The sequence below is a fragment of the Camelus ferus genome, chromosome 6, assembly GCF_009834535.1.
Source record: "Camelus ferus isolate YT-003-E chromosome 6, BCGSAC_Cfer_1.0, whole genome shotgun sequence".
NCBI classification, from domain to species: domain Eukaryota; kingdom Metazoa; phylum Chordata; class Mammalia; order Artiodactyla; family Camelidae; genus Camelus; species Camelus ferus.
Window position 1 is genome coordinate 52,417,080 of NC_045701.1, and position 72,089 is coordinate 52,489,168.

At 42.3% G+C, this 72,089-nt stretch overlaps 2 long non-coding RNA genes across 3 annotated transcripts; one reads left to right on the forward strand and one right to left on the reverse strand.

Annotated features, from left to right (window-relative positions):
- Window positions 1-1,467: 1,467 nt before the first annotated feature.
- Window positions 1,468-3,370, reverse strand: LOC116664272. 2 transcript variants are annotated; one of them, XR_004320704.1, is made up of 3 exons: window positions 2,992-3,370; window positions 2,524-2,806; window positions 1,468-2,303 (listed from the first exon to the last, which is right to left on the reverse strand). It is a non-coding gene; the product is annotated as an uncharacterized LOC116664272 (long non-coding RNA). The 2 variants fall into 2 exon arrangements; XR_004320703.1 differs by lacking the exon at window positions 2,992-3,370 and having other exon boundaries at window positions 2,524-2,947.
- A 6,881-nt stretch (window positions 3,371-10,251) lies between these two features.
- Window positions 10,252-27,501, forward strand: LOC116664274. Its single transcript, XR_004320706.1, has 3 exons — window positions 10,252-10,776; window positions 11,725-11,726; window positions 27,491-27,501. It is a non-coding gene; the product is annotated as an uncharacterized LOC116664274 (long non-coding RNA).
- Window positions 27,502-72,089: the final 44,588 nt, after the last annotated feature.

Genomic DNA, 72,089 nt, shown 5'->3' on the forward strand with positions numbered 1-72,089 from the left:
TGGCTGGCTTATTTCACTTAGCATAACAGAGAACTTCCATTTTTTAACTCAGCTCTTCCCCCATTTCCATGCTGTTGATACCTACTATTTTCTTCTCTTATTTGTAATTCCTCATTAGTTATTCATATTATTATTAAGCTTTGTTTTTAGTCAAGCTTATTTAGATTTATTACTATATATACTGATATTTGTACTCATCATTGTGTCTTGAATCTTACCCCTTGGTTTTAGAGCACATTTCCTTCTTAATGAGGTATTGTTTTTAATAGGTATTTCAGTGAGAGTCTGTAAGTGGTAATTCTCCCTGTCTTTGTCCATAAAGGTCTTCATTCTGCTCCTTCTTGAATTTTCACTTAGTCAGATATGGGATTCTAAGCTGACAATTATTTTCTCACAATAGTATGAAAACATTGTTTCATTTTCCTGTGAAATACATTGTCACTAATGGGAAGTTGACTGCCAATCTAGCTGTCATTACCTTGAGGTACTTTTTCTCATGTCTGTTTGCTTGAGAGATTTTCTATTGTTTTTGATAATCTGCAGTTTTACCACAATGTGTTTACTTGTAGATTTTTTTTTATCCTCCTCAGCATTTCATTACTTTAGTAGTTTTTTTATTCTGAGGAATTATACATTCAGTTTTGGGTTAAAAAAAAAACAAAACCTTAACTGTTGTCTTTTCAAATGCTACTTCACCTTCATTCTCTCCCTTCTCTCTTTCTGGAGAGATAGCTTGGACCTTCACACTCTTGCCTTCATATCACTTAACTAATTTCACATTTCCTATCTGTTTATCTCTCTGTACCATATTTTGCATGATTTCTTTAGCTCTATCTCCCATTTATCTAATACTCTCTTCAGCTCTGTTTAATCTGCCATATTTCTTGAGCTTTTAATTTTAAACACTATATTTTTATTCCTAAAAATTCCATTTAAAAATCTATCCTTTTTCATACTTTTTATTTTTGATTTGTCTTCTTTCAAAAATATCTTAGTCATTTAAAATTTACTAATTTTTTTAGTCTATTCCAGATACTTGGAATGATTATTCCCCTGTGTATTATGTCTGCTGGCATTCCCTCTTAGTGGTTTATTCATTTCTATTGTTGATTGTAATACTTTATTTTGAGCTCACCCTCAGCAGATGTGTGTGTGTGTGTCTGTCTGTCTCTTCTTATAGGACTTCTGTGAGCCTAGATGGTTTAAGTGTCCCTAAAGGGAATAGCTAAAACATGATTTCTGCGAAGTTATATATTGCTTGAGATAGGTTACCTGGGTCTGGTTACAGCAGAGAAGATAGAACTAGCAGCAACAGAGAGACAAGCTCCAGGTGAGAGAGGACAAAATTGATAGAGCAAGATCCTGGAGAAGGTGAGAAGCTAGAAGATGAGGAGCCCAGGTACAACTTTATAAAAATGAAGAAGAATATCTCTTTTCTTTTTCTCTTTCTTTCTTTTTTTCTTTCTCTTTCTTTCTTTCTTTCTTTTTCTTTCTTTCTTTGTAACAGGTGGAAAGGTAAAACTGTGGTGGAGAATATACAGTTTTGTTTTTTTTTGTTTTTTTTTTTTTTTGGTAAAGAACTTGACAGAATCCTAAGCAATGACCCATTCTTTTCATAATGACAAAAAATGAGCTTGTCTTTATAGGTAAGGCAGTCAAACAGATAGATCTGGGGAGACTAATGCTGGTAGAAGTTGTGCAGGACAAGAGGAAAAGTTAACAAAAAGGATCGTCAGTAGGAAGTTAGACCCCCGTAAGGGCTTAGAGAAAATGGGCACATGGGATAAATTTGGTGATTTGTCCCATATGACAATGAAATAGGGGGAAAAAAGATAAGAGTGTCCCAGATCTGACAACCAACAGTATAGCCATAGGAGATAGTTTGGGAGTGAGCAATTCTAAGGTTCCGGGAAAAATCCTGTTTAAATAATTTCTAATGGAGTCCAGGCTGGGTAGGTGGCAGATAAAGCCAGAAGGACACTGATGAATGAGGACATAAGAGATGGATCTGGAGAACGGAGGCCCAGAGGAGGGGAGGACAGATTCAGCAGGAGTGAGAGAGCTGTGGGGTGAGAAGTAAAGGAGATTTAGGTCAGGAAGAGGGATTTTTCAGCTTGAGGCCTTGGTGATGCAGTAGTTCTCAGTGCTTAGCACACCAGTAATTATTTGTGCTTCTTTCATTTCCTAGATACTTGCTATCTGGAGGAAGAGCTCGTTGCTCTGAGCTGCATCGTAGGAGACTCTCAATTCCAATTTGTTCCTCTAAAATAGGTGGGAATAACCAGGCTTGCAGAACTACTATCCTGCATTTAAAAAAAAAAAAAAAAGGTACACATTAGGTGCTCATCGATTTACAAAAATCTCCAAGGATTGTGTCTAAAGTCTTCATAGGCTTTGAACCTTGTCTCTTCAGTGCCCATGATTCCTGGAATCTCTGCTTTCTCGCTGAGGTCTGGGTTGCAGCAGATACTACAGCCAGTCCCTGAGAGGAGCCCCACCCTCCTCCCCTCAGCCATGACTTACATTTTCCTCAGTGAGCCCAGCTGCCGCCTCTGCAGCTGCCTTTGGCGCGTTCCTTCCGGGTGGTGACTGTCATCAGCAGCGCTGTGGCTTGGCTCTTCTCAGTGCCAACTGTGGTCACATCTGCTCTCCTTTTCCAGAAGATGTGCTGGCTGGCTGGCTGGGTGCTTTACCACATTGCAGCGGGCTCTGTGGGTCTCTGTCGGCATTTCTTTCCTTCTGCCTCTTGGCCTCAGCTGTTTCTAGGAGGGAGCCGAACTTTGTCGCTGACTCATTGCAGGCTGTGCTGCGGAAAGTCAGAAGAGCTTTTAACCTTTTCCTGTTAATTTGTGACCCCTCCTTAACCACTCCCTACCTCCCCCAGAGCTCTGAGGGGGTCTTGAGAGGGAAGATTCATAGGAAGGAATTGATTTACAGGGATAATAGCCTGGGGTGGGACATAATTCCTTCCAGTCCAGGCTTTCTGCCCACCTCGCTGTGGAGAGGGGCCTGTTCACATCATTTTATTGGGACTTGCTTTGGCGTCAACCATAAACAGGCTAAATGCAGGAAATGCAAAGATGGGATTGCACTGGTTTTCGGAAAAAGTGCTTATATGTGACTGGCCTACTTAGAAAGATGGAGTGGAAAAAGAAGGAAAGTCTTGATGCAGAAAGGAAAATAAGATAATGGAAGGTAGAATTAGAGGACCACAGTGAAAGGCCACGCAGATGGGCTGTGTCAGCTCTAAAATGTCCCTGGACGGAACTCCTCCTGGCTCTGCCCTGGAGTTTCCATTCCTGCTGACATTTCCAAGTCATAAGTCAATGGGACATGTTCAAAGAGCCTTACAGTTCTGTTGGGATGTGAGTGTCCGGGAAATCCTTGGGGTGGAGCAGGCTCGGCAGTGCTGGAGGTGGGCAGGCGAGTGGAGAAGCAGGGAGGGATGTTGGACAGGATGACCACCGCTGGTGGAGTCCAAGGTCTCCCCTTTCTAAGAGAAATTTTGGGGTTTTGGCGTGAAGGACAGCCTGGTGAGTCACTTGTGCTGAGCTGGGGTGGGAAGTTGCTACATTTTGCTCTCTTAGGATTCCAAAAGTCTGTAGGAGATCTGTAACCGCAGATCTTTTGTATAAACTTAAGACTTTTTTTTTTAAACTTCACAATTAATGAAACCTTCCTCATTCTTCCCCAGTGAGGATCAAATCCTTTTTTTCTCATTTGATCCACAGTAATCCTGCACAGTGTCTAGGCATTTTTCAGGTGAGGAAGCTGTGTTTTGCCCCCAACCCTGCCCCAAATGTCAGCTTTCCCCCAGATTTAGGACCCATTGCTAATCAACTGCTTCATATTTTCAGAGCAGTTGTGGCCTCCCTTTTATATGTCCTACCATTTGACATGGACGTTTATCTAAAGGGCTTTCTCTCTGGAGCCCCTGAAGGACTATTCTTAATTACTTGATGCCACAGTGTTTGTGATGTGACTGTGTGGCATGCTAATCTCTAGATATCCATAATTTTATTTAATTTTTACATCCCTGTGAAGTATGTATTATTATTATCATCCTCATTTTATAGAGGAGTCAAATGAAGTTCAGAAGAGTCACGTAAGCCAACCCAAAGTAATGCAGTTCCGAGTGCCCAGGCAGGATTTGAACCCAGATCTGTCCTACCCCAAAGCCTAAGCTTCTAACCGGTCTTCTGGGAACCCTTAATCCGGAGTCTGTGCCTCTGTCCCTCCTAAATTCTGTATGAACTTTGGTGTATGTGTTTTTTTTCTGAGAAGAAGGATCATGGCTTATGACAGATTTTCAAAGGGCTGAGGTCCCACAAGGCACTGATCTATTAGAGTTGGTGGCTCCATTAGGATGCTTGCTCTTGGTTGCAAACAGAAGGGAACCCACCTGAAACTGGCTGTGTGTCAGTTTTCACGCACCGTTTCATTAGGATTCCCACTCAATTTCTCTGTTATGCTCTTGGCTTTGCCCTCCTTAGTGTGTTGGCTTAGTCCTCAGGCTTCCTTTATCTGCCTGCACAGTTCCAGGGGCAGTGCTGTTTGCCACTGGTCCAAAAGGGGAGCATTTCTCTCCTCTCTACCACCCAACTAAACTGAGCTTCACTCTGATTCGACCGACTGAGGTCATACGCCCCTGTCCTGCCTGGTCACTGGGGCTGGGGGATGTCATGTACTGATTGGCTGAGGCCTGAGTTCCTAGCTGGTTCCTGCATCAGTCTCAGTTGTAAAAAGGATAAGATTACACTGAGCTCCTGAGGCCACTGGGAACCAACTACTGGGGCTGCCGAAAGTGTCATTGTTACCCAAACCGCGTTATGATCCAGGGAGGGGTGAAATGGATGACGGGGAGGCATCCAACAATACCCGATAGATAGTTACTGTTCTTCCTTTGATATCTCAAAGAAGACTTTAGAACAAACTCTCTAATCCAATGGGACAGGAGGAAAGCAGATTCAGCTTATAGTAGGAAGTGTGTTGGCATTTCATTGTTCTCTTTGATTTGAGGAGTTTAATATCCTACCTTTCTCCCATCCCCAATCAGAGTCTGTGTAGTGAGACAGGATGCCCCTACCAACTCCGAGATATTTCCTTTAGATGCAGTTCTTATTAGAGTTGCTGCTTCTGAGAAATGCTTTCATGTCCTGAGTTACAGACGCCTTTGGCATATTTTCCACTTGCTTAAGAGTGTATAGTCTCATACTCTAAAGGTGGGTGAGAAAGAGGAAGAGTATTTGCAAATGAGAATGTGAAGGAAGACAGGAGTCTTTCTATGAGAAACCAGAGTGATGACTGTGTATGTCTGAAATATAATTATCCTCTTTTGTTTGCTTGATAGAGTTTTGATAGATAGAATCTTGACAGCTCTGTTATGAAATGTTAAAATGTAATTTAGGTTAAAAAAAATCTTAATTATCTTAAATTATAGTCTGAAGTCATTTTCCAGGCTTTGATCCTTTTATCGTGTGCGACATAGCAGGGGCTGCAGGTGCAGCTAAAGCAGCTGCTGCGTTTGCATAAAAGAGTGAAAGAAATGGTGGACTGGCTCACTGGACACCCTTGGGGTGGGGTGGGGGGAAGGGATGTATGCACAGAGGGAAACCAGTGGGATCTGGCTCCTGTAAGGAAATTCCTGGATGACATTCTTAAATTTGGAGCCAAGGAGGCATCGTGGGTACTTCCATCTATTAAAGATTGAAGCCCAAACTCCTTAGAGCAACTTTCAAGCTCTTGAGGACATGGCCTCTAGCCACTTTCTCAGGCTCGGCGAGATACATGGTGCAGCCGGGAGAGTGTGGGCTTCAGAGTTAGACGGTAGACTCTTACCTCTCCCTCTGATTTGCTGAGCAATCCAGGATTTACTATTTAAGATCTCTGAGCTTGTTTCCTCAGTTCACTATGGAAGAAAAGAAGATACACTGACTTTCCTCATGGGATCAAATTATCCCAAACCCATCTGTAGTGGTCCAGGTATCCCTTTCCTCTCCCTGCCTCCCTCCCTCCCGTCAATTCCCCTATTTTTATTTCCCGTGGTCTCTCTCCCTCACTTGCCCTTGCATCAAGGAGACTGAACATTCATTAGGGGCAGGGGCTGCGTGTCTGTCCTTGCCCTCTCCTCTCTAGTCCTAGTAGAGTGCTTTGTAACATGATTCATGGTTAAGTGAGAAATACGACTTTGTTAAAACAGATGTTCACTGACGCTTTTCATTATCCACTTGCCCTTCTTAGTAAATGTCCATAAAAATAAGTAAAAATACTTAGGGAGTCAGAAAGAGAGATGGTTGGTTACGGTGAGACATAGCTTTGTAGCGTGGGCGCTGGGGTTGAAAAGTCCTGGCTGAACTGCTGACCTTGGACAAGTTACCATTCTGTGCCTCAGTTTCCCCTATAAAATAGAATGATAACAGGACTCAGTTCAGTGAGTTGTTGTGAGAAAAGAGCAAGGGAATAAATATGAAATAGACTGAGGCGAGTACATACTTCACATGAACTAATTATTGTTCCCCCAGTAGATTAGTTCTGCAAGGTAAGAGCTCTACTATACTGTCATGAAATTCAATGAACATCTTAAATTCTTTGGAAATGAAAATGAAAGCAAGGGTAGAGAAGGGCTTTCTCTTCACTTTGCCCAAGGTGGAGACCAAGATACGTCTCCACCGGATGTCTCCCTTAGACAATCTGAGCATTCCTGGGTGGAGTGGTGGCGGGGACAGCTGTGCCCAGCCCAATCACACTGCTACCTGTGTCACGGTGTCAGGAGGATGCTAGCTTCTGAAGCATTGTCCCTTTGAACATCTTCAGAAGACACCCATCACGAGGACTAAATCCTGCATCCCTAGTCTTTAAATAGAGTCAATAATCAATATTAATTACACACTTACTGTGTGCCTACTGAATGTTTTTACCTAGATGAGCTCATTTAATTCTCACAGCAATCCCCTAAAGTTGTTCCTGTCATTATCCCAACCTCACAGAGGAGGAAGCTAAAGCAGAGGGCAGTCAGGTAAACTGCCTAGAGTGAGATGGTTACAGATGCTGGAGACACAATTTGCACCCAGGCTGTTCCACTCTGGCCCCTTGCTCCTCACCACTGGTCCTCCTGCCCCGTCCTCTTGTGATGCCTGCACCCCAGGAGACAGGTACCTCTGGATGGTACCCAGTCTGCTCATACCCGCCTGGCTGCCCTTTCCTAAGTGGATGCTCTTCTCCTTGGTTGATTGACTCAATCTCTGATCCTCTATTGAATGGTGATCAAAGTTACTGCATCTCTGGACTTTAATGCCTGTGGCTATTGTTTCAAATGGCAAATCATAATTTAAAAGATGCTTAGTGAAGTTTTATGAAAGGTGACTCTCCTCAGGCTTGAGATAAATTGAAAGAGAATTCAACACAAACCAATCAGCTGGACGCAAAGGCCTTGCTTAGGGCCCGAGTGAGTCCAGGGTGAGGGCAGATGAAAAGGGCCAAGCGCAGAAATGGGCAGGCACACGTTTGTTTCCCTTCTTCCATCTGGAAGGGAAGGGAAGACTCTCAGTCTTCCCAGATGCTCTTTCCACTCTCCAGCCGGCCCCCCTCTCAGAAACCCTGCACACCTGCAGGAAAGCAGGAACCAGTTTTTCCGTAAACACATTGCCCAGGCTTCTGCAAACCCCAGAGTAGAGTCAAGTTTGGAGGAAGAGAAAACAGTTGTTTACCCTACAGAGTTCTCATTTGCAAACAGGATGGGTGTTAATAATCCTGCAAAAGTTGGTGTGGAAAACCAGTTGGCTTCAGGCATCTGTGTACAATGAGCTAAGACGCCCAGAAGGTTCCTCAGCCAGGGTGCAGCAGATCCCGGGGAGCAGACACGCCCTAGCTGGCTTTGCCCTGCCTGCTCAGAAGCTTTCTCTGCTCCCTTGCTTTTGACATGTGGGGCTGTAAATTTGAGAGCTTAATGAGATGTCAGCTATGAAAAGCCAGATTCTGTGTAACGCTGGGTATGTGATATTCCAGACTCGAAGCCTTTAAAATAATTGGACATCTAAGTACTGGAAAGGCCAAAGAAGGAAAACTATGAGCTGAAGAGACTGAAACGAGACATAACAAGCCCCATACAAGTTATTCATGAGTCCATTCTGATTCATAGCAGCTCAAACAGCCTGCGAGCCCAGGCTGCTGCTGGTTGAGTGCGAGCACTGGTGTGTTGATTTGCTTTCTCCAACGAGGGCAAAGCAAATGGAGGCCCCTGACAGGGAGATCGCTGCAGATAACAATGATCCTTCGAGGCCAAATGGTCTTTTGGCTGAAGGGCTCAGAGGTTTGGTAACCAGAGTTGGACTGAAACCAGGGAGGAGGCTGAGGAAATTCTCAGCCAGAGGCCACCTGGATAAACTTGTCGGGGGTGGTGGCCCCTCACCTGCCTTCGCCCACACACTGCAGACTGTCTCTGGAAAATGAGGTTCCGAGAGCCCAGTTTTCCTAGGAGCAGGGGAAACTGTCTACTTCAGAATTACCTCGACTGCTTATTGAAATGCACATTTCAGGCCTCACCCGAGGCCCCCTGACTCAGAAACCGGCGCTGGCGAATCTGCTTTTCTAGAAAATACTTCAGATGACGCTTTGTACTTACAAGTTTGAAAAGCGCTGCTGAAGTCCAACAGGCACATATTTTCTTGGGCTCTGGCATAATTAAACTATTTTTTAATTCAGGAAGGGAAGGATCTGTAATGGTCCAGGTTGGACCTAAATGGGTAAGAATTTGATGTACCTGAGTAGACTTACTTGATGGTTAGAAAAATGAATTAGCCAATGTTTACTAAGCACTTCTGCCATACAAAAGGTACTCGGTAGTTTGTTTGTTGATTTGTTGTGATGTCACCAGTAAGAGACACTCAGGTCCTGTGGTAGGTTCTTGCCCTCAAAAAACTTCCACTCTGGTTGAAAAGTTAAAGTCAACGCTGATGAAACATTTGTGACTCCTGTGAAGTAACGTTTAATTAAGTACTAGATTTACTGGTGTAAAAGGTAAATGGTAGGTAAAAACTGAGGCTGTAGTCAGGGAGACCTTCCTAAGAGAGAAGGGGTGTAAGCTGGACTGTGAAGATTGGTGGCTTTGGGGCTCTGAGAAAGGAAGTTCCTGGCAAAGGGAACATAATGTCTGGTGGCCAGAAGTAGAAGTGGGCTCCAGGGCTGACGGCACAGGAGGAAGACCTGGGTGACTTGAGTTGGAGGAGTGTCCTGGGAGATGCGTAGGACGGACTCTTACAAAGGGTTACAAAGGGTCTTAGAAGCAGGTAGAGGAATGTGGGTAAGTAAAGGGAGCTAAGGAAACTACTGAAGACTGTCAGGTAGCAGAGCTAACACTATTTCCTGGGCCAGGAGAGTCGTTACTGTTTCTGTGGATCCCCAAAGCTGGTGCCACTTGGCATTCATGGGGAAGGTGGTGAGAAGACAGATACAACTGGGGAGATTCAGTGTAGAGTCTGCATTGGAGTTGGACGCCTAGTGGAGATGGGGCAACAGCGGGCAGTTTGGGGCTGCTAGGCTCTGGTTGGCAGGGGAAAGAGGCACCAAATCAGCCCAAGACGGCTGGAGCCAGATTCAGAGTTGAGTCGAGGTCACGGGCTTTGGAATCTACAGTGAAATGGTCCAGGGTTTCACAGGAAGGGCAGGAGGCCAAAGCAGACATCGAAGCTAGCAAGTAAGGAAGGACTTGGCACAGCAGAATCTGTGGAATTAGTCTGATTACCCATGGTGAAATGAGGCTCCTGGGATATATTCTTTGGAAATTCCAACAAAAAGTCAGTGTCAGGTCTTAAAGGGCCATCCTCCGCTGCACGGACATGGTTGGGGCAAAGCTCCGCCCAGCTGTGGATCATAGGATTGGTTTTCCTTCACATGGCATTCTGGCAGGACCAGTCCATTGTCTGCCCAGAGCTCAGTGTTACAGGGCATTGGACTGTACGTGGCTGATTTCTAGGAAAGTCATAATGCCTCACTTCCTGGTGATGCTCTTCAGTGAGCAAACCTGTACTCTGAACTCTACATGTCATAGAAACAGACAGCGTTCCAACAATAAGGAATATTTTAGACCGTGGCTCGGAGATTGCCAAGATGTTTTGTCTCCCGTGCCCACTGCAGTGGTGTGACAGTGGCTGCGTGGATCCCACAGGAAAGAATGTTCTGCTTGATCAGGGACATTTGCCGTGGGCGTGGGAGGAGGGAGTGAACGGTGGCAGCACCACTACCTACTCGCTGTGTCTGATTTGGTTCTGACCTCCTGACCTGGTGAGTGGGAGACAGAAGCCCACAGACAGAAGTGTGTTACCCACAGCCACAGAACTCAAGGCTGGACCTGGGACTGGAGCTGGGGTTTACTGACTCCTGATCCAGTGTTTTTCCTTCTGGATCACACAGCCTTCCTTCCCTCCTCCTCACCATGGAGCTGTCACACCGACTTCATTCTCCCAGCCCCACCCTTGGCTTCTGTTAGCTTTTGCATTAGGGACTTGGCTACAGAACTGATTTGCACAAGGGCTAAACTTGTTTCACATGTGATCAGAACTCTGGGGGAGGGATTCTAGGAAGAGGAATTGCAGATTGATTCAGAATTTCCAAGTGCTGGAAAATGCTGTTAGATTGGGGATGGCGGGATTTGACTGGGAGGAGGAGAAGGACTCATGAGGAAGGGTATTCTAGGGCAGCAGCAGTGGATGGTCATTGCTGTCACACAACTGCAGATCGAACATTGAGGTTAGAGGCCCTGAGCTGCTCAAAGTAGGGGGTGTGCATGTGTAGGGAAAGCGAATCTGATGTTGACTGAACAAGGGCTGTGAGAAGTAACCCGGAGTCTTGGACAGATCTTGGGTGATGGCTCTGCTGATGTAACATAGGTGTACAGTCAATGTGAGTCAAAAAACCTAGCCGTGCTTACGGCATTTCAGCCTCACAGCCATCCTGGGAGTCGATGTGATGAGCCCAAGTTTTACGGACACAGGAAGTGAGCTGGGTCTCCAAATGGTTGACTAACTCTTCCAGGTCTGCAAGTGGCTTATCGTGTTATGGATCCCGAATCCCACCGCCTTCTCCTGGGAGTGGAAATGCCTCCTCAGGCACCCTACTCCTTAAGAGGAAGAAAAGGCTGGTCTCTTCCATTTATTATCCTGCTCTCAGGAGGGTGGGGGAGGGGAAACTGTCTGCTCCTAGTCTGTGGGACATAAGTCCAACCTTATTCCTAACTCCTATAGTGGAGACCAGGTCTGTATTGTGTTTGTTCTTGAGTTGTGCGTATCTTTTATTGAGGAATTAACTTCAGAAGAAAAGAGTACGTTTGCAACTTTCATACCTGCATCTGTCATCTCTGTTAGTGAAACTCATCTTCTCTTCCCTACGTTGGCTTTTTCCTAAAAGAATCAGTGACAAACAATTTGTTTAAAGAAATATGCAGCCAGCTAAGTCCAGACTGCCCTCAATTGCTTGTGGCATTTTGAGACATAAAATGTTATTTGAAGCTGTTCAAAGAGGCCCAGGCAGGGCCTCAGGGTGGGCAGAGCTCGGCTCGACTGCTGGCTTCACCTGCTAATAACAGAATAAAGGGCTCGTGCCTTACTACCAGCTTCAGGAATTAAACCTGCGCCCCTGGGGCCTGGCTGGAAACCACCAGCTCCTTCTCCTGCCAAGCAGGAGCTGTGTGTGCCCTCATGGGTCATCTGTAGAGGTGGTGTGGCCACTTAGCGGTGTTCAATACAACTGGTTTAAGTCAACTATTGCTGCTAGTGAGGGCTGCTGGTGGTGAAGCCAGAACCCAGAGGAGGCTGGTGAAGAGTCACCCCCCATCTCTCTGCAGTCTCGCATCTGCACTATATCTAATTTAATTTAGTCTAATGGTCTCACACACCGTGACTTGGGGAGGCTCCATCAATCTCATTTAACAGACAAGAAAACTAGGATACAGACCTATTAAGTGACCTGTCAAGGTTACATTGAAATATTAACATTTGCTTTTTGCATTTTTTTGCTTTTATATTTTATTTGTATTTTCTAGTTTTATTGAGATATAATTGACATATTGTATACGTTTAAAGTGGACAACATGATGATTTGATATATGTATATATTGCAAAATGATTATTACACTAAGTCTAGTTAACATGCCTCACCTCACGTAATTACAATCTTTTTTCCTTGTGATGAGAACTTTTAAGATCTATTCTCTTAGCAACTTTCAAATATGCAGTACAGTATTGTTAACTATAGTTACCATTACATTCCCAGGACTTGTTTATCTTACAGCTAGAAGTTTGTACCTTTTATCACCTTCTCCCATTTTGCCCACCTCCACCCCCTCACAACCACCAATCTATTCTCTGTACCTATGAGTTTGGTTTTTTATACTGTTACATATATAAGTGGGATCATACAGTATTTTCCTTTCTCTGACTTACTTCATTTAAACCCTAAACTTTGAAAATGGAAACCCACCAACCCACCTTCTACATATCTATAGAAGAGGTTCTTTAGATGAATAAAAATGATCAGATTCTATTAATTAAAATAATATTAATATTAAATAATACAAATAGTAAGATAATTGCAATGCAAATGAACAAAAAAGAAGAAATTGTAATACTTATTTTTGAGACGAGAAGAAAATGAAATCTACCAAATTAACCACATGATCTGTCAACAGTTTCTACTGTCTTGTTTTAAAGACTGTCTAAGTGTTACATATTTTCACTTTTAAAGGCTGAGTCCAAAAGTCTTTGTTATTTGGATCTTTTAAAATTTTATATATAATTTTATTAAAAAATAAGTTCACAGTAGAAAACTTGGAAGTTTCTATAAAAGGCAGAAAACAAAGGCAATCCTAAAGTAAAAACTGAGAAATAACTGTTTACATTGCTATATTTTCTTTCAGTCTATTTTTCTAGGGCCTAAATATGTTAATTTGAACAAAATTAATATTTCACTGTATACGGTTTGGAGCCCTAGTTTTTTTTCACTTCACATTACATCATCCTATTTTTGTAACATTAAGATTAAAATACATTATTTTTAGTGGCTGCATCATATTTCACCATTCCTTTCTTGAAACATTTTCATCACTGGGCTGGGACATCTCTCTCTTAGTTCTCCTAAGAATCGTCTAAATCTCTTGTGTGGAAGCTCTCCCTCTCTCCAATTTCTAACAGTGGGAGGTGCCCCAGAACTCAGTCCTAAGGCCTCAAACCTCCAGGTACATTCACTTGCCAAGAGATTCCATCAAATACCACGGCCTCAAATACCATTGGTCCACTGTCAGCTCCCAGATTCCATCTTCAACACTAGACATACATACAACTGCTTGTTTGCCACCTCCACTCAGATGACTCATGGCCATGATGAACAATATGGTCTAAAGCTAAACTCCAGTGAACCTGCACCCTAGGTTCCCCGTCTCTGCAAATGGCAACTCCATCCTTGACCTGCTCAGGCTTCAAACCGTGTCTGAGGTTTTCTTTGACTCTTTTCTCTTATATCACACATCCAGTCCTCCAGCAAATCCTACCATCACTGCGCTCATTGTGGGAATCACTTCACGGTGGATGTAAGTCAAATCATTACACTGTGCACCTTAAACTTCTACAGTGCTGTATGTCAATTATATCTTAATAAAATTGGAAGAGAAAAGAAGACCAGAGCTAGAGAAGCAGATAATGTCATACCAAGATGAGGACCACCACTAATAAATCACCTAAGGAAAAGCAGGAAAAGCAATCCTTGTGATGGGGACAGCTGTAAGAATTCAATCAGATTGCTTTTTCCTGAGAAATAACCTCTCATGTGGAAAAGTCATCTATCATTATTTCTTGATAGTAATAATCTGATTTCTTGATACTGGGATTCGTTTTCACATTTATTAGATTTTCCATGTTACATAAGCTCAAATTGTGTGGTTTTACTTACTATGACATAAATGATTGAAGTAGGCATCTTCTTTTTTTAAGTGTAAACCTTTTAGTCTATGTACATAAAAACAAACAGCAGTTACTGCTAACATTTTAAACATTCACAAAAGAAATCATTCAAAAGTAATGTTGAAAGCATTTCAGAATGTTTGTCTATTCTAAAAAAATTTCACTTCCTAGTAATACCTTTTATTTTTTTCCTGAAGTTTCATATTCATTCTCTGTCTCTCCATCTCTTTCTCTTTCTCTCTCTCCCTCCCCACCCTGTCTCTCTAGTTATTGTTTTTAATTATTAGCTGGAGTTTTAGTTCCAAGTCTCAAGATACTGTTTTCTCTTCTCCTCTGTAAGTGATCCTTTCTTTCTGACTGTGCTAGTCAGCTCGGGCTGCCATGGTTATAACCATTAACTAGTTCTTGCTTTCTTAAAGAGTAGAGCCTCCTATTAACTGGCTACCACCTACTGGACCTGAGCCAGATTCAGAAACTGAAGGGCATGCTTTGCGGGCTTGGTGTGAGGGAACTAGTCACCTTTGAGAGGTTGGAAGACATAGTATCTATTACGCCCCTCCATACCATGCAGTGCTAAATGACTCAATCAAATCCCTATTTTAAAAATATATATAAACATGGGATGATCAAAGTGAAGGCCAGTTACTCAGCTGAAGGCTATTGCCTTATCTGGAGCAATAGGAAGCAAATGGCACTAATTTTGTTTGTTTGTTTTTTGATTTTTTTAAAACTTTTTATTGAAGTATAGTCAGTTTACAATGTGTTAATTTCTGGTGTACAGCATAATGTTTCAGTCATACATATACATACATATATTCCCATCATATTCTTTTTCATCATATGTTACTGTAAGATACTGAATATAGTTACCTGTGCTATACAGAAGAAACTTGTTGTTTATCTATTTTAAATATAGTAGTTGGTATCTGTAAATCTCGAACTCCCAATTATCCCTTTCCACCCCCATTTCCCCCTGGTAACCATACGTTTGTTCTCTATGTCTGTGAGTCTATTTCTGTTTTGTAAATAAGTTTATTTGTGTCTTTTTTTTAGGTTCCACAAGTAAGTGATATCATATGGTATTTTTCTTTCTCTTTCTGGCTTACTTCACTTAGAATGACAATCTCCAGGTCCATCCATGTTGCTGCAAATGGCATTATTTTATTCTTTTTTATGGCTGAGTAGTATTCCATTGTATAAATATACCACAACTTCTTTATCCAGTCATCTGTCAATGGACATTTAGGTTGTTTTCATGTCTTGGCTATTGTAAGTAGTGCTGCTGTGAACACTGGGGCAAATGGTACTAATTATTAACGAAGCTGCACATTGCAATTGGTCCTAAGTATCCATGCTGCTAATAGATAATGCTCCCTTTTGCTGAACCTCCCCACGTTTCTCTGCAATAAACTTTGTTTTTAATTCACTGAGCCTCTCCCACATGACCTCCCTCCCTTACCTGCCCCTGATCCTACCCACCTGTGCAATAAACTTTTATATTTAATAATTGATGCACAAATCCACCTTATAACTCTGAAGGGCTTGACTAGCAAAGCCAGTACAATATCACTTTACAGAAAGGACATGCCCCTTGACAGTCTCACCAGTGGTGGTGTCTGTGGGTCACCTGGGTCACCACAACCTTACCAATTCTGGCAGTTGTCATGAAAACCTTTTTTGGGGGGTTCAGTTCAACAATCATAAAATGGTAGCTCAGGGCTGATTCAAATGATTGCTAATTTGAAAAACTCAGTGCTTAAATGGTCCTTAGTTACTGTAAACCAAGTTCACTAATAAAGAATCTGGCCCCTGGACAATAAGTTTTTAGTGTTCTGTGCTAAACAATATTCCTCATTTACTAGAAACTCATCTAATACTGATCTCAAATTATTTAATAGTGAAATCACAGAATTACTGTTGACACAAAATTCCTCAGACTTACAGAATTTGAAGATTCACATTTTCTACTTGAACCTCTCATTTGATTTCTGTTGTTGCCAGTTGCCTGAGCTATGGCCAACCTGAATGCTTTGATGTTCCCATGTAGTATTTAACAGAAGACAATGGTCATCTGTTAAATAAATAAAACAGCTAATAACAGAACACTGGAACCTGCAGTAGGCATAACTTAAAGATGAACTCCAGTGAATCACATCCTTGTGTAATTCCCTCCCTTTGAGTGCTGGTGGAGTCTGTGAATTGCTTTTGGCAAATAGAATATGGCAGAGGTGACAAAACAGTCACTCCCATGGTTATGTTATTGTTGTGCAAGCCTCCAGTGTCACAGCCTGGAGAAAGAGATTCCCTTCTGGCCGCGTAGAAGGAAGCTACCACGTGGCAATGAACCATGGGCAGCCTCGTGAGAGGCTCAGAGTGGTCCCCCACTGGGAGCCGGCAGAAAAATGGCGACCTCAGCCTTACAGCTGCAAGGGACTGAGTTCTGCCAAGAACAATGTGAATAAGGAAAAGAACCCCAAACTCCAGAAAGGGCACAGCTGAGCTGATACCTACATTGCAACCTTGAGAGACTCTGAGCACAGAACCCAGTTTAGCCATGCCTCGTCTCCTGACCTGCAGAAACTGAGATAATAAATTGGTGTTTTAAGCAACTAAGTCAGCAGTAATTTGTCATTCAGCAAGAGAAAATAATGCAGTCTCCTTAACAGAGTGGTATGTAAGAGGGTGGGTTCACATCTCAGCTTTGCTATTTATTAGCTATTCAGCCTTAGCAAATTGCTTAACCTCTCTGAGCCTCTTGCAGTAACTATGAAAATGGCACCTATTTCAGGGTGTTGAGGATTGAATGAAATAATGGATGTAAGTCGCTTAGCATGGTACCTGACATATAGTAAGTTCTCAATAAATGTTTTTTCTTGCCAGCAGGGGTTGATATTTTTAGTTTCCTAGTGCTAAATATTTTCATTCTTTCTTTCCTCCATGTACTCCATATTTTGAATATTTTTGTCCATTATATTAATTTATTAAGTAATAATTCATCTTCCCATCTATTTCTAATTAATCAGCTATATAGAGTTTCTGATCTGCTTGAGATGATCTTACTACAATCATAATTAATACCATTTGGCTGAAAGCAAAGACATTTATTGTTAGAGTTAATGCAATTTCCATTAGTTTTTGAAATATTAAGAATGAATGATTGAACCTTGTTAAACCACCAGATTTGGAACCACAGTGTAGCTGATTGATGGTAAGTAGACATTAGGTGACTTTTAGTAGCTAAGCAGGGTAATCATAATTTACCTTTGTATGCCACTGTATTTGCTCAGGTATTGTTCGGTGGGTGAGACTGGTGGGAAGAAAACTCTAAATTCAAGGGAAAGAAATAAATGCCAAGAAAGGAAAAGAAAAACTTCAGATACAATATTAAAATTATTTAGGTACTTAGTGTCTGGAAATTAACTTAAAATAATTAGCTTTAGGAATTGTGCAGTGTCAGCATGTGAGTTTTGGTAAAGTAAATAGACACATTCTACTGATGTTCTGCATTTGTATTTAAATGCTCCTATTTTATAATTTAGTTTGTGTATAGTCCTCATATTTGAGGTATGACTGCTATTTTTTCACTAGTGCTTTATTTTCTTTTTGAATATTTCTTAAAACTGCACTTCATTGTATTATTAATATCAAAGCCTAATATATTCAGTTTTTAGCTGAACACTTTTCAAGTTGATTACAAACCTAATAGGCATTTGTAAAGAAGTTTCTTCTTTAAACTTTGAGTTAAACTTAAGTTTGTTTAGTTTGTTTTTCTTTACATTTCTGTAAGCTGCTTTTACATAAGCCTAGCTGAAATTCGGATAAACAGAAATAGCTCTAGTATAAGGAACTGTTTCATCTAGTCTAAAAGTATATTAATTTTTTTAAATGTAGAAAAAAATAAAGCATAAGTAGTACATATGAAAAGTTAAGTTTAAATACATAGGATTTTCAAGTTTATACACTATGTATTCTTGGAAAAAACACCAGTTCTGTAATATAACACACATAAGACACATGCTGCAGGTACAACATACACAACACCCACAGTGCACACATACAAGACACACCGATGGCAACCCACATTAGCATATTAAGGGCTCTGAGAAGTCCTGCAAGAGAAAACTACTGAAATCTGTTTAATCATGTTTTTCTAAATTAATCTCAGAACCAACCCTCCCTCTCCCCACAAGTAACCCTGATTCCTAATGACTTAGTGATCCCTGGAACACACTTTGTGAATGATTGCTCCATGAGATTTTTCCCCAAGAAGTTAGCTATTATATAGGATAACCATGAGATGCCCTCCAAATTTATGGGTAGAAAATACACATTAAAACAACTAACAAATGAGAAACACCACCTCCAAACTATGTAGAGAATGTTGAGGATTGTGGCAGTGTTACGAATGCACGTTCATGTGCCCGCTGAGCAAACCAAAATATCGGAATCTGGAGCAGAGAGAGGTTTATTGCAGGGCTGAGCAAAGAGGACGGAGTGGCTCACTCCCAAGGAAACCCCAAACTCCCCGAAGGGTTTCAGCAAAGCATATTTAAAGGCCAGGCAAGGGAGGGGGTTCGCAGGGTACGTGATCAGCTCGTGCACAATTCTCTGATTGCTTGATGTTGAGGGAACAGGGTGGACAACACAGTCAACCCCTGGACGCCAGAAGGTCTAGGGGCTACATGCTCTCAATCATCAGGTAGTTCATTACTTTGGTTGTGGTTTTGGCATCTGAAAAACTCAGGAAATATGCATGAGCTACTATTATCAGGGTACATCAGAGAGGAGATTCATCAGACCATATGCTGGAGGGTCTGTCCCAGGAAGGCCCCATAGGGTCCAGCTCAGTTACAGCAGGTACTGAAAACATGTTACTTCCTGAAAGAGTCCAGTTCTTTCTTTTATGAACAGATAAAGCCAGGTTTGGCTGCAGGCAGTCACCACACTGCCATTTTCCACTCACATAGACAGAGAGGTCCTGTTGGGCATCAAAGATGGGAGTCTCCCTCACTGGTTCTACTGGCAGCCTTTGTGCTGACGGCAGGACTGTGCTTTCTGCTTTCCTGACCCAGAGGGCCAAAGGCAACTCCTTATCAGCTTGTACCCCACTCTGTTTATTTCATGGAGAATGAGAGAGGAATACACTTCAACACTTCAAGAATGTACGGTAGAGCATCTGGAGAGTGCTAACTCTGGAGAGTAAAAAGGTTTTGTCTTCATAAGGAGACTTTGACATTTGCTGTCAGGATGTCAGACCACAATTCTCTATAAGCTTTCCTTCAGGTTTAACTGACAGTTGCTCAGGCACTGGGACCCTTTATTGCTGAAGTAAGAATAAAAGGTCTGCAGTGTCTAATGCATTAATATTTTATACTTTGAATAAAACCATGATTCCCATAGAGTGACTGCCACTCTGTTTTTAAAAAATCAAATATTTTGGCAACTCCTAGATAAGACTTTTATTAGTAAATCTTCTATTCATTAAGGTACAGAGCAATGAAAGAACTTGCTAAAAAAAGTATTTTGATTTCTTTCACTGAGTATTTGAACACATGCAGAGAATGTTGCTGTGCACTTTGCGTATCTGTGTGCTCCCTAAGCAGGAAGTCAGTATGTGATATCTTCATTCTTCCAAGATACTCATCGTGGGTTTTATGTGATGGTTATTTGCAGACTGAACACATACCAGAATCAACGTGTTGTTTTTCTCGACTGTAGAACTAACCAGACTGGAAAATAGCTTTTTTTTTTTTTTTGCACTAAACTAGGGCAGTTTCATAGGAATTTTTAAATGTTCAAGGATGACATCTATTCAGAAATTAGTTGACGACAAAATAAAAAGTTTTCTCTATCCCTGATGCTGAGTTGACATTTTCACCAGCCTCTTCTAGCCTTTTTAGACTAGTGTTTTGAATTGCAACATCAGAGCTGGAACATTGAAACACACACATCCACCAAAAACCTGTATTGCTGATAGGATATGTCTGTCCTCTCAAAAGTTCAGAGACAGGAGCTTCCTTAGCCCTTTGGCCTGAGATTATTTCTAGAGATTTAGGTCATTTCTAGAGACCCAGTCTGGGTGCTGGGTGGGTTAATTGTCAGAGGCAGGGTTGCTAGGGTGAATTTTATATGTTAACTTGGCTAGGCCATGATACCCAGATATTTGATCAAATATTAATCTAGGCATTTCTGTGAAGGTTTTTATTTTTTTAATAGATGACAAAGCAGTTTGACTAAACTGATCATTGATAAATTTGACTAAAGCAGATTACCATCCGTAATGTGGGTGGGCCTTATCCAGTCGGTTGGAGGCCTTCATTGAAAAAGACTGACCTCCCCCGAGGGGGGTAGAATTCTGCAACACCTGCTCTTCCCTGGGTCCCCAGCCTGTCAGCTTATTCTGCAGATTTGGAGCTTACCAGCATCCATAATCTTGTGAACTAATTCCTTGAAATAAATCTCTATCTAGACACATGCTGTTAGTTCTGTTTCTTTAGAAAACCCCGACTAATATGTGGCTGGAGCTTTTAATACGCCTCCTGGTCAGACTCATGAGCTGCTTCATAAAAGCAATGTGGGATGGCAAGGGAGATGTTTGGCAGTCTGTCTTAGTCCTTAGATTTGGCTTTGCTCTTTTCCTGGACTTCAGCCTCTGGGTGCCTCTCTGAATATCCTGGGACTGACCCCCAGACAGGCCCCTTAGGTACAGCTGACTCTGCCCTTTGAGTAACAAACTAGGCTCCCTGACTCACACCTGAGTCTGAGCCTCTTGGTATTTTTCTCTAGCTAAAATTACATGTGGCATGACCCTTATTTTGTACAATTGAAGAATCTATTCAGAATTTAAACAGTAAACAAGTCTGACTTCTAATGTCATACCAGGTTAATCAGTTTATAGTTTAGGGCTCAAATAGCATTTTTCTGTACTTACCATGTCCTATCCTAATGCCATTTGATAAAATTTTTGTGGATTTCTGTTCATCGCTTTCCACTAGACCTTACTAGAGGACAGGACTGTAAACACCTAACCTACAGTGTCACTTGTGTGCATGCAATAGTATATGTAGATGAGCTAGCTCTACATGGCGGTCACACAGTTCTTATCATCATAATGCCCATTATAATGCTTACGTTTACTGAGTGCTTACTAAGCACGAAGCACTGTTTAACAGGTGCTAAGCCTTTGAACCCTCTCAACAGCCTTACCTCAGGTACTATTACTGACCCCATTTTGCAGATGAGGAAACTGAACTTCATGCAGTGAAATTATAAATAGCCTACGGCCCCATGATTGCTCCACTGTACTTGCTGGGAGGCATTCTGATGGCCTTGGGGACTTCCCCTTCCGCTCGCACCCCCAGAGGCACACAGCATAGCCATCCCCTGAGCCTGCCTTTGAGGACACTCCCCTGAGGAGCAGAGCAGATGGTGCTTTGCTGCCCACCAGAGAGCAGAGCTGTTCAGGCTAAGTCTCTTTTCCAAAATTGCCGTGGCTTCCATTCGAGAGTCTGATTCCTCATGATTCCTTTTTTTCCTACCCTGCCCCCAAGTGATGCCTATTTTGCTGGGTTTCTGTGTTCTGTCCCTTCTCCAGCGAGTCTCAGGTCCCTATGGGTTCAGCGTGCTAGGGGCTGCAGCTCTGACACAGGGCCTGTATTTCCCCTCTGCTTGTTGGTCTGACAGAGCCTACCGTGCTCTGGACAGTTGAGGTTTTCCCTCTGTACAAAGAATACTCTGCCTCCCGTGAAAAGATGCTCAACATTGCTAATTATTAGAGAAATGCAAATCAAAACTATAATGAGGTATCACCTCACACCAGTCAGAATGGCCATCATCAAAAAGTCTGCAAGTGATACATGCTGGGGAGGGTGTGGAGGAAAGGGACCCTCCAATACTGTTGGTGGGAATGTAAATTGGTGCGGCCACTATGGAAAATAGTATGGAGGTTCCTTAAAAAACTAAAAACAGACTTACCATGTGATCCAACAATCCCACTCTGGGACATATATGAAAAGACAAAAACTCTAATTTGAAAAGATACATGCACCCCAATGTTCATAGCAGCACTATTTGCAATAGCCAAGACTTGGAAATAGCCCATGTGCCCATCAGAAGATGTGGTATATCAATGGAAAAAAGAATGAAATATTATCATTTGGAGCAACATGGATAGACCTAGAGATTATTAAACTTAGTGAAATAAGTCAGATGGAGGAAGACAAATATTATATGATATCACTTATATGTGAAATCTAAAAAATAATACAAATGGATCTATATACAAAACAGAAATAGACTCAAAGACATGGAAAATATTAATAGTTACCAATGGAGAAAAGGATAGAGGAGGGTAAATTAGGAATGTGGGATTAACAGATACAAACTACTATACATAGAATAGAGAAACAGCAAGGTCCTACTGTATACCACAGGGAACTATAGTCAACATCTTGTCATAACCTATAATGGAAAATAACCTGAAAAAATACATATAACTGAAATCACTTTGCTGTACACACGAAGCTAACACAATATTGTAAATCAACTATGCTTCAATAAAAAAAAAATGAAAACAAAAGGAATACACTGCCTCCTCTTTCTAACTTGCACATAAGATTATTTAGACTCTCTTTTTACATATCTTGTTCTGTAATCAAAGTTCGACGCTACTCATTTCATTTAAATGTTTCTTCACTGAACTAATTGCAGGTTCTCAGCGGTTCTGGTCAGATGCTCTCCTGACTTTGAGAGGACAACCTTCTCTTGCTGTAATACACTGAAGAACTCTTCAAGGCTAGATGTGCCCTGTCCAGGCTTTTCTCCGTGACACACACCTGCACTGCTTGTTTAGCCTATCCCTTTCCATTGAGCTGAGGCAGTTCTCTGTGTCCTTATGTCCTCTTAGACTCCAGGACTGGGGCATGATAGCTGTGAGGTAGCTTTAAAAAATGTTACCCTCCAAAAAGCAGCCGCTGCTCCCACCCCCTTGCATTAATTCCTGTTTGAATTGCCAAGTTTGGGTCCTGTGAGCTTTAGGCAGACAGGGCTCTCGCTGTCAGGAGGCAGAAGTCGTCAGGAAAGAGCTGATGGAGTTTGACACCTGAGAACAGGGCCTGGGAGTCAGACACAGAGGCAGTGGCTCCTTGTAGCCACTGACATGGAGACCGAGGAAATAATGGCCCAGTTGGAAGCAGGAGAGAGGCGGGGAGCCAGAAGCTGAGGAGGCAGGGATAGAAGCAGAAAGCTGAGGAGAGCCTGGGTTTGACTTCTAAACCAGCTTGAGAAGACAGCATGAGGACGCCCAGGGGCACTTGTGCTGATGGTTCCTCAGGGAGCAATGGCTCTTCTGAGGGGACAGGAGGACCCCCATTCTTGGAGATTAAAGGGTCTGACTGTATGGCAGCCAGGACATGGCAGCTCTTCATAGCATCAGTGATGCACCTGATAGCACATGTATGTTCTTTCCTGTAGAAGGAATTTGGATGCTCCTGGAGCTCTGAATTGAATTGATGAGTTGGGGGGGGGGCAGAGAGAGAGGGAGGGGTTGGGGTATAGTTGAGGCAATGTATCTCTGAGGTGCATATTGTAAAATTAAGGCATTTGTTGATCTGATTGTCTCCAATGATAACATCCCATTCAGGGAAGGAAGGGGTTCTCTTTTATGAGTCAGATATTTCAGTTTAACTATCTCATTTGTTATTCCTCTCCCAGCAGAGGAAAGCAAAGTAAATTGTATAATGGAATAATTATATTTCCTATTCTTGGGCGGCACATTTGCCAATTCTTTCTTAATAGCATTAGAACAGATTCAGTGAAAACTCTTTGTATGAGTGCAAAAGGTAGTGGCTGTTAACATCACTTACAGAGTAGATCTGAGCAGAGTAGGAAAGAAGCCAGATCTGTGCACAGATTCAGGAGATGCCTATTCAGAGAAAACGATTTTTGAGGCTTCTTTAAAGACATTACTCCAACCTAATGCATAAACATAATTATAGCATTCCCCACTTATTTTGCAGTTACTTCATCATTCCGTCCCCTCTAGAGTAGAATCAGCCCTTCAATAAAATAACTCTCATTTACCTCCAGAGTGTCTGGGATTCCCACGCACAAACCTGCATAATTAGGGCCCACAGGACATCTACATTCCTTCCCTCTGGTTGTCTCTCAGAAACTCTCCTTCATTTTCAGTTTCCCTGAATCATCACACACATTCTCACTTCCCCTTCATTCTGCTCTGGCCCCAGCGCCCCACCTCTGGGCAGCACACTTTCTAGAACTTTCCTGAGACATAGCACCTCTATCTAAATGCCTGTGGCCGGAGTTCTGGTAAACAATGAAAGGCGTGCATGGACTTGCGGGCATGAGGAGAGCTTTGCCTTTGTGCTGTTTGTCAGTGGGAAGCCCAGGAGGCTGGCCCTGGTTCAACCTCCAGACTTTCTTTTTATGGAGATAATGATGATCCCAGAGTCATGTCATTGGCCTCCCTGCAGACACTCAGAGGCGGCCAGCTTGATGCTCTCATGTTCCTTAGCCTTTCATTTGAAAATGACATGTAGGGGCACATAGTCTCAGTCAAGATAATCTTCAGAGAAGAATTTCTGAATTTAATTAAATAATATTTAATAATAATATCGTTAGCTCATTTGCCCCATGCTGCCTAGTGTATTGCAGCATGCGAAGGCCTTCCACAGCTTCCACTTGACACTTTGGACCTGTCTTCAAAACCACATAGTATGAAAGCCAATCTTTTCCTCTATTTCCAGTGGGAAATGTGACAGAAACTGAATATTTGTCCTTGACTCTTTTTGCACTTGCCATCCTGTTTTCCTGTTTTCCAGTGTAGACTAAATCCTTCCTTAATCTAGTCCCCATCAAAAGCCCCCTTTACCTTTCCTTTTATATCCTAGCATTTAAAGGAAAATTAGGATTCAGAGCCATCTTCTTGTCAATATCCCTTGGATGAAGGTGTGTTTTTGGTGTGTTGGCACCTGCACAGCTCATTCTTTGTCTGGACTTGCACCTGGTGAATTCACAGAGTGAGAGCACAGAGAAGGGGGCTGGCCCACGGGCTGTTCTCTCCCCTTCTTTTCTGCAACAGCTTGCATCTCAGACAGTCCCCCAGGAGGACTATTTGATGAAATTTTGGCATTTGGAAAATATAAATGGACTGTGTAAAATGGTACAGACGAGCAGAGATTTTTTTGAACTAATACGTGAGAGAGAAAATGAATGGCATTGAAATGGGAATGGAAGAGATGCTTTCTTCTTCCCCCAAGACCTCAAAATGCTGAACAGGCTTTATGCCAATACCTCCTCAGTAGGCTCTGCTGTCGGGAGTCTAGGAAGCATAGTGAGGGACAAAATGTTCAGTTTAACAAAAAACCGTTTTTACTGACTATAACATATGTACAAAAAAGGATGTTGTGCGTGTGCGTATTTCCTAGCTCTGCTCACTGAAAAGGCTTAGAAACAATGACGAACCCAGAAGCAATGAGCATCCTTGAAAATCAGCAGGACCCTATGGGGTCCTCCCAGGTACAAAAGCCGTTTCGTGTCTCCTGTTTCATGTTTGTAGGAAAAGGCTTCCGCTTCCTAGACCTTCCCTGAGTTCCAAAGGGCAGATTCAAATAATTACCGATTAGGGAAGGGAGGGAACATAGAAATAAAGGAGGAGTAGTCAAGAAACAGTAGTGCAGGGGAAGCAGGTCCTGGTTCCTCCTCAAGGGAAATACATAAATGTATGTCTGAGTTCTTCTATAGGAACTTAGGTCCCTACCCAGGTGGAGGATGGTAACTTCAGACTGAGCACAGGGTTCCTGGAACACCTCTGTGAGCTCACCACCAACCAATCAGAAGAAAGCCACACACCCTGCAGTCCTCCCCCCAAATTTTGCCTATAAAAACTCTTCCCTGAAAACCATGAGGGTATTTGGGTTTTTTGAGCATTGAGCCATCCATTCTCCTTGCAGTAAACTTTTTTCTGCTCCAAACTCTGCCATTTTGGTTTGTTTGGCTTCATTGTGTGTGGAACACAAACTTGGATTCTACAACATCCTTAGTGCCCAGATTGTAGTCTTGAAATGCCGTTTCCCACCAAAGGAATCTAGACAAATGGCTATTTCTAGGTTTGGGGTGGGAAATGTGGGAGGTGCATCTGGAACATTTTGTCCCACTGGAGACTTAAGAAGCTGTCAGACACCACCAGGGCCATGTCACAAACACTCAGGAGCCAGCTTGAAGAGGCTTTTATTGGCAAAAGGGGTGAAAATCTGAGCTTTAAAAAGGACAGTAATTATAATTATTTGAAACCCATCAAATAAGTTTGAATCTGTGACTTCCTAGTGATATTTTAAAAAATTGATCTCCTTCAGAGTACAGTAGGGAACCAGTTATTTTTGTGAACATTGGTAGATGAAGGAAAAGGATCATTTATTCTTCTTTTCCTGTATGAGTGGTTTCATGGGGTGACCCAATAGTAGATGAGGAAAAACATTTATAAAAGTGTTCCAAGGGATGGATTCATAAGCAGACAAGAAATGATAGAATTAGAATTTCACCATTTTGTGACCTCCTTTGAACTGACTGGTCTTGGCACCCAATACCAACAGCTGCTGTCACCACAAAGAGAGAGCCAAGCAGACGTACCACATGGCTCCTGTGAAAGAATAAATCAGCCAAATCTAGAATCTTGCCAAAAGATCAGCCCTAAGACTGACCAAGCCTCTGGATCCACCTGCCCATTGGTAGGCAATACAGAAGACAGGGGAGCATGGTGAACTGCCCCATGAGTGTGCAGTCAGCAGAGTCCCAATGGTAGGAGTTCTACAGGTCAGATTCACAGAGAAGCTGTAAGAAAAAGAGAAGGATGGAGGAGGGAACCCTGTAGAATATAAGAGACTTTAAAGACATGTCAAATTTACAAACGGGTAATGCTGTTCTGTAGTATCCAGGGATGCATACTTAGGCAATAGAGTGACAAGAGACATGAGTATAATATGATTACTTTAAAAATCAGGGTAGGCAGAGGGTATAGCTCAAGTGGTAGAGCTCATGCTCAGCAAACACAAGGTCCTGGGTTCAATCCCCAGTACCTCCTCTAAAAAAAATAAACAAATAAACATAATCCCCCCCCCAATTTTTTAAAAAAAATCAGGATAGTGGTTGACAAATATACAGTATCAGTTATATGTGGAATCTAAAGAAATGATACAAATGAACTTTACGAAACAGACTGGCTCACAGACATAGAAAACAAATTTATGGTTACCAAAGGGGAAAGCGGGGTGGGGAAGGACAAATTGGGAGTTTGGGATTAGCAGATACAAACTACTGTATATAAATTAGATAAACAACAAGATCCTACTGTATAGCACGGGGAACTACATTCAATATCTTGTAATAACCTATAATGAAAGGAATATGAAAAAGAATATATATACATTTATATAACTGAATCACTATGCTATACACCGGAAACTAATAGAATATTGTAAATCACCTATACTTCAATTAAAAAAAGTCAGGGTAGTAGATACCCTTGCGAGGAAGAGGACACATTGACCAGGTTGGGACACCTGGAGGGGTTCTGGGGGTGGCTGGCAAGTTCTCTTTCTTAACCTGGATGGTGGTTCTTAAGATGTTCTCCTCAAACTGATTCATTCTACTATGCATTTGCTTTGTGTGGTTTTCTGAATCAGTTTTGTTTTGTAATGGAAAAGTTGAAAGAGAAGAAGGAAATAGGAATAACAATCTTTAAATTTACATTTTACGGCTGCTTTAAAGGACGTTGACAGTCTAGAGTGGTTTGTGTCAAGATGCAGTAAATGAAATGAGGAAGGGCATGGGCTCCGGAGCCACCCCTACAGGGTCTGAGCCCCAGTTTGCCCATTTAGCAGCTGGTTAACTCTGAGTAAGTTACTCAGCATCGCTGTGTCTCAGTTTTATCATCTGTAAAAGGGATGTCATCAGAGTTGGGGCTTCATAGGGTCATCACGAGGTTGAAGTGAGATGATACACATGAACGTTTAAAATATTCCCAGCCACGTAGTAAGAGCTCAATTAACTGTATTATTTCTTCCTACTTCTTCAGACTTGCCTTTCTCCCCTCTTAGTTTTCCTCACACCCTGCAGCACTGTCTTTTTCTTAAAAATGCCCGGTAGGGTGGGGGTGGGGACACCATCCCCTTGCCCTAGTCTGTGCCTCTTGTCCTTCGCTCCTCTGCTCCCCATTCTGTATTTAAAGACCCCAAAGGAGGAGCATGGCAAGGCAGGGAAGGAAGGATCCCAGGGGGGCAGAGTCAGCATCTGTTTCATGGTGAGAGAGGAGGGAACGTGTTTTTCTTCTTGCCCCTGGCTGCCCAGTGTCTAGAACAGTGTGTGCTACCCCAGAGGCAGATGACAGACATTTGTTGAAAGGATGAATGAAACAGCTTGCGGGACATTAGTGAGAAAGCCTTGTTCAAGGCTTTTTTTCATGGAGAGTCTGAGGTGGTCTACGGCTTGATTTCTGCCTCCCTCCCACCTTGCTTCTCCCCTGCTGCCTGGTTTCGGTAGTCACAGCTTTGTAGGAGTCAGTCAGTCTAAACGCATCTCTTGGCAAGTGTATCCATTGCTCTTTTTCTCTCTTCAGAAAGCCACATGCCAACCCCAGCCTGACGCCTGCTGACCAGCCTGCTGCTGCCCCTTGGAGTGCCGTCCTGCCCAGCAGACCTGCTCACCCTGTACCCTCTCCCTCTGATGTCTTTCCTGCCCTTGTTCCCATACCTGGCACCTTCCATCCTGTGGTCACAGTGTAGGCGAGTTCATCGCTGCAAAGCCTTTCTGGATCAGCCTTTCTGGGTCAATTTCTCTGTCCCTGCTTGTTCAACCTTCCTATCTTCCTTCAGAGCACTTACTGTGTGTTCTATTTGTTGAAAAGATGGAGGAGCAAATGGCCATTGCAACAAATGACTAGACACAGGTACAAGAACAGAAGGGGGTTCACTCTCACATTGTCTCTGCCATAACTTCCGTGACGTTCCTAGGACTGTTGAGCTTACTGGTTTCTCGTTCTTGGTGGGCGGGTGCTCCAAGAATACTTTGTGGATGAATGGATAAACAAGTGGATAATAGGCACAGCCTCGGGCTGGGAGTTGAGTGGATAGTTCTACAAGGTGAAGGATCAGAATCTCACTGAGGAGATAGAGCAGGGAGATGGGGAGTCCAAGGCAGGGATGCTCACAACCTTAAGGATATGTGCAGTTTTACTACAGAGAGGGGGATCCCCCTATAACTTGGTCAGCATGGACAGGAAGGCAGGACTTAGGAACTGGGGCTGAGGCCAAAGCCAGGGACTGGGACCTGAGGGTGCTAAACAGGAATGCTGGGCTTGAGGGTGCCCAGTGGGCGGTCCTTGAGATGCTGACTCCGACGGGCATTTCTCAGATTTCAAGTGACTGACGACTACATTCCACCAAGGGGTGCCAGCACGGCCTGCCTGCATCAGGCTGCTTTAGGATTTGAGGTGGCCTGTACTTGCAGACAAGGTTTGATTTTGAACTTTGGTTTTGTCACCTCATGACCGTGTGACCTTGGGCAAGTGCTCAACTCCTCAGAGACTTGGCTTCATTGTCTATCAAATGAAGATCAAAATACCCACCTTCTGTGGCCGTTTTGATGATGAAACGAGATAACGTGAAGTGCCTTGTCCAGTGTTGCTCACACCTGGACACACATCAGAATAGTCTATGGAGAGTCTTAATAAGGCACACACACCTGGGCCTGGTTGTTGGAAATTCCAACCTGTTAATTCCGGCATGACTTCCAAGCATCTGTGATTTTAGACAGCTTACAGATGATCACAAAACTCAGGCTGAGTTGAGTGGCACTGGATTGATATACTAAGGCAACAAGAAATGGTAGCTTTTTCGTTCATCTCCTCCACTGTCACCACCTTCTCATTTTTCTCATCCTTTTCTCCTTTTTCTTCTTTGTTATTGGGTGTGGGCGAAGTGGACTCAGTCATGGGGTGCTTGGGGAAGCAGAGGCATGAAAAACAAGTAAAAGTTGACAGCGTTCACATTGGACATTGATTCCAGCAAATGCTGGATGAAAGCTACAAGACTGAAGTCTTGGTGCTAATTAGTCAGCTTGAAATGTCTGGAGCAGCAAAGGTGAAGGTGTGAGAGATGGTATTGCCAGTACTTCATCTGCAGGAAATGTTTCTTACATATGCTTTTCTAGTTTTGTTGTTTTAAAAATGATTTTCTGCTAGAGAGCTTTAGACATTCTCATAGCACACTCATTTTAAAATAAAGGTTGTAGAGTGGTTTCATTTATTTGTGCAATGAAAATTTACCGAGTGCCTACTGGGTACATGACATTGGGCTCAGGACGACAGAGATATAATTTCAATCAACAAATAATTTATTGAGCACTACTCTAGGGTTTTAGTATGTGTCAGTGAAAAAAAAATTAAGAACCAGATAAAAATCCTTACCACCTTGGAACTTACATTCTAATGGGGAGAGATAGGCAATAAAAAAAGTAAATATAGTAAGTAAATCATAAAATGTTAGAATGTGATAAAATGCTATATAAGAGTATTTTTTATAAGACAGTTAAGGAGATTCATTGAACAGATACTGGAAGAAGGAGCAGGAGTTTTACTATGTGTTTATCTTGGGCAAGAACATTCTAGGCAGAAGGACCAGCCACTGCAAAGGCCCTGAGGCTCCCAGAGTATGTCTAAGAAACAGCAAAGAGGCAGGGTGGTCTCAGTGAACTGAGAGAGGCTGGTTAATGGGGGATGAGGTGGAAGAGAAAATGACCAGATTATATCAGGTCTTATAGGATTTCAGGACTTTGGCTTTTACATAGAGTGAGATAGAATGCCACTGGGGGACCAAGAGCAGAAGGGGTCTGGACCTGTATAATAACAGGATCACTCTGGTTGCAGCATTGAGAATTGATTGTAAGGGCTGCAAAAGAGGGGGCTCCTGCAGGAACCCAAGGGAGGCTCTCCGTGGCTTGGACTAGGATGGCAGGAGTGGAAATGGTGAGAAGTGGATATGTTTTGGGGAAAATTCAGCAGGATTTCCTGATAGGTTGAAGTGTGTATAAGAGAAAAAGTGAAATTACTGGCTCCAGGGATTTTTGTTTTGTTTTGTTGGTTGGTTTGTTTTTTTTGGTTTTGCCTGAGCAACGGAAAGGATAGAATTGCTTTCAAGATACAGGGCAGGGGGCGGTGGGGGGGACTGTGGGTGAAGACATTTGGGGAAGGAATACTAAGGTTTGCTTTTGGTCATTTGAGCCCGACCCCCAAGTGGAGATATACAGGAGGCGTTGATTGACCTCAGGGTCTGGAGTTAGGAGAAGCGCCTGGGGTGGAGGGCACATGGGGAGCCATCAGGGTGGAGATGGTGTTTAAAGCCAGGGATTGCGTGAGCTCACAGGGGAGTGCAGAGGGAGAACGGGACAAGCGCCAGGACTGAGCCCCAGGCTCCCCAAGAGGTCTGGAGGAACCAGCAAAGGAGGCTAAAGAGAAACCCCTGAAGTGGGAGGGGAAGCAGGAGAGTGTGGTGCCCTGGGAGCTGAGGGAAGCGAGCATGGTGAGGAAGGGGGTGAGAGGAACCAGGCCAAATGCTGCTGGAGGGTCAGGTTAGAGGAGGGCTGAGAAGCTACAGGTGGGTTCAGTAATGGGGAGGCCCTTGTTACCCTGAAATAAACAGAGTTTGGTGTAAAAGGTGAACGCCAGCTTGGATGAGTTTAAGAGAGAAGGGGAGGGGAGGAACTGGAGACAGAATAGAGGGGTGGGAAGTAGCTAGCAGGGGGATTGGGGGGCAAGAGACTTTTTTTTTCTAATGGAAGTGATAATGTAACAGGCTGGGACCTGGAAACTGGGGCCCTTTACTGCAGTGCTTGCACCGGGACAACTGTCTCCTCCAGCGACAGAACACAGAGAAACTATAAGGGACCAAAAATAACTGCATGCATGTGCAGTTGGTGCAAATTATGAACAACAAGATACAAAAAAACCAAAAACTCAACTGCCACTTCTGAGTTGTCGGGAGCAAATGTACTCTGTGTGATCCCTGCACACAGCACCACCAAGGGGGCGGGCAGACCACCTCAGCCACCCGTCCGGCCCCACCCACTGATCTGCCCCTACCCTCACTCCATTTAAGGGACCAGCTCAACGCCCCTTCAGGGAGTGAGCAAGGGCATCTGTTACTTGTTTTCATTCCCTCCTGCTGCAGCGCAAGTCCCAGTAAAGCTTTGCTTGAATTTCTTGTCTGGCCTCTTATCAATTTCTATTGATTACAGAGTCCAGGAACCTGGGTCAGTATTAATTATAGCATTTTTGTGTGATGATGAGAACTGAATGAGTAAAGGAGGGGTTCTTGATGATGGAGAGAGAGGGGCATTGGTGGAGCCTTGTTCTCGAGTAGGTGGGACAGGACTGACCTAGGGTACAGGGGGAGGCTGGCATTAGATGGGCACCTATGGTGTCAGGAGGAAGGCAGGACACACAGGTGCCAGTGCCTGAGCGGGGAGGGTGGGGTGAGTATCTGGATTTCTTTTCTGATGGCTTCACTTTTCTCAGTGAAATAGGAAGCAAGGCCATCATCTGAAAGTGAGGATGGCAGGGAAATACCAAAGGCCTGAGGAGAGTGGATAAGGTATTACAGGTCGGCTAGGAGCATGGGAAACAGACACGGCTGCCTGGCAGCGGAAGCCCCTCTTGGATGCCCATCATCATGAACCTGCAGTGGACCCGTGAATGCGGCTGTGGGTTCTCCCCTGGAGTGTTTAGGTGTTCGGGTGCAGGCACAGTTTGCTGGATTTAACTAGGGTGGAGGTTTTGCCAAGTGACAAAGCTAGAGGGGCAAGGGAGTCATTAAGATGATTGACCAGGTAATTTCAAGAGGCAGAAAAGAAAAGAAGACAGGGACCATGGAAGAGGATGGAGTCAATGGTTGGCAGTCCCAGAGGCTGAAGCTCTGTTGTAGTTGGTGCACGAAGTGGAGGAAACTGGAGAGCTAGGAGGTAAGGGGTCAGACACTGGGACGGATGCAAGAGTATTGGATGGTGTGGTCATTGTTCACCACCAAACGTGGCTGGACTATACGTTTTATTCCTCCTTAGAGTTAGATGTGGCCAGTGACTAGTTCTGGCAAATGGAATGTGAGTGGGAGGGCTGTGCCCTGTTTCTAGACCTGGCCCGCAAAAAATCCTCTCACACGATCCCTGATCCTCCCTCTATTCTGTTTGCCAGCTGGATACAGAAAATCCAGTCACAAGACTGTGAGGCCCCGGGGAATGGCTGTCCCTCAAGTCAGAAGGATCCCGGGTCCCTGAATCATCATGGGGACCAACCCGCCCCAATAGGGTGATGCACCATGAGCCAGAAATAAGCTTAGATTGTGCTTATTTTGTTAGATTTGGTGATATTTATAAAGCATTGATCCCACCTTGGCCAAATCAGAGATGTTGAAACTATTGATCCAGGAGGGTTTGTTCATGGGAGTGAGTGGCTGAGGGGAGATGTCAAACACCATGATCAGAGGAGAGGAGTTCAGGTGATTAAGAAGACAGGTTGTTGGATGTTCTAACTATGCGTGTGTTGAGATCACCAAGAAAAGGGAGAGAAATAGTGCAGGAGAGAGTGACAGTGAGCCAGGAGCTAAAGTAATCAAACAACATACAGGTGCAGTAGGTCATAGTGTCTAGGGGAGACAGGAGTGATGGGTGATGGCTCAAGAGAAGAAGCAGAGGGTTTCAGCAAAGGATGAGGGAGAATGGTACGGAGGCAGTGTTGGGGGGCAAGGAAGACCCCCACTCCATCTTCAGGCCCATAGGTCAGAAGAAGGAGAGGAGGAACATCACTGCTGCCTGGGAGGGCGGCAGGGGAGCAGGGCCCTCAGGATGGGCCTCAGGTGGAAGGAACATTCAGAGAAGAGGCTGAGGATGGAAGAGATGTGGCTGAAGGCCTGGGAATCCAGAGGGCACATGGCATGCTGGGGGTCTTGCAGTCTAAGGGTCTTATGATTGGAAGCTGGAGAGAGCATGAGGATGGGTGGAGCCCTATGGGAAGTAAAGAATGTGAGAAGTGGGGTGACCTGGGAGCCTGGGCATCTTGTGGCCAGTGAAACAGACAAGGATAAAAAGCATGGTGTGATTAGTCTTGGGGGAGCCAAGGCAGACAGTGGTGGCTAGAGGGCTGGAGGGCAGGGAGACTTTTGGACTCCCTGGGACTCAGTTTTGAGTCCTGTTGGATGCAAGGAGGTCTGGAGAAACATGGAGTTAGTCACACTGAAAGATCCTTCTCCAGCCCACAGGCTCTTTCCTGAGCCCCGAGGATGGAAGAAAAAATGCCCGGGGGAGTTACATCTAATGGGCATGATGAAGACATCATCCCGCTCACATGTCTAGAGAAAGGAAATAGGTGCCCATGTAATGATGCTTCAATGGACAAACCAATGAATTAGCAGACATCATTGGGAAGTCTGCTCTGTGCACATCACAGAAAGCAATGTGCTATCAACTTGTGTGTGGCTGGGCAGCTGTGCACAAGCCCCACCCACCCGGGTGAGTCTTGGCTAATTCCCTAAGCCCTAATGTTCGCCTGAACACTTGATAGAAATGCAGGGCTTGGCCGCCCCGCAGACCGACTGAATCAGCATCTGTGTTTGAACCAGATGCCCAGGTGATGTGTAGGCACAGTCAAGTCTAGAAGCACTGTGAACGTTCTTCTTGTTACTAGCAGGGACAAAGCACATGCTTCCAAGAAGAAAAAGGCAAGTGTCAGAAGCAGCCCCAGGAAAGATTACATGTTACTCATCAACCTTAAAACCCCAAGTTCAGTGCATTTTTTTCCAGCCCTGGCAGTGTGTTGGATTCATATGAGTTTCATTAAAAAATAAAACAAAGTTCTAACTTGCATGACTTGAAAAACATTTCATTGTTTCTTTAGGGAGAAACAGATCAGAACAGACAAAGCTGATTATACAGAATAAGGAAAAAAACAACTCTGAACTTTTAACCTGCATGAGTCCTCATTAGAGTCTTAGAATCATAGAATATTCTAGAATGTAGAGCAGTAGCTCTTCATGTTGGCTGTATATTAGCATCACCCTGAGAGCTTTCAAAAAACCAACCAAATGAAAAACCCCCAACGCTGAGCCCCAACCTGATATTCTGATTTAAGTGCTCTAGGCTGCTGGATATCTGGGAATATTCAGGAGCTCTGACTGATTCTAACGCAGCAAGAGGGTGAGCCTCACTGGCAGAAATGAATGCAAGGCACGTATGTGATTTTAAATGATCTGGTAGCCAAATTCAAAAAGAAGAAACAAAGTATAATTAACTTTAGGAAAATATCTTACTTAACCCAGTGTATCCAAAATATCATCCCTTTAGCATGTAATCAGTATTTTTTTTAAAAAAGACTAATAATGAGGTATTTTGTTTTTTCTTAGTAAAGCATCAAAATCTGGTGTGTCTTTTACACTTCCAGCACTTTAGCAGCATTTCAAGAACTCAGTAGACATCCGTGGCTCATGGCTGTCTTGTTGGACAGTGAGTTCATCTTCAAGAAAAAGCTGTAGTGCCAGCCTCTGAAAGATAGATTTCTGCTTCTGGAAAACAAACCAATTGTCCATTTAACAAAGAAGAGGTGGTTCAAGAGACAGTGAGGTGTAATTCTATATTATTTACTTCTTGCCAACAGCCTCTTAAAGATCACTGTGGAAGTCATCGGGGAGGTGGAATTTAGAAACTTTGCAGACGTTCTTCCAAAAACGGAAACGTTGTCTGGGATTGAAGTGATACAGACCAGTCCTATGGTGATGCTATATTAAGGGACACAAATGAATATTGTGCTGATTTCTCAACACCTGTGATACTGGGAAGTGTTGACCTCCTACTGATTTTGATCTAGGAAAAAAGGAAGAATGTAGTCATTGGCTACATTTTCTTTTTCTTTCCTGGAATCAACCAGTTTTAAATATGAGCGTCTTTTGGGATTTTGGTATTTGTATAGCTGACTCAGTGCTAGAATCAGGGACCTGGAGGGATAAGACTCTGTGGCTTGGCATTCCTGATCCAATCTTCCTTCTCTTCTTAGAAAAGTGGCCTCACTCACTGATCTCCCCAACCAGCTGCTGAATGTAATAAAGGTCTTCCTAGTATTAATATTAGATTGGATTCCTAGGACCTGATTTTTACCATGGGCTTTTTTTTTTTTTTTTCCTACAGAAATTAGAGAAATCATTTAGCCATTGGCATGTGTTAAACTGTAACCAGGTCATGTTGCTCTTGTGAGCCTGAGGCAAACAAGCAGAAAGTGTTAGTGACGTGTGCTGAGAACTAGGTTAAACACATTTCTCAGGACAGATCCCAGTAGTTTCCTAACACTGACAGTGAAGGGCAGAGGCACTCAGGAAGGATGGTCACCCTACCTGTCCAAGTGCCTCTGTGTTAAAGCCTCTTCTCTTTTCACCAAAATGTGTTTCCACCAAAGCTACTTCTTCCCAGAGCTGACTAGAGTTTTAAAAAAGAAAACACTGAGACGAACAAAATTGATCTTTGGCCCATCTAGCCTCTCTGTTTTGTGCCCTTCTCTTCTGAAGACCCTGGAGTGTGTCTCTGCTGTCAAAACCCTTCTCAGCAAAGAGCCAAGAAGTTACTCACCCTATGGAGTGACCTGTTTACATCAAAGTGTAAATGACACATAGCTTCTCTCTCTCACAGCACTTTATCCCCAAAGGAATAAACATCGCGCATTGGCTAGGTGGTCGGGAATTTTTAAAAGATGAGTGAAAGATTAGAACTAATGATCCCCTTAATAGCATGGTGTAGGCAAGAGCGTCTCTCTAGAACTCAGGAAGGAATGAAGTTGGAGAGCCCTTAAGGGAGGATGAACCTGCAATAATGATAGGCGGCCACCAGGGGGCACGTCAGTGCCTTGATTGCGTGGCAAAACTACCAGGCTTACCGTAGAGAACATGGTAATTTTTACTTCTCTAAAAATGTACAATTTAAATAATATTACCAAAATTAGGTTTAAAGATGACTCATATGAGTAACTTCTGAATCAAATCAAAACCCGGGAAAAAAATCTGCTACCTGCCTCGCTACTCCTAGGCGGCATTCATCATTCAGGGTAACCCTGTTTATAGCACCAGATGTCATGACTACAGCCCTTCTGACTCACACTGACTTCTTATTTGGAAACTACACTCTTTTGTGAGGACAAAGGAGAACATTTAAAGTGGATTTTTCACAGTTTCAGTAGCCCAACAGTACTCTACCTCTCTTCCTTTACGACTGCTACGTGAAATGGAAGCTTTTTGTGTTAAAATGTGGGGATTGTTTTGTAAATGTAACTGTGGAGAGCACTTACATGATCTACTATTTTTACGAGATGGAGTAATCTAACCTGATATCTGCAAGATGTTATAAGGACTTTTGCGGCCAAATTACTGTAAAGTTACCCATTAAGAAGAGTCTGACACTTATAAGACAAAATGCTTGTGACTGAATCTGTCTGAAATCCTGCAGTGGTCTCCTTTGCTTAAGATGAGGCATAAATGCTGTCTAATGTGAATGGGTGTAGGACACACATAGTCAGTTAATTTAAGTGGATGCTGAAGGATAAGGTGAAGACATATTATAAAGAAATCTTGATGTTTGGTTCAGGAGGTTGCACTTAATTTGATAGGTAGTAGGGAGCCATTGAAGGTTTTTGAATGAGAATGATGATATTCTTGGAGTGTGCTTTAACTGCAAGGAAAATGGAAAGGACGAAAAAAGCTCAAAAGCATGGTGGAAGTAGATCCTATAGGATCAGGCAACAGATCAACGTGGAGACTAAGGAAGAAGGAGAAGTTAAAGGTGCCTAGGATTTTGAGCCCAGTGGGATGACAGTGCCCTGAAAGAGCAGAGAGGCCAAAAATTGTTGGAGAGAAATTTAATTAACTTGATCTTGAACATGGAGAGTTTGAGAATCAAATAAAAAATGTATCAAAGCATATTCTCATGTACAGCACAATTTTCGCTTAATAAAACAGTAATAATGCCATTTATTAAACATGAGGCAAGTATTTAACATGGACTCTCCCAGTCACAGGCTGAGCTCTCACTATCATGAAGTGATCTTTCAGTCCAGGAGGAGAAATCTTTGGGCGGAGGGGGAATAGGTCCTGGGCTTATTCATCAGTTGAGGCAAATGAGAGGAAGCGTGTGAAGGAAGCAAAGGACACAGAAGAAGTGATGCAACAGAAGGTCACTCCAGGCAGCACAGCTGCTTGGAAATGATGACTGGGCTTTGGTGAACAAGAGAATAGATTTTCAAGCAGGACTGGCTGAGTTCAAATTTAGATTCCATATTATCTTTGGCAACTCACCCTCTGTGTGCCTCCATTTCCCCATTGTGTATAAATGGGGCTGTTAAAAGTATGTGCTCATAGGATTGTGGTGAGGATTAAGTGAGATCACGCTTGAAAGCACGAAGAACAATGCCTGGGATACAGCAGTAATTCAAAAGCTATTTATGGTGCCAAAGGCGACAGAGGACTCCAGGCTAACGGGGAGAAAACAAAGACCATTTAGTGCATTTGACAAAGGGAGGTAAGGAATGACATTCTGGAGAAAAGTTTTCATGGAGTGGTGGTGGCGGAGGGCAAAGTTTGTCTTTAGAATGTTAAATTTCAGTTACAATGTAGAGTAATAGTAACAGCAATAACAGCAGGACAACATTTATTTCTTTCAGAATGGCCTTCTCATGGAATTTGTTATACATTGGGTAATTGTTTTCAAAGTTTCTCATGCACAGGAATCGAGGCTGATAAAAGAGGAACAATATGTAAAAGAGTAGGTGTTTAATATTTATAACACTGTGTAGTATGTTTACTTTCTCTCAGAAAAAAAAAAATTAACAGTAACATTCGCCTTAAGAAAATAATCTGATTACCCAGTCTATGCTGAATAGCTTATTATCACACCTAGGAACTGCACTGCTGAACATTTTAAACTGTTTTCTCAGTGCACAACTTCTAAAACACCATGTACTCGAATATTATATTCCCTGCTATGATAGTTCCCTTAGGACTTATCCTAAGTATAGATCAGTGATTGGATTAAATTTTTCTAGCAGGTATTTTTTTAAAAAATTCTAGTTGGCTGTATATTAGTATCAAAATTTGCTTTCTTGGAATATGAATATTCACTATTACAGTTTTCTAGATTTGCTTCATTTAGAAACTGTAAAATTAGAAAAATACAGCCACATTAAAAAAAAAAAATGCCTAAAAGTAGTTACACTACAGTTCAGTAAATCACTGTAAACAATTTGGAATATTTCTTTCAGACTTTTAAAAATATATTTCTTTTTACATAGTTTTGAATATCCCATATATACTATTTCAGACCTGCTCTTTAATATAAAATTATTAATAACTTTTAGTTGCCCATATAGTATCCACAACTGTGCCTTAATTATTACACAACAATTTATCAAATAAGTATACTATAATTAATTTCATTATTTTCCTCTAGCTAGACCTTAGTTTCTTGTTTCCATTTTTTTGCTGTTAAAAATAATAATATTTAACATATTTAAGGATGAAACTTTTCCATATTTAGTATTTTTCTTTTTTTGGAAGTTGAACTAAGGGTCAAAGGGCATGCACATTTATTTAGCATTTGGTATATACTGACAAATTATTCCCCAAAGGATACACACATGCATGCATGCATGTGTGTGTTGGGCAGGGTACGGTGAGCAGATATAACTTTGATAATAGGATAAGATGCCTTGTTTTAGTTGTAATTCTGATTGCTTGTAAGTTTGAATTCTTTCCTGATTGCATCCTCTAATGGTATTTGCTTGTTCAACTCTTTTGTGTTGGCCTTATTTCTAGGAAAGTCATTCTTTTGTTTAAACTTGATTTAAGGTAAATGGTTACAATAAGTTAGGTTATTTATTGCTTTCTGATACTCCCTGCCTCCAGCCATCAAAGTACAGATTTCAATCTAGAGCTACGCATTTTAAGTGCAACTACAAAATCAATGAGCTTTAACAGAGCTAAATAATGTTTGTACTGAAACAGAATAAATCACCTAGAATACTCCCTTCAGAAAAAAGCTTCAGAGGTCCTTAGAAAGAAAAAGACCTTTAAGAGGCAAAGTGTGATATAGTACATGAGCCTCTCAAAGAACTTGCGTAAAACATTGGGACAATCCGAGAGCATTTATTGAAGTAATCAGGTTTTGATAGACTGAGGAACATCTAAATGCAAGATTCCTTGGCTTCTCATGCTACAAAATCAGTTTCTGTTCCTTCCATGAAAACTGCACTTTTTTTTTCCCCATTGAAAATACAGAGAAGGAGAAAAGGAAGAGTCTGGGGAATGGAAAATGACAAGTGAGTGGGTTACATGTTCTAGTGTTTGTTCCCTGCTGGCTCTGATGCATTCACTATGTCCCTCCTGCCCTGCTGTATTAGCTGGTCTGCAAAGAGCAGGAACCAATTCTAGCAAAAGAGCAGGACAAATGGAGAAGCGAGAAGAATTATTGGTGGTTTAGGCAGATGTCTCATGGACTCCCACGGGGAGGATGCAGTTGAGGAGGCTGGAGGGCTCTTTGGGAAAGCCTCCTTTCTCCTAATCTCTGCCTCAGCTTCTCTCTCAGTGCCACATTTATTCTTTTTCTTATGGCCTTTCATTTACGGACCCAAACCTCCTAGGGTCACTAAGCCTTATGTCCACTAAGACTAGCCAACTAGTCTTAGTGGAGGACTCTCTTCATGCACCAGTCAACTGCAGCTGTGAGGCAGGGATTCCGGACGACAGAGACATGGCATTTCCTGCTACAGCTCTTTGGATGGTGCGTGAGTGGGTTGAAGCAGTTCCTAGAGATGAGGTGCTGGGCAAAAAGCTGAATAGCGTGCCTGGTCTACCTGCGCCCGGTTCCTTTCTGCCAGCCTTCTGCAGCCTTAGCTTTGCACAGACACTTGGTTTTCTCTGACTGGTCCATCGTCTGTTCCTCCAGGGGGCTAGATGCTGGCACTTCTGGGAACACGTATGTATGCATATGACACCTGGTCTTGTTTTTGTATATTTCTGTTCACTGACAAGCAACGTATCATAAATGCCTTATTGTTTATTTCGTGTGTGTATAGATAGAAAGATAGAAGTATTTATTGCCTCAATTGTGTCTGTGAGAAATTTCTAGGAAAAAAAATGTAATGTTCTTCAGTGAAATAAGTTCTAGAAGTACTAAACAAAAATAGATAATTTCTGTATTGCATGACTTCTCAGGGTCTTCAGTGCACTACATACTTTTATAGAGGAGAAAGAGACAGAATATTAGTTTCCAAAACTTACTGGAATATACATATATATGTGTGTGTGTGTGTGTGTGTGTGTGTATATATTTTCAGTTTGAGGAGTAGCTGTAAATACCTTGCATATTATCTAGAACACAGTTTAGGAAGTGCTGGCTTTTGTTCTAAAATAAATATGAGTTTTCCTTTGGAAAAGGGAGGGACAAAAGAGTTTTGTGCCAAAGAGCTAATACTTTGTTAAAGTAAAAGCCCAAGGGAGGAGGCAACTGGCGGAAATAAGTACGTTTGGGAGAAACTCAACCAGAGGGGACACCTGGGTTCCAGCCCTTCATGTTTTCCACTGACTTGTAAAGACCTCAGGTGAGCTATGAGCTCTTTAGAGTAAAACCTTAGATTAAAATGTTCCTTATCTGTTCCACCAAGTGTATTTTTCATGGTGTTTGGAATGGTGTATGAAATACTCTGCCACAAAGTTTAAGCACTTTTTGGAACACGTCTCTAGATAAGCTCAAGATCCAGATATTGTTGAAAGCAGCAGTAGGTTTAGCTACTGTCCTCCATTAAAATGATTGTGTCATTATAACCGGGAACTAAATCTTTCCTTGTTTTCCTTACCTGCATCTAATTCTTTCCTTCCACATCAAGGGAAGGAGCAGCTTTCCAGAGGCTACTCTTTTGACAATAAATTCCTGACTTAAAAATTGAAACTCTTGTTTTTAACATCTTGTGAGGCTGGCTGGCAGTGGATATATATAAATTTTAGGTATCTTTATGACATCTTAAAAGTTAATCTCACCTTACATAACAATCACTCATCCAACCACTATTTGTCATGCACGTACAGTGGGCCTGGCTTTGTCCTAAGTGCTGAGGCCATAGCAGTGAACAAGACAGATACAACTCTGCCCTTGTGAGCATCCATTTGTGTGTGTGTGTGTGTGTGTGTAGACTGAGTTCAAATCAGCAAGCAGATATACAACATAATGTCAAATAGATGAGCGCTAAGAAGAAAAATAAAGCAGGGTAAAAGATAAAGTGACTGAAGGTGCTATTTGGAATAGGATGGTCAGGGAAGTTCTCTATTCAGTTACCATCTGAGCAGAGACCTGGACTAAGGGAGTCAGTCCCAAGGCCATGGAAGGGAAGAGAGTTCCAGGCATCTGGAAAAGCAAGTGCAAAGGTCCTGGGGTAGACACTGCTAAGTGTCTTCCAGGAGCCAGAAAGAGGCCACAGTGGCTGGAGCCAGGTGACCAAGGGGGAGAGAAATGGGAGTTGGGCTGTGTCTGTGTATGGGGATCTGATCAAGAAGAGCCCTGTAGATCATAGGAATACTTTTTTATTTTATTCTAAGTGTGACAGGGCATAATAACCAGGATACAAAACATTAGGAACCATATCATGCATGTTCTTTCATTACCCTTTTTTCCTTCAATCACTGTAGCCAAGAAATTCTTACATGAAAGGAAAAGAAACACATGTACTATCTGGCAAGCACATTGGGATTAGGGCCACCAGGAAATAGCAGCCCTGCGAGTGTGAGAGCCACGATGAATAGGCCCTTTCTAAAGGGATGGGCATAGCTGCTGCTTTGGGGTTCAATTTGTGGTCTATAAATATCGCTGTTAATACAACCCATTAACTTGGTGACGGGGTGAAGAAAGGCAAATAGCACCAGGCTGGAACTGCCTAATGATGAGTCAGAATTGCTCTGTTCCCACCTGCGTACCTTAAATGGATGGAGAACTGCTTGTAGGTACAGAGCGGCAGGCTGGCACAGGCTGGGAAGGACTGTGAGCCAAGTGACACTTAAGACTTACTGGGGACGGGGCAGAGAGGGCTCTTTCTGTGCCCTCAGAAACTCACTTAAGTTCTGTATCTTCCTGATAACACATCCATTGCGCTGGGTTTCAAGCTGATTGCTCAGGCCTTGCTTCTGGAAACATCTTTTTTTTTTTTTTAAATTGAAGTATAGTTGGTTTACAATGTTGTGTAAATTTCTGGTATACAGAATAGTGATTCAGCTATATATATATATATATTCCTTTTCATATTTTTTTCATTATTGGTTATTACAAGGTATTGAATATAGTTCCCTGTGCTATACAGCAGGACCTTGTTGCTTATCTCTTTTATATATAGTAGTGTGTATCTAACATCTTTTTCATGGCATGTAGACATGGTGATAGATTCCAGGCACTAGAGCCTGATGCTTTGGTTCACCAGTCATTCTGTACTTGGTAACCTGAAATTCGAACTCTAGCTCTGCCCCACCGAGTAGTTCTATATGCCTGAGCGAGTCCTGTTTCTTCTCCCTCCCCCTTCACCATTTCAGGTGTGGGAAAGAACCTGGTTCCAATTCCAGCTCTGTGACTTGGTCGCCATGTGTCTTGATTAGCAAGGACATAATCTTCCAGGGTCTCAGTTTCCTCCATTATAAAATAGGGTCAATAACATGTTGTGATAGGATGGAAAGTGCCTGGCAAAGAACTTGGCATTCAGAGAAAACTTGAGACATGAAACAGACCTTGGAATGCAGTGAATAGGAATTTGAGCCTCCTTGAACTATCACTTGAAGATTGGTTGACCCGGAGGATAGTTTTTACATGTTGCTGATATTTGAAAAATTGAAATTTAGCCATAAAATATATGTAGTCCCTCTTCATGCTCCAACTATACACTTCTTCCACCCTCCCCATTCCTACAGTCCTGCCCGCTCAAGGGAAAGGAGAGGGACCAAGACCTGTTAAGCACCTACTGTGGGTGAGGAGTTTTACATATATTGTCTCATTTGATCCTCACAGCATTTTAAAGTGAGCATTGTTAAAAGGAATCCTCCTACACTGTTGGTGGGAATGTAAACTGATTCAGTCACTGTGGAGGACAATATTGGAGATTCCTTAAAGAACTAAAAGAACTAAAAATCAGTTACCATATGATCCAGCAATCCCACTCCTGGGCATATATCTGGAGAGAACTCTAATTCAAAAAGGTACATGAACCCCAACATTCACAGCAGCACTATTTACAATAGCCAAGACATGGAAGCAACCTACATGCCCATTGACAGATGAGTTGATAAAGAAGATACAGTATATATATATACATATATATATATACACATACACAATGGAATATTACTCAGCCATAAAAAAGAAGTAATAATGACATGAAATGATGCCATTTGCAGCAATATGGATGGACATAGAATTTGTCATATTAAGTGAAGTAAGTCAGAAAGAGAAATAGAAATATCATATGATATCACTTATATGTGGAATTTAAAAAATGATGTGAATTTTTTTTTTCCAAACCAGAAATAGACTCAGACATAAAAAACAAACTATGGTTACCAAAGGGGCAAGGAATGAAAGTGGGATACATTAGGACTTTGGGATTAACAGATATACATTACTATATATAAAATAGATAAACAACAAGGACTTACTATATAGCACAGGGCACTATATTCAATTTCTTATAATAAGCTATTAATGGAAAAGAATCTGAAAATACGTGTGTATATATGTATAACTGAATCACTTAGCTGTAATCTGAAATTAACATTGTAAGTCAACTACACTTCAATAAAAATTTTTTTTTAATAAAATAAGCATTATTATCCTCATCCAAGAGTTGAGAAAACAAAGCTCTGAAAAACTAAGAATTAAGAATTTACCAACTGAAAAAGTGCCAGAGCTGGAGTTTCAACCCAGGTCCACTTGAACCCCAAACCTGAATTCCTTCCAGGACCCTGGGTGGACTCCTGAGAGCACATTACCATTAGCAACTCCTCAGTGTTGCACTAAAAGAATCCCCTGTAAACAAAACATGGGGATGTGGAGCCAGGGGTTTGACCCCTAGCCTCGCCTCTGAATCTCATTGGATCCTGTGAATAATTAATGTCCCAGAAATGAGGCCAGTTCTGTTGTTGATGGTTGAGTGTAAATCTGTCCTTGGGCAACACTAGAGAAAGATGCTTCTAGCCTGTTTTTTAAGTCAGCTCCCCTTCCTGGCAATCTCTTTTAGAATCTTGCACTCCTTACAGATGTCCTCATTTTGTGCCTCAATCCCCTTCACTGGGAGCATCTCTTTTGTAGAATAAATAGTCCTAGTTCTTGTGGATTTCTCATAAGACCTATTTTCTTGGTCTTTCAATAATTTTCACAACTCTTTTCTGGATGCTTTCCAGATTTTCCACTACTTGCCTAAGTTACTGAGTCCAGTTGCACATTTAATTCTAATAGAGCTCTGAGAAAAATGACCTGGAAGACCCATCTCATAGCCCCGTGAGCTCTCCTCCTGCTTATGGTCTACACTTCTGCTGCAGCGCTGCTGGGTCGTGTTCCTCACTGTGAAGAAATGCCAGCTTTGGAAAAAGCAATAAATTAGGAAACTAGGGATTTTAGCAGCATCTAATAGAGCTACTGTTACTGCTATAGTAATGGTCAATCCCTATACATACCCTTTTTAGTTCTAAGAAGGAACATAAAAATGAGCAAATTTTTTCACTAGCATCAAAAACTTACAAAGGGTGTCAAACAGATGAATCAATTAAATGCACCTTGTTACTATTCCTGGCTTAAGCAGGGCAAAATTTTTAGTTAATAAAAATTGGGGAGAAACCCATAGGAAATAAACAAATAAGCTAAGAGAAAGACTTCAGAGCACAAGTTGTTTTGAAGTTTTTAAGAAAGTATCTAGTTTTGTTTTTGTTTTTGTTTTTTAACTTTTGGAGGATTTAAAAGGGAATATTTGGAATAAAGAAAGAAGCAGTTTATTACTTTTAAAAATTCTCTCATCACAGGGAAACGTTCATAATCTGATCTTTGAAGGTTCAGGATTGGATTTGGTTAATTAGTTTGAGAGTTATCATCATTTCATTAAAAATTTTTCAATTCCGCTTGGGGACTAGAATAGCTTTCAGAATTCTTACATACAATATTTTATTGCATATTTGATCAGTATTAATTTTGTTTGCAAATATATTTTACAGTTTCATAGAGTCAGTGAAAAAACAAATGCTTCCATTTACAGAAAATTGTTATCTAACAAATTGATCAAAATAAGCAGACAGATCTGACTGCAGATTCTGTGTCCCACACTGACCAGCAGCATGACCTTGAGAAGATGATGAAAACTCTTTGAGGCTTAAGTTTTTTTGTGTGAAGATACATGTACATGAAGTTCTTAATATAGGTTCGGAACATCTAACAGCTCAAAAAATAATAGTGTTCTTCTCTTTGATCATTTAACCTGAATTCTAATCCAGTCCTTCAAAATATTTGTCATCCATTATCTTAACAATTTTGTCATTGAAAAAAGATAAAATATCAGTCAAATTAACAACCCTTCAAAAGCCCGGCTGAAATGTTGCTGCTCACAAAATTGAACTATTTTCTTGCTTTTGTTTTTCTGACTATACCTGAAAAGTCTTTATTATTTCTTCATGAACCTTTATTGACTTTTGGCATTGACACCCCTGTGTCATTTGTGTACTTTATACATGGTTTTTTGGCCAGAATGCCATGATTTTCATCTGTAACATAATCATCTCCCAGTCACATGCTGTTCCAGAACAGTTTTTTATTTGTTTTTCAAATAAGAATTTCTATTTTCCTGATTTTATATACCCATAACTTTTTTTTAATTTCAGAGAGCTTTTTCCCCTGACAGTTTTCCTAAGCCATTTGAAAACTTAGGAAACATTAGTATTGTTTCTGGCTAATAAAAAACGTAGAAGTAGGCAGTTAACACCAATTTTCCATTTTTCTCTACTAATGGAAAGAAAAATGATCATACTTTGTGGTAAACTATTTCTTTGGTGGCCAACAATGAACCACAACTCCTGGTTCTGGACTTGGTCATGGAACTAACCATACAGACTCTGGACTTGTTCATGGAAATGTCTTTGGACAATGGGACATTAGCAAGTATAGTGCCAGTGAGAGCTTGATAAGTTCTTTCATACTGGGGCTTGTGTTCTTGGAATACTTGCCCTTGGAACCTAGCTGCCCAGCACCATGTTGTGAAAAAGCCCTAGAAGCCATGTGGACAGGCCTCGGGAGGGGAGGAATGAGGCCTCTGGCCAACAGCCCGAGTTGAAGTCCCAGCTGACAGCCAGCACTAACTTGACAGCCTTGTGAGTGAGTCATGTTGGAAGTGGACCATCCAGCCCCAGTTGAGCTATCCCAGCTGACACTCTATGGAGCAAACTGTCCCCACTGAATCCTGACCAAATTACAGAATTACGGGCAAATCTGTGATTGCTGTTGTTTTAGGCCTCTGTGTTTAGGGATGGTTTATATGTAGCAATAGATAACTGAAACTTACAGCCACTCTCATTCCTGACTTAAGTACGTAATCAAAGAACCTGGCAGCAAATTGACTCAATGCTACACTGATGCTCGACAAATGTTAATGTCTCCCACTGAAGGCATCATTAGATCTTGAGAACAAGCAGGAGCCTGAGGCTCAGGTGAGCATCAAAGGGCACTTTTCTAGTGGGAGCAATAGTTTCATCTCTCCTCTTCCTCCTCCTCCTTTTTTTGACACATATTCATGGAGCACTGACAGTCACTGAGATACACAGAGTTCCTGCTCTGACGGGGCTTGTTTATCCTCCTCCCACTTCAGTTCTTTTCCAGGATGTCATAGCCTTTGATGGATTGGAGTCTGACTTACTTTCCCATCCCTTACATGTACTAAATTGTTGACAAATGACTGCACGATGGCCGGCCAGCAAGAACGAACACGTCACTGGCTCATCTTCAAAGACAGTGACTGACACCGATGAAGGAAGGATTGAGATCTTACATGCGTTGCGTTTGTACTTAAAAGATGATTCTTCCACGCACATGTTAACTGAGGGCGGAAAAGCTCTGCACTTCCCTTTTCTCTGTGGATGGTGTGTTTCTTGCCAGTCCTGTGACTCCAGACTTCCCTGTGGGGTGTTTCCTGGCCCCTCCTTGCCGTAGGGCATGGATGTCTTCAGTACTCACCGGTGTGTGATGCCTCTCCGGGGACTGCACACTCCTTGCTGTGGGAGAGAGTAGCTGGGCCAAGCCTGATGGGGTGAAGCAGCTTTTGGCTCCAGCTGGAGAGAGAATAAAAGAGGCCATAGGTTCCAGGTCCCTCCTGTGCTGAGCAGCCAACAAGAGGGCAAGCTTTGGAAACGCCAGAGAGACAGCAAAGAATGGAAGAGAGTCTGTTGCACTATACATACTTTTGACTCCAAAGCAGAGGAATCACCGGGCATTTCATCAGACAATTGAAGATTAAGATGCTTTTCTTTTTAATCTGTAGGATGACAGTGCAATGTAGTAGTTGGAAGAATAGGTCGGCGCTGGGGGAAGCACCTACTTATTCTTGCAACACAGGTTCTTAGTTATCTTCCGCCATTGACAAATCCCATGACCTTGGTCAAGTTGTTTAATATCACTGAACCTCAATTGCCTTAATCTATGAAATGAGAAGAATAATACCCACCTCATGAGTTGTTGGGAAGAGCAAATGCGCATAGTAAGTGCTCAACTAACATTACCTCTTAGTGCTGGCTACTAGTCCTTTCCTCAAAACTTAGCATTTTCTTTCCATTGATTGAACATATTCTTAACTTGGCAAAGCAGAGAAGGATCACTTTGTTCTACAGACCAATTTTCTGGGATGTGTTCTGTTTTAGTTTTCTCATAAGAAACTTCTAGTTGCAGGTGTGGAAACTTCTATCTTCAGAAAAGCCTTTATTTCATCTAAAAATACACATTTTAAAGGCGTATCTCATGAGTCTTTTTATTTGTAAGCATTTAAATGATCTGTGTAGTCAAGAATTTAAAGCAGAGCATCTCCTTCACAACTCATTACAGTATGAAAGCGAGATATGTGAGGCAGCTTTGCGTCATCTCTGGCTGGGGAAGGATTTTGATCGTGTATCCTTTTTGAAGAAGTCCACCCACCAGGGAGCTCTAGGATTGCTATTATATGGAGAATCTTCAAAGAAGTTCTCTGTTAGAATCTTTATCATCAAGCCAGCCGAGTTCATCTATATGCATGCAGGCAGGTTTATTGACAGAGTTTGACAAATACTGCATTTCCCCTTCCCTTCCCTTCCCATCTCCTCTCTCCCCCTTTCCTCCCTCTCCCTCCCTCCCTTCCTCTCCTCCCTCTCCCTCCCTCCCTTCCTCTCCTCCCCTTCCATCATCTTCTCCTTCTTTCTTCTCCTCACCGCCTTTCTCTCCTTTCTCTCTCTCTCTCACATGTTAAACCTTGCATTTTCCGCCTTACAAACTTGGGGCTGCTATTTTTGTTTTTATTTTTGTTTTTCCCCTTCCCCTAGAACAAGTGGCAATGAATGGTATCCATACACTCTTTAAACTTTATCTTGTAAAATGGAACTTGCCCCCTTCTACACTCTATTCAAACCGTGTTGTAAAGACTGTGTGTTCCACCCCCCTTTCCCTTTGGTGATTGAGGCATGGGAAGCTTGCCCTGGGAGTCCATACACGTGCATATGAGACCTGGGGACTCTGGAATCAGAAAACTATGCTCCCCTTTGATAACCACTCTTCATCAGTTACTTCCATGCCCAGTATCTACCCCGGGGGGATTTGCCTGTTAGTCCCTGGATCTTGATCTCGCTGTTTTCCAGTCCTATTACTTCTAGGAATGGGCTCAGCTTGGGTGCCAGAGAATAGCAGAGTCAGAATAACAAGAACTTGTTTTGACCAGAGATACCAGATCTTTCTGTTTATTCATAGGTCTGCCCGAGCAGCCAGTGAGGGACCTGCATCTTTCTGGTTCCCAGACTTGAGAAGCGTCCTGTTATTAGCATGAGTCTGAGTCCTGGAATTTGGAAAAAGTGCTGTAGGCCTTTACTGAACAGGTGAGGTGAGAAATGGCCAATTGATGGGAAGTTTAATTATTTTCATAATGGCTTATATCAGTCTTTAATAGCAATATGCCATGACTCATTTGATATAAGAAGCATGGTAAAATGAACTTCTTAAAAAACTCTCTAATATTCTATGCATTTTCCACCCCCAGGAAAGAGCTGTGTCTTACTCCTCCCGGTGTCCAGCCCCAGCACTTAGCACAGCATGTGGGCAGCAAACAGGCACAGAGCGAGTGCTGCTTGCCTGAATGAATGCGTGCTCCACTCAAAGCCTCCCCAATTATCATCGAATAAATGTAATCATTTTTGTGATTAAGGCTGTTAAGTTTGATGTTGACCGAGAATTTATTGCCAGGGTAAATCTTAGGATAACTAAGGTCTAAACTGACTCATCCAAGCTCTTTTCACTCTTCTAGGACCCAGTGGGATGTGGCCCTGGGATGTGGAAATCTAGCTTTCTTGGATATGAGGAATTTTGGAGGGGAGACTCAAATGGAGATCATTAGAGAGAGGTCAGGGGGGCCCCGCCTGAGTCTTCAGATCACTGCTAAATGTCTACAAAAATGCCCATCTTACCAGTCATGGTACCTACCACAGGGATGGGAATTTGGTGGAACAGAGGAAAAAAAAAGTGAGTAGAAACTTAGGCTTACGTCCCCTCTGTGACTCTGAGTTGATCCATGATTGGCATCTGTGGAAAGGAAAAGCAAAGAACCAGGAGCACTTTGAGGAAAAACAGGTGGTTTTCCGCTCCCTCTTCCCTTCTTCCTTTTGGATATGGTCTGCCCTCTCATTGTGCAGAGGAGGAAACTGAGGGTTAGAGTGGGAAGGTGACCTCGAAGTTGTCTAATCAGCGACAGAGCTGGGACTAAAATCTGGCTCTGACTCCCCACACCACCCCTGCTTCTGTCAACTTCCCACTCGATCTTTCACCTGGCCGCCTTCTCAGGGCCTCCTCTCCTGGCCCCTTACCATTATCATGACCACAAATCCATGGAGAACTCACCACGTCAGGCACTGTGCACTTTCCTCGTATTTTATTTACTCCTAACAACTTTATAAGGTTGGCGCAACTATGATCCCCGCGTCCTGGATGAGCCAGCTGCAGTTTAGAGAGGTTAAGTAGCTTACCTGGGGTTCTGTGGCTAGTGTTGATTCCAAAGCTCACACTCGGAAACACTGTGCCCCAGCATCCCCATCAGGGGCTTGATTGGTCCATGGTCCACATTCCTGTGGAATCAGCAGGGCTTGCTTTTTACCCTACTGTCATTCATTCATGTTTGAGGGTAATTAGACTGTGTGTTTGTTTGCTAGAGCTGCCATAACAAAGTACCACAAACTGGGTGGCTTAATAACAGAAATTTATTCTCTCATAATTCTGGAGGCTAGAAATTTGAGATCAAAGTGTTAGCAGGTTTGGTTTCTTCTGAGGTCTCTCTCCGTCACTTGCAGGTGGCCATCTTCTCACGTGGTCTTCCCTCTGGACATGTCTGCATCCTAATCTCTTATAATAACACCAGTCATATTGGATTAGGGCCCACACCCATGGTGTGGTTTTAACTGAATTACCTCTTTAAGGACCCAGGCTCCAAGTGCAGTCACATTCTGAAGTACCAGGGGTTGGGACTTCAACATACAAAGTTTGAGGGGACACAGTTCAGCCCATGGCAGCCTGATATGTTGTTCCCTCCCAGGATATTTTCTTCTTGAAGGAAGTCTCTTGTACCCAATAATGCTGAAGTCCAAAGCAATAACCCACGGTGAGTGTTTCAAGCCCCAGACCAATGCAGTATGCACTCTGTTTACTAAGGGGAGGTGGGAAGAACACAGGTTTTACCTTCACTTCCCACAATATTGGCCCATCCCGACTCATGGTCCCCTTGCATGTATGAATTCTCAGGTCATTTTAAGGGACTTGGATTATAAGAAGAACAATTTAAACGGATAGTGCTTATTCATCAGAACCTGAGATGACACCACACATTTCTAATGATCATTCCTTCAGGAATAATCTGTAACCCTCAGAATTTAATGTGATGAACAGCGTTTTTCAAATTCCAGAGGTGTCTCGGGTGAATTCCCAGGGTCAACCACTGACATGTCCCCAGACATTGACTGTTAGCCTGAGAGCTATTTGCTTGGCGTGCAAATAATCCCTGGCTCCCGACTGAAGAGAGGCCAATTCCTCTGCCTCAGGAAGGCCCTCAAGTTCTGTTTATAAGTCCTCTTTTGTCATATAATCCAGGCCCAGAGCGCCTCCGGTTACACTCAGTAAAATCAAGGGTGGGAGGGGAGGACAATGAATGCAACTGGACTTCAAGTGCTGCCTGCTGGAGCCCCGGGAGTCAGGAGTCAGTGAGGAAATGAGGAGGGAGCTGTGTGGCTCACAGAGTGGGGGGCCTCCCTGGCTTCTCCTTCCCTGGGTGGTGTGGAGCGTACACAGTGGCTCTATTGTTCAAAAAAGAACGAGGTGCCAGGCTCCTGTCCTGAGAGGAGTAGAAACCTCTCCCCTCTCTTCTCTCCCTGTGCCCTCCCGTCTCCAGGCACCTTGGCATCTGAACTGGTTGTTCTGGTCGAGCGAGTTGGTGCAGCTGGCATGGGATTTTATTGGATATGTCAAACTTGTGTCCAGACGGTGTCTGTTCAGTGTCATCAATGCTGACATGTTTCCCTTACCCTCACTCCCAGCCCCTACCATCCCCAAAGCCCCAGCTGTATTTCCTCTTGGAGAGTCCCGGGTTAAGGCTGCTGCCTCTGATTTGAACCAATCCCTGTGATGGCAAGACATTAAAAATAAAATGCCCATCCTTGGGCTCGAACCCCAACCCTTCTGTAACTCAGTGCGTGACCAGCACGGGTTGCTTGCCCTTTGCTGAGCCTCATGAGTCTTCCTTCCGTGACATCATCTCTACCCTTATAGCTCTGTTTCTAACAAGAAGTGAACCAAACAGCGTATGGTTGATCACGGAGCTGGAGGTGCTATGAGACCCTGTGGCCCCTCGTCCCCGCTGTTTGTCAGGGACTGCTGGCTGATTCATCCTGCCTCTGGGCACGGTGAAGGGGCAGAGGTGCCCCTGGCTTGTGTGCTGGGCTCTGCCTCCCAGACAAGCCTCCTGGGACAAGTCTGGGCTTCACCCCCAGGGCTCATAAAAGCCGGTCAGAGCCTGAGATCGGGTGGGCGCAGGACAGGGAAGTCTCCCACATTTGTTTTTGATCCTCAGAACACAGGAGATGGACTTTGGATAACTTGGGATCTGTGAACATTCTTGTCAGGAGGCCAAAGAGGAGAGCGCCAGAACTGCTCTGTGGCAGGTTGTGCCGAAGGCTGACGCTCCCCCTCGGAGGCTGGGAGCCTGCGGGCCTGTGCTCTGCTCTGGGGAGAGGCAGATGCACAGAAAGCTCCAGCAGCTCCTTGCTTTGTTCACAGCTCGAAGGCACCTTGGCCAGCAAAGAACCATCCACGCCTTCCCTCCAGCTCTCTCCCTGCCCACCCTCCCTTTCTTCCTTTTCTCTTTCAAAGAAGCATTCATTTTCTCTTCTCAAAGCTATAACGAAATGTTTATTGTTGTTTCTAAATGAGAGGGTGAAACCACAATGGAAAAGTTTAGTTACTGCTTCATGGAATGTCCTTTGTCCAGAATAGTGATCTGTCTAGCATTTGAACACGCAATAATCTTAGTTGGGTCATCAGTAACTGTTTTTTTTTTTTTCCTTAATGGGGGAAGATAATTAGGTTTATTTACTTATTTTATTAATGGAGGTACTGAGGATTGAACCCAGGACCTCGTACATGCTAAGCAGGCACTCTACCACTGAGCTCTACCCTCCCTCTCATCAATAACTGTTTAGTAAACATTATGCAGAAAACCTGGGACAATAAATATCTGAATGTTATATATTTTTCCATATACTTGAGAAAGATATCTCCTGGTGGAGATGTAACCAAGCAGGACCCTGTGGGACCTTCCAGGGTCAGACCCCTCCCCCACATCCTCTGCTGTAGCTCTTCTCTGAAGCACCCAGGTAATAGTATCTCATGTATATTTCTTGAGTTTTTCAGATGCTTAAAACCGCCACCAGAGGGAAGAAATTAATGACTTGATGATCGAGAGCTCCTGGCCCCAGACCTTCTGGCGCCTAGGGGTTGATAGTGTTGACCATCCTGTTACCTCAACATCAGCCAATCAGAGAATTGTGCACAGGCTGATCACGTACCCTGCGACCCCCACCATCCCTCACCTTAAATATGCCTTGCCGAAACCCTTCCTGGCGTTCTGGGTTTTCTTAGACATGAGCCACTCCGCCCTCCTTGCTCAGCCCTGCGATAAGCCTTTCTCTGTCCAAACTCCGATGTTTCAGTTTGGCCTGATGGTGCAGCGGGCACACGAACTTGCCTTCGGTAACAGAGACATTTTTTATGGCTTTACACTCCTAGTTTGCTCCTAGTTGGTAAATAACACGAAATATTTGTCATGGAGGTGGAAGGGATTTTTACATGATTCATAACCATCTGGTTATATAGCAGGAAATGAGATGTTTGGCAAATTTTTTCTATCTTTTTTTGTTTTTTGTTTTTTTGCCAATGGATTCTATTTTTTTCCCCCCTGAAGAAATTAAACATGTGTTCCATGGCCTTCGACCTACAAGAGGTCTTGTACTAGTTCACGGTACAACCCGTGGGCTTGCGGTGCACGCGTTGCCAGGAGCCGGCCGCCGCACACAGCTGCCCCGAGTTAGTGATTCGGGAGCCGCCATCTGTGCTGAGTTCTGCCTCCACGTTCACCACGCAGACACGTCCAGAGGCCAGGGCAGTGCTCAGGCTCACACATGAACACGTTGATCAGCAGAAAACTTTCCAGGTAGAAGGTCCAGCCTTCAGAGCGTGAAAACTTCAGGTGAGTCATTAAAGCCTCACATTGGGGGAGTCTTGTTGGCCAAGTTAGTCAGCCATTCAGAGTGACACGTGAACACTAATATGTAAGTTGCCTCGCCACAGGCGCCTGACACGTCAGTGGCTCCAACAATCCTCTTTCTTACAGGCAAGTCCGATGTTCTCTTTCTAGTCGTGTTGAAGGGCCTGTCATGTATTTCTGTAGTTAAGAATGAGCCTGAAGGCACATCATGTGTTGGGTGGATGGATTCATGCTTCGCTGTGACTGCTTTTTAACTCACCCTGTGTGAATTGCCTTCTAGAAGGGGCCCGACTAGGGGCCTGGACGGGGAAGATCTGACCCTTGGGTTGGTCAGTGAGGAGCAGAGAAGGATCTGAGAGATGATATCTTACCTGCAGGAGAAGGCTGGAACACAGATGCAGGGCGGCTGCCCAGTGAGTCGTCCACCCAGAAGACCTGGGCAGATTCTAGATGTATGACATCAGGAAGGAAACTGAGACAAAAAGAGTTTCAAGCAGAAGATGGGGTGCACCCATCCTGGGTCGAGCTCCCCCGTCACAGGGCACAGCTGCAGGCCCCCTTTTATAGGATGTCTGTGGCTTATGCTGTAGGCGAGGAGGAAGTGTTAGATCAGCAAGTTAGCTCAGATGCCTCCCCTCTGACCCCACAAGATTGTACTCAGGTTCAGACCTAGAGCTTGAGACAAGAATTGGGAAGTTTTCAAAAATTTTGAAATACTGTCCGAGTACATGTTGTGTATGTGAGTAGCCATGATGATCTGTGTGGGCGAGAGACAGTTTTTACATAGTAATCTTTTCTGTCTTTCTTCAAGAGTAGGGGCGTAAATGAGTTGTACTTTGTAACCTGCTTTGCTAGTAAGTTGGTTATATTAGGTATATTTAAAAGTGTGAAGTTCCAGGAGAAAGTTTGGAAACATTTGGGCATAGTGTTTTTTCTAGGATAAAAGGGGAGAAATATCTTTAGGAGAAAGTTGTTATATATTTACACTTAGATATATAACAAGAATTCTGAAGATCAGGATTTTCTCTCCGCTTTGAAACTCATTAGATGCATATCTTGAAACTAGTCAGTGAAAGCTTTGGTCTGTTTGCTCACTTATGGTGTGGAGATGTTGGCACTTATGTTTAAATTATCGGGGCCATCCTGAGATAGGTGGAACGATCTAGCTGTACCCCTCCACCGTGGTGCCCTCCCATGAACACTGGAGAAAGCTGATGTCCATTTCAGTCCACAAGGCCCCAAGGTAGAAGTCACGGTCTGTAGACACAGTGGAACAAATTTTCTTTAGTTCTGTTCTTGGTGGTGGAATGCTTTTAGCAGCTGATTTCAGAATGATAGATATGCATTAATGGCAGTTTTTCAAAGAATATTCTCTCATTTATATATTTATATATCAAAAACATGTTAATGTCACAATGTCAATTGAAAATGGCCAATATTTATACACTGAACAAATTGTATGTTTTTTGCATATTCAGCTGTTTCACTCTAGAGGGTCTTAGGTTATGAAAAAAGCACTAAAAATCTCTCATCACTAGTCTTTTGGAACAAAGAAATAATGATAAACCTAATTTATAACTTCTCTAGATTCAAAAACTTGCATCCTGACATGCTAATAATCCTCTCTGAAGACAAGAGTGAAACTGGAAGATTGGGAATAAAAGAGACAGTGAACCCCCTTACCTCCTCATTGGTCTCCAGGTTTTCTTGACTCTAAACCGTCCTACCCACTGCTGCCTAAGAGAGTTCCCCAAACAGAGGTCTGCTCACTCCTGTACTCAAAAAATGTCAGTGGATCCCCAGTGCTTACAGAATAAAGCCAAGCTCCCTGTAACGGTCTCAAAGTATCTTCCTGGTATGACCACAGCCCAGTTCTCCAGTTCTGCTTCCCACACATTGGCCCCCACCCCAAATGGGCAAGCCCTGGACTCACAGGAAGCTGCCCACTGCTCTGAGTGAGGGTGATACCTTTAACTACTTGTGGACCATCGCTTGAGTGCTTTCCTCCACTGGGGCCCCGGCCCCAGCTGTTCTCTTGGAAGCCTTGTCCTCTCTTCATTCCAAGACAGAATTGACTGCTCCCTCACCTACCTCCTTCAGACACTGTGGAAGGGCGCCCCTCTGCTTTGTAGTAAGTCAGTCTATCTTTGTGCCTCTCCCACCCTCGTCTGTTGGGCCACTGCTTCCAGGATCCATTTGTAGCTAATCTTTCATCCCTCACAGTTACTTGGAAATAATAAATGCTCAACAAATGTTAAATCTACTACTTTCCGGTAGTAGACATTAGCCACCACCTGCATGTGCTAAATCTTCCATTATAGGTGCATGTAAGCCTAGAAGGACCTCACTAACCTGGATTAAAGTAGACCTACTAGTCTGAGTTAGAAAAGTGTCCGATCAGTAGAATATTATTTCCAAAATATAACCTCATTACTTTTGAGTACCTGCAGTTATCAGTTAGGTTGTAAAGTGTTGTTTCTCCTTGAATTGACCCTGATGAACAGTTTGAAATTATGATATTCTAATAGCCTTAACAGTGCCCACCTGTGCTCCCAGTTCAGTCAGAGGACTGATACCTAAAGCTATGCTTCCAAAACAGTTACCTAAGAGAATTTTCTTTGAATTTTTATTCTGATTCTATTTAGATTATTGATTTGACTCTCACAGAGTAAACTTTAGCCCAGCTCTTGTCAAACAAGAAATTGTTGAATCAAACAGACTTGCAGACATAGGAAACAGTCTTAGGGTTACTGGGGGAAAGAGGGTGGGAAAGGATAAATTTGGGAGTTTGAGATTTGCAAATGTTAGCCACTATATATAAAAATAGAGTTTAAATTTTTTTCTTCTGTATAGCACAGGGAACTATATATAATATCTTATAATAACCTTTAATGAAAAGGAATAAGAAATACAAAAAATTTAAGTAGAAATGAGAGGTTTTATCATATAAGGCAAAAATACAGGGGAATAAGAAAGTAAAAATTTGCAAGGGAATCCCGGCCAGAAGCACAGCTCTGCAGGCCCACGTGCATAGTCTATGCACCCAGATGGGCCACCACTATTATTGGCCTGAATTGGCATTTTTCAGCAGAGTTCGACTCCTACCTCATTCTGCACCAGTGTGTGTGGAGACAGAGAACCGCGTGGATGAACATAACAAGCCTTTTCCCTGCATAGCTGCCTGAGGAGCCCCAGGAGGGTGGCCTAGGGGTGGGAGTGTTGCAACTTCTCCACACCCCCAGGGAGGAAAATGTGAAACAGCCCCCTCCTTGGGCGTGGTTTACCCCAGGGAACAACAGAGGTTTTAAAATGAAGACTGATGCTGGAAGGCCCCAGGTCCTAGGAACAGCCTGATGGTCCTGGGACCAGGCCTTCAGTGGTGGGAGAGGAAGGGCCCTGGACAAGAAGTCAGCACCGGGTTCCTGAACTGCTGCTCTGCTTCAACTAGACCAGTCATTTACTTCTCTGGGTATCATTTTTTATCCCTTACATTTTCTAGGTTAGAGCAGAATCATAATATCTGGAGACTAAATCATACAATTCCTTCCCCAACTCCTACCCTGGTCATGATGGTGGCTTACTTAGGAAGTGGTTTCTAAACCAGAGTGAAAAACTCTCAAGTCATTCTTACATCTCTCCTGTATTCCCTGGTAGAAAATTGCCAAATCTCTTGTCTTAATGATTTAATGGTTTATGATGAATTAGAAGGAAACTGATATTTTAGTACTGAGACCAGAAACCCTGAAATTCTGCAATTATAGTTAACTCTTGGTGGTTTTCAAAGTCTGCTATGCACTACATACATGGATACATGCTTTTTAGCCATCAGTCAACTATTATTTAAAGCCCACTATTAAGCCTGAAATGACTTGAGGCACATTTCAAATAAAAAAGAATCAGTCACAACCCAGAAATGGAAATTTTGCATGCAGCAGGGGATTGTAGAGATTATTTATTCTCCAGCCCCGTTCAGGATACAAAGGAGGGAACGGAAGTCCAGGGAGGTTAAATGTTCTGCATAAGATCACAGAGCAAATTGAAGTCAGGAGCAGAACTAAGTTCAGCGATGTATGACTTAGTCCTAACTCAGAGGAGATAAGGCAGCATTCACTTCATGCTTACACAATGGTGGGACAGTGATTCTCAGACACCAGCGTCTGCCAGAATCCCATAATGTGCTTGGAAAAATGCAGCTTCTCAAGCCTCCTACTCAGAATGTTGACTCAGTAGGCCTGGAGTGAGGTCCAAGAAGGGGCATTTAACAAGCTCCTCAGTTCATTCAGTGGAGGATATCAAAGGGTAACTTTCAAGAAAAATATAGAATTCAATTGGCACATTATGTCCTTAGTGAAGTTTAGAATGTGTCAGTTAAGTCCAACTGATGCCGGCTTCAGTGGGCCCCAACCGTAGACATGGGGTGACATGCCTGTCCCCTGTATTGAGGAGGAACTATGGTGCCAAACAAGAACCCCTGGCGTTGGTCAGTGCCCTGGTCCAGCCTTGACAAGCCATCAGCCCAGATCTCAGGTTGCTGGGATGCACTTACTGGCTCTCCCAGACCCCGAGACGGGCACCTTCTCAGGTTTATTCCTTGTCAGATTCAAGATGAACACCCAAGAGAGAATGGACCGCTCCACTTTTGGCACAGCTTCAGTGCCCCTGAGGGTAATCAGTGAGCCCTCAGACTCATGTGTTTGCACACATGCGTCAAGAGAACCTGAACTTTAGTGTGTGCACTTGTTTGTTTTTAAAAGTGAGTCTGTTTATTAGCTGTTTGTATTAGTTAAATTCTTTGTTGCTGTAACAGAAACCAAGCTTAGGAAACTTAGCTGAAGCAGAAATGAGGAATTAATAATCTGGGTTGGAGAGCCATAGCCAGGAATGTTCCCAGGCCTCAGAAAAATACTGGAACCAGTTCGAGGCAGTGGAAATGGAAGCAGAAAGTGGATAGCAACCCCCTGCATCTCCTGTCTTGCCAGACCGCTCTGTTTTGTTCACCCCCCTCTGCGGGCTGCTGTGTAGGGTCAACGTGATACTCCATAGCCAAGCCAGAGCCTCCCATAATGCTTGCCTGGACATAACCACTGATGGCATTTTGGAATATGTCCCTTTAGGGTTTTTCTCAGGCATAAATCCATACTTTTAAACAAAGTCAAGATTCTATATTCTATATTCTTCTATAACTGATTTGTTGTACCTATCAATAAATGTGCCATAAACATTTTTCCATTTCCTCATCTATTTTTCTGCATACTCCTTTTTTTTATGTTCCAATAAAACTTTATTTATGGGCACTGAAGTCTGAATGTCACAGAATTTTCATGAGTCATGAAATATTCTCCTGTTTGTTGTTTTTTTTTCCAACCATTGAAAAATGTTAACAACAACTTAGCTTGTGGGTCACACAAAAACAGGCAGTAGTCCCAGTATGGCCCACAGGGCATATTTTGCTGGTCCCCCTGTTAGAAACTTCATGGCTGGTATTTATACTGACCTTTCAAGTTGCATAATTTCAGCAGCGCCTACAACCCCATGCCTCAATGTCCTTCTCCTTTACCCAGGAAACAGCAAGCTAAGAAAACTTGGTAATCAAGGTAGAGAACCGAAAAACAGAGACTGTGAGTTGCCCATGATCAATCTAAACTGATTATTGAAAAATAAGGCAACTCTTACCATTGGAGAACTTTTATACTATAAGAAGGTCTATTTTAATAAGGACTAACAAGAGGAAAAGTTAGTCTGAATTAAAGACTTTATTTTTAATTTTTTTTACTTTGTTTTTAAATTTTTTAAAATATACTTTTAAAGTTTACTTTACATTTACAGTTGTTACAAAATATTGGCTGTGTTCCCCACATGGTATAGGACATCCTGGAGGCTGTCTTACACCCAGTGGTTTGTGCCTCTGACTCCTCTACCCCTACATTCCCGCCCCTGCCCCCCAAAACCACTCATTTGTTCTCTATATCTGTAGGTCTGGTTCTTTTTTTGTTATATCCACTAGTTGTATTTTTTTTAGATTCTACATATAAGTGGTATCATTCAGTGTTTATCTTTCTCTGTCTGACATACTTCAGTTAGCATAGCACCCTCTAAGTCCATCCGTGGAGTTGCATACTAACTTGTAACAGCTGACTAGTATTCTGCCATATGGATGTTCAGTAATCTCACATCCAATTTGATCAGAGTAACTTAAATCTTTTATTTTAACTTACAACATCCCCCAATCCATTTATTGCAACTTAAGATATATTTACCAATCTAGAGAAAAGACTCTGGCAACATTACAGTTTTCTCCCTTAATATTTTGCAATTGTTCACTATCACCTAACTCAACAGCATTTTTTTTTTTTTTGGTCCTCTCAACTTTATCCAGTCTTTCTAGAACATTCAATACAGCATCTTGAGAAAGAAAAATCTTTCTTCTGTCATTTCATTGGTGTACATATTATTTAGTTAAATCACATAATTACAGTAAAAACCATGGCAGCATAAACAGGTTTGGGAACAAACACAACTGATTCCTGGTGAGCATGCAACTCACGTAGTGGGAGTCCAAGTGTGTGGGGTAGCCAAAGAGAGCCTACCGGTGGTAGGGATTCGCCACGCTGGGGCATCAGACAATACGTTTATATGAAGAATAGAGAGCTTTGGTTAATCCAGGGGGCGATGTAGATTTTAAAGAATACTTTTATTATGCAGTAATTTATTTAACCAATTTCCTATGTTGGGCATCTAAAGGTTTTTTTTTTTTCCCCTCTCACTGTTAAAAGTAATGCAGCACTAAATACCCACGCAGATAATTCTTTGGGGGCACTTTCATAATTATTCCCAGAATTGGAACTCCTGGGTAAAATTATACACATTTTAAAGAATTTAAATACACATTTTCAAATTGTTCCCCAGAAAGGCTTCCCTGGCCTTGATATTTTAAAACACAGTTTAAAATAATAAGAGACCTTTTACCGGGGAGTCTAATTAAACAACCAACTTCATTTTTCTGTATATGGCAGGAGTTTAAGTCTGATCTTTTCTTCTAAAACAATGACTTCACCCCCTTCCAAGACATGGCAGACAAATACCTTCCCTTTGTTTTCAGTGACAATAGCAACAGTTCCCACGGATGAAATTTATTTTTCATTTAGTAATTCAACCCATTTGGTTTTAGGATGTGGCCAGGCAAAATGAGCCAAAAATGCAAGATTAAGGCAACTTGATTTTTCAGCTGTGTGTATCGTTGAGCTTTGGATTTGGCCGACACAAACAGTTTCCATGGTTTGGGAGTTTCTGTTGTAGCAACAAGTTCCTTGGGCAGCAGTCTGTTAGATGCAAGGTCCCTCTGTGAGGAACATTCTGAACTCAGAGAGGAAGAGGACCAGATCAGGTGGTGCTTGGACAGAGGCTCTGGGGTGCCCATCCTACCCCCAGCTTAGGCCAAAAGTAACCCAGTCATCAATTTCTCTGAAGAGTTTTTCCATTGTTTGGAACTTCCCGGTGGAAGTATGCAACTTGCTAATGTCAACAAGGCTTGAATGGGGGACGCTGGCAGACGTACTGATGTGAAATTACTATATTATTTTTGAACTTGAAGCAACTGCTCTTCTCTGTCTTTGGGATGGGGAGGTGGGTGTCTGAGGGGTCCAGAATTGTTCCTCCCAAGTGTGTTTGTCATTTGAGATGGTGGGTGCATGAGGCTCAGGAATGGACTGGAGGACAGGCTGAAAGAGGGGGGCAGTTAGAGAGATGCTGAAGATGAGGCAGAAACATGTGGCCCAACCAGGTCGCCCATCACAAGAGCCGAGCTAATGGCAAGAACCCAGGAACTGGGTCGACATGAGGGCGTTTGAATAACCAGGAAAGTCGGTGGGCCAGTGGGATGAGGTCTGGGCGAATTCTGCTAAGACGAGTTGGCACTGCCCATTGAGGGCTTTTATACACGTTTGGCGAACATTATGTAGGTAAATGTGTTCATTTACAAAGACTGGGGTGACCTGGGCCACGATGGCCTTGAAAAGAATGGCTTCAAATGGCTGTGGGAGACTTGGGGAGTTTTTTGAACTCCAGGTTTTTAAAAAGGCGAGAGATCAGGAGAGTCAGAGGGACTTACCTTTTTTCATACCCACAGGTCACAGAGATGAGAAGGTTCTCAGAATCCCTCTTCAATCTCTTTCCCAATTTCTTATAAAAGCTTGAAATACCCTACAGAAATTCACTGTTTTGAGGAGTATGTAATATCTGAAAGTAGCTTCAAAATGAAAGTTACAAAATGGATACATAAAACATATATACGATAGAACAAACAATGATTCCGTGTACTGGTTTATGAAAAATAGTTTATCTTTGAAGTCCTTTGCCTGCTCTTCCTTCTCAGAGAAAACTGTTACCCTGATTTCACGTTGGTCATCACCTTGCTTTTGTTTAAGATTTTACCTTTCATGTTTATTTGTCTCCAAAACATATTATTTGGTTTTCCTTATATTTGAACTTTATCTAAGTGGAATCATACTGTGTTTTGCAGCCTTGAAAAATCACTGGTGTTTCTTGCTTCATTCATGTTCTTGTATCTGCCATTTATTTGTCTCATTGCTGTAATTGTACTGAATGAACATGCCACAATTTAAACTTTATTCTACAACGGATGGACATTTATATTTTTTCTAGATTTTTTACGATCCCTAAACAGTGTTCCTGAGAGTATTCTTGTGTGGGTCTTCTGGTACTTATGTGCAAGAGTTTCTGTGGGTTTATTCCTAGGAGGGAAGATGTGGAATCACAGGGCTTGTGCATCTTCAGATTTGTCAGAAAATGCCAAATTATTTTCCAAAGTGATTGCACCCATTTGAATTTCCACCAGTGGTGTGTAAGTGTTGAAATCATCACCAATACTTGCTTTTTTTCAGAATTTTTAATTTTTGCCTTTCTGGTAGGCATGAAATACTATAATTATTTTTGCATTCTTAATTTGCATTTTTCTTACTACGACTAGGTTGATATTTTCAACTTTATTGGCACATTTTCTCTTTTGTGATGTCTGTTCAAGCTTTGATTGTTTTCCTTTTTTTTTAATTTGTAGAATCTCTTTATAGATTGTGAATATTAAACTGTGGTCAGCTGTGTCTGTTGCAAATGTCTTCTCCCAGTTGGGTGGTTTGTCTTTTTATTCTCTACATGATGCCCTTCGATGTACGGAAGTACTTAATTTTAGTATCATTGGTGTTTGCCAAGTCTTTCCTTTAAGGTTTGTGCTTTTAAACCTTATTTTAAAAATTTTTTTTCCTGTGTCATGATCATAAAGATATTCTATTTTTTTTCTACAAATGTTAAAGTGTTGCCTTTCTCTCTTACATATCTAATTCACCTGGAAATTGATTTTAACGTAAGCCGTGAGGAAGAGATCCAATTTGATTGGTTTTCCTTATGGCTTTCCAATTGTTCCAGTACCATTTTTTCAAGAAGTGCATCCTTTTTTTTCTGTTCTGCAGTCTCTCTCTGCCGTAAACCACACGCGTGCTCTGTTCTGTTTTATCCGTTACTCATACACTATTGCTTTGAGGTAGCTATATAATAATTCTTGATAAAAGATTAGGAAAATTTTTCCACTCCCAATTTTTTTTACCAAGATAATCCTCACTACTTTTAGTTCTTTGTACTTCCATGTGCGTTTTAAATACAGCTTGTGTAGTTATATACCTTCCCATATGCATACAAAAGGGAAAAGTTAAAAATAAATCTCTTGGGATTTTGATTTGCCTTGCTTTGAATTTATAAATTTTAGGAGAATTGGCATCTTTACAATATTGAGTTAACCAATTCGCAACATGATCTAATGCTACATTTATTTATTTTTTATCTTTGAAATAACATTTTGTAATTTTCTCTATGAAGGCCTTGCACATTTTTTATTAGATATATAGTTCTATATTTTTAATGCTGTTATAAAACAGCACTTTTAATACTATGCTTTAGAATTCTTTGTTCATATATTATGTATCTAAAATTGTGAACCTGAAAACAGTACAGGTGAAAGATGATAATGACTTGAACTAGGGCGAGGGAGGTGAAGAGGGAGGTGGTGAAACTGCACGTATATCAAAGATCAAGTCTGCAGAACTCATTGATACTGTAATACAGTATGATATTGACATCTTCTATATATTTGTGTGTAGATGGGGATTTTTTTATTATAAGAGCTCATATTTTGAAAACTTGATCTCTGGCAATATTTTGCACCTGGGTCAGAAATGATGTCCATCAGAGAGAATTTTCTCTTGCTTCTGCCGGTCTTTTGGGCAACCACTGACCCTAAAACACTTTAAACCAAATATTCCTGTTGAGGAGTTTTTCATGACCTAGGTAGCAAGAAGCCACATGAAATCTGGCTTGTGGTTAAGGAGATTGGAGGGAGAGTTTTTCTCCCTCCCACTCTCCCCACAGTTTGAGAAGATACTCTTCCTTCCATGACCCAGGGTTGGGGACAGGCTTACATCCAGTCTGCTCTTAACTGAGCATGTAGCCGTGTGAACTCCAGCATCAGTGGGGATCTCTTATTAGACTCCCCACTGTCTGTGGGCTGTCTTTCTCCCTGAACCCATTGCAATATGGAAACTGATACTCAGTTTTACCTGGGGTTGGCATATCCCTGAGAGCAAAAGCCAACATAAGTGCTCTGCTTAGGCTTCTGGCTTCAAATTTAGTTTGTTTTTGTTTGTTTGGTTGGTTTTCTTTTTTTCTTTTTGGCCTCAGAGAATGTCTTCCTTTCTGGACAGCTCATCAACAAATTTTAAAAGATGCTAAAATAGGCATCCAGGGTTTTTAGTTGTTTCCAGCAGTAGAATTGATAAGGGTTTCTAGCCCACCGTGCTGTCAGAAATATTGACTTTACTCCTCGAAGTTGAGGCTTCCAGTCTAGTTAAAATGCAAATGTCCATGCTTGAGATGGCATGTTAAAGCAGTATTTCTCACAGTGTCATCTTAAGACTCATTCCATAAAAATTATTTGGCGTGCTTGTTAAAATGCTGATTGTGGATCACATTTCAAACTTCTGATACATGTGTCGAGATGAAAGGAGAAAGAATTTTTATTGTGTTCCAGTGCACAGTCACGTTGTTATCTCTTGCACTTTTGTAAAGATTAGCTTCAGATCCTTTTCGGGAACAAATTTTCACAACAGAAAAGCTTAGGAATACTAGATATCTGGAGGAAAAATGCTTCCTGATATTGACATGAAAAAAACTGCTTTTCTCTGCAAGGAGTCCAGCAATCCCCGATTCCACTTCCCTGACTGCTGCGGTGAGGGCACTGCCAACCATGCGTACCTATACATATACATTATTTTGTCTCAAAGCCAGTGCTTGACTTGTTTTATAGGATTTTCTTGGGACCATCCAAGAAAATGTGAAGGAGCCACATTTTCCAGTCATGTTTATAGAGAAACCATGGAGCCTCAGAAAGGTTCAATAGCTTCTCCTTTTAGAAAGAGAAAAAAAAACCTTTATACTTTCTTATAAAAATATGTTTGGGCATAACTCCAACTATTCTCCTCGGAGAAATTCTTTGAAATGGGTTTACTAGGTTCCCCAGGTATACCTATTTTAAGACTCCCCATCCCCTAATAAAAATAGCTTTATTATCCTGATTATAAAAAAAAAAACTGGTATAAGCTCAATGTTAGATATGTACAGGCACTTCAAAATGATTTAAGAAGAAATTAAAATTACCCCAACCAATCAACTAGAGAAAACCATGGCTAAACATGTTCATGTGTTCTATATCTTGTTAGATTCTTTTCTTATGCACACAAACATTTTATTTTTCAAAAAACAGAGAAAATCCAGTTTGTAATCTGATTTTTAAAATCAGCATTGTATTTTGAATCCCTTTCCATGTCTGTAGATGCGGGTTGTGGAAAACAGCTTCGTGATTTGTAGGGGTCACACACCATGTAGTTAGCATCTAGCAGAATACCTGGTCGTAGCAGTTTCCTCATTTGTTTATTCAGCAAATACTTGTAATCCGGCTTGCCATGCTGGTGACTCCTCCCGGGCAGTCAACTCACCTTTGCAGCCATTAGGCATCCACATTTTATGGATTTTATACCATTTAGTTCCTCCTCCCCTCAGTCTGTGCCTGTTGGGTGAGAGGTACATAGAGGCCCCAGAGAATCCACCGGCTGGCCAGGGACCTAAGATGTGCTCTCATAAGCAAAGGATGAGCTCACGAATGAGAGTCCATGTCTTAAGAATTTAAATTCAGAAACACTCAGAAGAGACAGCACAGCAGGAGCAGAATTGAAAAGTCCTCTTACAGTGCAAGAGTAGGGAGGTCCTAAAGGACCTCGTTTAGGGCACATTCACCAAAAAGCCGAAACTGTGGGGTAAAGACAAGAGATGGAGATGGAGGAAGCCAGCTGGAGGAATGCAGGAGGAAGCAGTCAGTGGAGGGTGGCTGAGCCGGTTCATGGTGGAGCACTGGGGTGAAATCCACAGCTCAGTCTGCTGGTCCCCCCCTCCGGTTATCTCCTGCTTAGACTTCTACAGTGGGTCCTCCTGTTAGATATCTGCTAGAGCCCACCTCCCTAGTCCTCCCTGTATCCTCACAGTTCTATCCGGTAGTGCATCCACCTATAAATCAATAGTTTGATTTCTTTCTGCTCCCTGAAGCCTAGGGAATTTCAGTATCATGGTTATTTTCATCATTTAGACACAAGAGTTACATAAGGGAGTGGATTTTTGGTTTTAGGTTTATAGCTTTTTCTTATGTGTACATGTGTTATGAGAATGTAAATTTTTTGTTAAGTATATTTCTTCTAACTTCATTGCAATATGATTAGGGGGTTTTCTTGGTGGCTGAGAATGGTGCACATTTCTGCACATGCTAAAGGAATGTGCATTCTCAATTTGAAGGAACAGTACTTTAACTTTATGAAATGTTTAAATACTCTGCTTCTTTATTTTTGGTTTTCTAATCTGTCAGGAACTAAAAAGTAGTCCATTAAAGTCTTCACTACTGTACTGTTTCTGACCATCTTTTTTTCTTATACCTCCAATTGTCACTTTACACAGTCTGATGCAGTAGTTCATTTCCTCCAGTGCTTTTTCTATTTAATGTCAATTGCCTTGGTACCTGTTGTCTGATGTTAATATGACCACCTTTCTTTCTCTTTGTGTGTATTTTTGGTATGTCTTTAGTCATCCTTATAATTTAAAATTTTCTATATCATATTTTTTTAAAGTTTCTCTCACTGAAAGTATAGATATTTTGTTGATCTTTTTATTTAGACCAATGTGAAAGTCTCTGGAATTAATAGAACTAGTTCAGACACAGTCTGGCCATCTCCAGGCCCATTTGGTTTTCTTCCTGGGCCCCCAGTTCCCCTTGGTGTTAAGTGTGGGTGTGTGGCAGTTCTGGCTAAAAGAATACGGTGAAAGAGAAGTCACTGATTCCTCTGCTCCTCTGGTCTGCATGGCAGCGCCCAAGGCAACTCTGTAAACCACGGGGGAAAGGGCAGAGTCTCTGCTAGTCTGAGACCTCAAATACCTGCACGAGGCAGAGCCTCTGTACTGTCAGCTGGATTATATGTAAGACAGCCATAAACTTCTATTACGTAAAGCCACCCAGTTGCTCATGGCACGGCAGCTGGTGTGAACGAATGCAAGAAACGGTCAAGAAAGTGGGTGCTATCATAACAACAAAACCACAACATATAATACTGTCTCACTAGCTGGGGAGTGGGCAGCAAGGAAACTGGTATTGAAGGCTAAAGGATGGAGACCCATGGTGTACAATGGCAAAATGTTTTGGAGAAATTTTGTCAGTGATAACTGGAAAGGCAGACAAAGTGCTGAATGAGCCCAGAGTTCTATGGGAAGAAATTGGATAAAAGAATGTCAGTGCTGTCTGCTAGTGGACGTGGCTGCATTTTGCAAGGTTTTAGGAGCAAGGGCTCAGGCAAGAACTGCCTGTCTTGAAAGCAGGAAAGAAGGAAAATAGAGTCCAGAAATTTGGGGCTTTTCAAGTAGGAAAAGTTGACTGCCTTTAGAGCTCAAAGGGCAAGAAACCAAGTTGGAAACAGATTTTGAGGAGTTAAATCCCTCGAAGACTCATTCTCAAGGCAAGGATTTATTAAGGGTGTTGTATATCCTCCCCAAATAGCCAGCATTAAATTGAGAAAGAGTAGAAAGGAGTTGAGTGCGAAAAAAGTAAATTAGATTTGAGAGTTACGTCTAACAGGAAAGAAATTTGGATGTAGTTACTGACATACAGAACTTCCTGGAAGCAAGTAAAATAGAAACTATTAAGGATTTGGAGAGAATTGTATTGTTTTTCTTTTTAATTTTTAATAGCTTTATTGAGATCTAATTCATACCTTATGCAATTCACCCATTTAAAATATACAATGCAATGATTTTTTGTATATGCACAGAATATACCAAATCATCACCACCCCAGATTTTAGAACACTTTCATCACCTTAGAAACACATACTCTTTAACTATCACCCCCACTTCCCCACTCCCTGCTTCCCAACCCCTAAGCAACCACTGATGTACTTTCTGTCTTTATGAATTTCCCTGACCTGGACTTTCATATGAATGGAATCATAGTGTGTGGCTTCTTCCACTTGGCATAATGTTTTTAAGATTCATCCGTGCTTAGCATGTATCAAACTTCATTTCCTTTACAGACAGATAATATTTCATCATATAAATATACCAGATTTTGTTTACCCATTTGTCTGCTGGGCATTTGAGTTGTTTCTCCCTTTTGGCTGTTATGAATAATGCTGACATGAACATTTGTGTACGAGTTCCCTTTGCTTATTTCTTGAAAAATCCTGTTCTTTTCAATAAGGAAGTTTCCACATTATCACCTAGGGCTTTCCTTTAATTTGCTTCCATCTTCAGTCAATTAGGAATTCCTTGAAGTCGTGGCATACTGATGGTACTTCTTCCTGGTTTCCAGGGCCAATGTGGGTTTTCCTCTACTTTAATATTCTTTTGATAATTTTAGTCATGATCTGGAAGGGAAAGATTTTTTGCTGGCTCTGCTTTCAGTACCTATTTTATCAAAGTCTATTCTTATACCCTTAATAAGAGGATATTGAATTTAAGTGAACTGTTTTTTTAATGACCCAAATTCATCGTAAACCTAAATTATTCACTGAATTAATTAAGGATCCACTAATATGCATAATTCTGTTTATTTCATGAAATGGCAGTAGAACATATATTTTCCCCATATTATCATCATCAGCTGCAACAGTGGTAATGATTTATTGAGCACTCAGAATGACCAATTTAATGAGCCAAGGATGGCAAACAGTAGTTAGAGAATGATATTTATATATTTTAAATCTTCTATAATTAGGACAGAAATTACTCCAATTTATTGAAAAATTTTAAATAAACAAGTACATAGAAAAATGAATGATTACAAATAATGATAAATTCTATGAAGGGAATTAACAGGGTGAAGTGAGAGAGGAAGAGAGGGAGGAACCTGCTCTGTTCAAGTGTTCTGGGAAGAATTAGCCAAGGAGAATTTACCATTTAACCACTTATTGCAATACAATTGATTAGTAACATTTAGAAATGTTTTAAATCTGAATCTTTTCATTTACTATTCGGGCAATACTTCAATGATGAAGTGAAATCAAGCAGGCATCAGTTTTCAGTCAGTTTTGCACTTGTGGAGAAAACACTTTCTCCAAGCTGAATTCAGTAGATCCTGTCCTCTGGGTCAGCGGGACCCCCTGCAGTGTAGAGGGCAGTCATTAGCACTGTTCATGAATCTTTCCCTCCAGGAACATGGTGGAATTGGACTTCATTGCCCTTTTGAAGTTAAGTATGGCCACATGATCTGCCTTGACCAATGAGACTGAGTAGAAGTGATGTGCATCTCTTGCGGGAGGAAGCTTTATAAGCCGGTGTCCAGTTCCCATAGTCCCCTTCCCAGCACTGGGTGAACCAGGAGCCTTCATCAGCCTGGCTCCTTGTGAGTATAGCAAGGAGAGCCCTCTCCCAGCCTGCGTTGGACCTGCAGTGTGAGCGAACTAGAAACCCTTGTGCTGGGTCACTGAGATTCTGGAGTTGTTTATCTCTGACTGATTCAGGATGTGGTCCAGGCTCAGGATATGGTCACCTTATAAAATGGAGATAAACCAGTCCTTTCTAGGAGTTGCTTCCTTCCTACATCCTCACAGGTCTCCAAGCTTTGGGTCCTCATTGGAGCCTCTCTGGCTCTTTGCTTACCTGGGTATACAACACGGCTCTCCGCCCTATGAAGGAGCCCTATGCTGCAGCCCTCCCTGCCTGGAAGTCCACCTGCCGTGCTGGGGGCTTCATCTCACCTCTGGTGGAGCTCTTCTTGCATGTGGACCTTATGGCCCCTTTTGGTTGGCGGTGTTACTAGGACCAGAAGCATTTGCCCTGGAACAGGAACTGAGATCCCGAGATGGCCACTCTCCTCTTTTCACGTTAGAGCAGTTATCCGTCTTCTGCTCGCCCTTTAGTGGACACCCCTCTCAGGGGGTTAAACTCCCTGTCCCAGACTCTTAGAAGAGCTCATTCTACTGCATCCCCGGTCTCTTTGGAAGGTTCTGGAGTTTGTCACCACCATCTCAGTGAATCAGAGAGTGATTCAGGGCATGCCCTTTCTTCTGTATCAGCGGGTGGGTTGGAGGAGAGGCCTGCTTCACCAGTTTCACCTGTTTATCTAATTTCTTTGCCCTTTTTGTTCTCACTGGACACTTCTTGTGGTTAAGTAATGAGCTTACTCACATCTGGAGAACGGGGCTGTTAGCCTATGTAAAAATGTATCTAGCTTTCCTGTGGCTTGATTCAGGAAAATTTAGAAAGCAAAATGCTTACAACCTTGCTGGAGAAAGAACCTGTATATACGAAATAATGTGTGAATGAGAGAGCATTACATGTTAGCATTATATATGTCAGTAAATTCTCTGTCATATTGCTTAGACGGTTGAAAATTTGGGCAGTAGTTGTTAGGCATGAACTGCATGGTG